Source organism: Sprattus sprattus, assembly GCF_963457725.1.
Source record: "Sprattus sprattus genome assembly, chromosome: 5".
NCBI lineage: Eukaryota > Metazoa > Chordata > Actinopteri > Clupeiformes > Clupeidae > Sprattus > Sprattus sprattus.
The window spans coordinates 22,876,575-22,948,663 of NC_137924.1; the positions used below are offsets into that span (position 1 = coordinate 22,876,575).

The 72,089-nt window shown below is 42.3% G+C and overlaps 1 protein-coding gene across 2 annotated transcripts; it reads right to left on the minus strand.

Moving 5' to 3' along the window:
- Window positions 1–24,859: 24,859 nt before the first annotated feature.
- On the minus strand, window positions 24,860–59,051 carry acvr2aa (activin A receptor type 2Aa). Of its 2 annotated transcripts, none has more exons than XM_080838960.1 (11): window positions 57,735–59,051; window positions 46,287–46,497; window positions 44,382–44,485; window positions 38,587–38,735; window positions 32,286–32,429; window positions 31,752–31,895; window positions 30,460–30,605; window positions 29,794–29,908; window positions 29,464–29,602; window positions 27,856–27,986; window positions 24,860–26,984 (listed from the first exon to the last, which is right to left on the minus strand). In XM_080838960.1, exons 1-11 carry the CDS (start codon window positions 57,787–57,789, stop codon window positions 26,790–26,792), a joined length of 1,533 nt encoding a protein of 510 aa, XP_080695086.1. In that variant the 5' UTR covers window positions 57,790–59,051; the 3' UTR covers window positions 24,860–26,789. The 2 variants fall into 2 exon arrangements, with proteins under 2 accessions (XP_080695086.1, XP_080695085.1); XM_080838959.1 differs by having other exon boundaries at window positions 44,373–44,485.
- Between the last annotated feature and the right edge of the window lie 13,038 nt (window positions 59,052–72,089).

The following is a 72,089-nucleotide window of genomic DNA, read 5'->3' on the forward strand; positions in this document are numbered from 1 at the left end:
TTCTTCTGTTGGAATTTAGTCAGATATCGGAATGAGATTCTGGAGCCAGTTGCGATCCCATATCTCCAGAATCTGGGACCTAACTCCATCCTCCAGGATGACAACGCTCGCCCCCACAGAGGCAGGATCATCACAGAGTACCTCCAGAACTTGGGAGTGGAGAGGATGGAATGGCCTGCCGTGAGTCCAGACCTCAACCCAATTGAATTGAAAAATTCTGGTTCAGGAATCGGATGCCATCCCACAGGAGGTGCCAAGCTGTTCTGGCTGCGTATGGATCTTCCACATGCTACTGAGGTCTCTGACAGTGCAAAATGAATAAAGTGTATAAATGGTCAATATGTGTTGTTTTTTCCTTAATACTGTGGGAGAATCATCCAATCCACCAAGCAACTCAAAACAAGAGTGAATACCAACAGAAGAATATTGCAGGGGGTTTTGGCCAAAATTTTTGGGCCGCTACCCACACGGTTAGCTGTGTTGCTCATTCCACGAATGCACGATCCTTACAAGTTGTACCTCGGGAAGTACAGTGCAAATGTTCAGTGGCTGGAGAAGGGTGTGTGGCAGTCAAGCCAGGGTGGAGGGGGGAAGTACAGTCTCAGGGGTAGGTGTGTGTGGGGGTGGGGGGGCTATCCCTGGGGAGCAGAGCTCAATAGGGTGACAGCCACAGGGATGAAGCTGTTCTTGAACCTGCTGGTACGGGAACGGAGGAACCTGTAGTGCCTCCCAGAAGGGAGGAGGGCAAACAGTCTGTGGCTGGGGTGTGAGCTGTCCTTGACGATGCTGCGCGCCCTCCGCAGACATCTCTTGCTCTGGACAGCCTCAATGGTTGGGAGAGTGGAACCGGAGATGCTTTGGGCAGTTTTCACCACCCTCTGCAGTCTTTTTCGGTCGGCAACAGAACAGAGCCTTCTTCAGTCTCCTCAGGAAAAAGAGATGCTGCTGGTGTGCCTTCTTGACTATGGATGAGGTACTAAGGGTCCAAGAGAGGTCCTCAGAGATGTGGTCACCCAGGAACTTGAAGCTGACAACACGCTCAACTTCCATCCCGTTGATATGGATGGGGGTGTGAGTGCCATCTTTCTTTCCGAAGTCCACAATTAGCTCTTTGGTCTTCATGGTGTTGAGAGCCAAGTTGTTGTCGGCGCACCACACTGCCAGGTGCTGGACCTCTTCTCTGTAGGCCGACTCATCGTTTTCGCTGATGAGGCCAATGACCGTTGTATCGTCTGCAAACTTGACAATGGTATTAGAGCCATGTACAGGTGTGCAGTTGTAGGTGAAGAGGGAGTAGAGGAGAGGACTTAGCACGCAGCCCTGTGGCACGCCTGTGTTCGGGATGAGGGTTGAGGAGGTGTGGTTCTCTATCCTAACAGTCTTGGGTCTGTTGGTTAGAAAGTCCAGTATCCAGTTACAGAGGGAAGTGTTGATACCCAGGTGACTGCACATTGTAGCCTACTCCTGTTTTGCACATTTGTGCTAGATTGCACAGCCCCTCCACTAATACATATATTGTAAATATATTTTAATATTTTTAACTTTTTTATATATTTTATTTGATATATTGTTTTTCTTATGTGTAGTACGTATTATGTTTATTTATTATTGTCAGTACCAATAGGCCAAAACGAATTCCTGGTAGGTGTAAACCTACTTGGCAATAAAAACAATTCTGATTCTGTTATTGGATACTTTTTGTTGGAACTGTTAAACTGCCTAGACTGAGTTTTACTGTCTGTTTTTAAAGTAGTGAATACACTTGGAAATGAAACAGGACCTCAGGCAGAGGATTGGCAATTCTTCAGTCAAAACGTCATTCATGAACCCCAGTTCCAGCTACAGGAATAGAGTCTGCAGTATGTATCCCTCTAACCCTAACATTTCTTGCTATCCAGGCAGTCTTTGTGAGACACACTGAGTTAAGTCTGTAAAATAAAACTACATAGAATACATCGAAATTCCCCTGAATTGATGGATTTGTTGTCACACCTATGCTTTTAGTTTGACATGATTATGTGAAGGACTGCAACAATTATTCACAAATGTAGATATTGCTATATGCTGAAATAAAACACCTATGCTTTTAGTTTGACATGATTTTGTGAAGGACAGCAACAATTATTCACAAATGTAGATATTGCTATATGCTGAAATAAATAAGAGAGACAGGGGTACAACAAAACAATATTGTCACACAAAATACAAGTATATAAGCAGATGGAAGGTAGACTTTTATTCTATACATTCACACCAGCACACAATGACGTAAACCCAAAGGAAAACATAGGCAGATATATCAGCAAAATAAGAACATTTCAAGGGAATAATTACAATAATTTTGGTACACCCATATTTGCTGAAATGTAAGTCATCTACAATGACAGTAACATAACAATTTGGACCACTTTTGGTAAAGCACATTTCATTGACAAGGTGTTCAATGTCACATGAAGTGTCCTTACTGAACATTCTGTAGGTTTCCGCATCACAACATGGTTAACAAAACCGATTGCATGCTGTAACCTGGTCAGCCTTATGGGCCACACAGTGTCTAGGAAAAAGCACAAAGTTATGTAGGGAAAATCAGTAGAGCTAACCATTTTCAACCCTCGAACAAAATATTTACTTTTTTCAACAGGTGCTTCACATAATGGTTACAGAAATCCAATTTAAATCAACACATCACCTGCTTTAATTCAGGTTGTATTTCGATTTTTAAAAATGATTCATGACAGTACAGTACCAGCAGGACATTAGTATAATGTGCACTTAACCAGACTGACAAATGAGTACAATTCAAACTAATGGTATGAGAACAGAATTCTAATTTCGATATGATTAAAATATCAACCCAATAAATTAACAAATATTCTGACTCACCAATTTACCCATTGGTTAGACACAACCCATGCACTGGCAGCTTGCTGCTCAAAACATCTCGCTGAAATGGTCCACCTTTGTACAACCTTTTTTCGTACCCACCTTCCCAGTTTTAGATAGTGATTAGGTTGTTATTCCCCTTCACCATGAAAAATACATAGTTACAATTTTGTTGACATAAGTCTCAGTAATACTCAATATAAATGAGATCTTCCTGAGCCACTGATTAGTAGTGACAAAATGCTATTTTAACAGGAAAACAGCATGTTTAACAGTATATAGTATGATACATTAAAACACGATGCAAATACTGTCTCTTTCCACAAATATACACCTCATAAATAAACAAAAATATATATATTCATCTGTTAACAGGTAACGTAATCATTTTCAATATATAAGCTGTCCTCTTGTTGAAGAGAAAAATATAATATTTACTCTAAGGCTTTTCAGAGTATCCAACTCCAATTAGTATTATTGCAGACTATCATATGATAAACAAACACATTAATAATACATAAAGAAAATGTAAAAACACAAGCAATAAGTGCCAATAATTACAATAAGAATAGCAATACAATAATTAAGGCCTCAAATGCAATACAACAAAATCACGTGAAATGAAGACTGCCTAAAACAATGGGTTTCATTGACCAATGGCAACTTAAATACTTGCCCGAATCCCTCACACCAATGACAAAAACTTTGGCAGCAAGAAGATTTAAGGCTTTCACACCTACACACTTTCTTGGTGAACAACAGTGGTTGTGTGAAAGTGAGAACAACATGACAGTACTTTTTGAATACCAGCATTTCATTAGTGACAGTCACTTGTCCATATGTAGGCTTTTTCAAAACCAGAAACCATCACATTCAAAGATGATGTTGAATGATGCTCTGATGGCATTTTGAATAACCTAATATAAATACATTTACAATCCAAAGTTAAAATATTCTGTGGCAAAAACATTACATTGGCTTTTAATAAATTTTCTTAACATGTGACTTAACAATTTATCAAAAATATATAGAGAAACCAAAAATATATATTTTTTTTCAACTTTGGAGTACAAAGTGTTCAATAACTTAAAGTAGGCATAGTGTTGACTCCTACAACATGGCTTTGTTTTTTCTTTTACACAGTAAACCTTTAAAGACAGGGTAAACTTCATACAGTCCTTGAAGAAAAACAAGTACTTAAGTCATTTAAGCCTAAGAACAAAATATAACATCAACTCAAAATGGAGGTTGCAGTATTAGTTCCTTCTGTAAAGCAGACCCCCATAGATCATAGCTAGCCATATGATATTATTTACATTGGACATAAAAATTGATAGCATCATTAAGTATTCAAAGTGCTACGTATTCATGCATGTTCTATGTCTGTTTCAAACAGAAACAATTCACAAAATGTTAGGACAAGATTTTCATTGCAATTCACATAGCCTGTTGATACTAAAATCATCAAATGCAAAACAGTGCCATATAACACTGCATGACAAAATCTGCAAGAAGTAGTATTCTGCAGTGTTTGACAGAAGTCAAAACATCTGTAATGTATATATTTTAAATGCACCAGAAGAAATAGATAATTGTTACATATTTTAAGTAAGCAGTCACAGATAAATGTATAGTCACATGTTGGACACAAACACGTTTTATAGGGGCTTTCAGTCATTCAGAAGGTATGGGTTTGTTTTGTTCCAGTATGTTTGATTGCAGCATCAAAACTTTGTCACCAAAAATGTCAAATGCTCTGATTCTGGACCTCTTCGTGACCATCCACAAGCTGTACTTGTCAGTCTGTCAGTGATTACCCTGGTTTCATTAAATAATGCATTTGGTAAGTAAATTATATTAATGTTTTTGTCAGTTAAACAATGCTATTTTACAAAAAAATATGTATTAGTATGTTAGCATGTGTTCATTCAAGTTCTTTCAAAAAATGATTTAAAAGAAAACATGCCAAATTCATCAGGTTACCTACTTACAACTCCTTCTTTGGCGCTGCTACAATTCCTATGGTCCTTGGGGTAGAACTCTCTGGATGTTCCACCTGCTTCTTGCAGTGACAGAGTACATATGGAAATTAATTAAAGTACCTGAAGTACAAGGACAACTGAAATACTTTAACCTTCATTACATTTACATTTAGTCATTGAGCAGATGCTTTTGTCCAAAGACGTACATTAAAAAACTGTGCCATTCAATTCTATATTCAAATCTTGACTGGAGATGTTCTTCTGTATATGTCTATCTATGCATTTACTGTATGTAAAGGTAAAGGTAAGGTATGTAGAAGGCACTTTCTCAAATCGATTTCTTGGAAGATAGCAATACTGACCACAGGACAACTAAGTACGTAAGTATTTTCTGTATGTGTGTATGCGTATATGTATGTATGTATAGTTTTTCATTATTTAACGTAATTAAACTGTACTTAGATTTAGATTAAGATGAGGATTTAATTTCTTACTTAATAATAACTTCAGTGAGGCTTTATTTTCATACTTCTACTTAATGAACCCAGTGAACAAAAAGCACTTTAGCAGCATTTAATTAAACTACATAATACATTTGTTTGAAACCTATATAGATATATATATATCTATACATATCATTCATAAAATGAGCAGGATTGCGCTGGTCGGTTAAAGAAAACAGCAAAAGTGGGTTTTGTCAATCTGTGGGAGAATATTCTAGTAGGAAGATCAGTCTTGTATGCTTTGGCTCATGCATGGATTATTAATCCCACACTTGAATTTCGATGTTTCCAGACTGTGTATTCTTACTAAGTGTTAAGTACTGAGACTATGGTGATCATAGGGTTAGATGGCTACTTAACAAGTGGCTAGAAAGGAGACCAAGCATGGAAATCCATTTAGTAATGAGCTAGGTCAATACCTTCTTTTCCAGAGTTGAGATGTCCTTCACTTCCGAACATGACAGGCAACAGAGGATATCCTTTGCTTTATCCAAGACTGTCACATTTCAGAAATAAGTTTATGTCTGACAGATAAGGTGTGCTGTATTTTACTGTGGTGTTTGAAACCTTGTTAGGAGCAAAAATGGGTTTGCAGTCCTTGCAAGCATCTGGGGCTGTATTTATGAATGATGTTGCAGTGTTTACTGTAAAGACAGAACTGTAATCATTGTTTTCCTTGGTGAGCGGGTCTGTGTGGGAGTGTGACTTCAAACTTGACCCTTTTTGACTTCAACCTCAGCTGTTCATGTTTACTGTTTAGTTTCAGAATGAAGCAGTGGCTTGTCTATGGCAGGCTTTCTCTGAATCTCATTCCATCCAGTCTGTTGGCAGGGTTGTTCTCTCCGCAACTGGCTCCATAGCGCCCTCCCCCCGCCCTCCAATCCACCAACCCCATGTGTCCGTGCAGTGCTAGATCCTGAGGGGTGCTGAGGTTCCAAAAGTCCTGGGACTTCTGGACTGTGTGTGTGTCTCTCACAGAGACAGGGGTTTCACAGAGACAGATCATCTTCAGCTGGGAAATGCCATCCTGGGGAATGCCATCCTGGGGAATGCCATCCTGAGGAATGCCATCCTGGGAAATGCCATCCTGGGGAAGGGGCTGGAGGGATCCACAAATGCCAGAGTGGACCAGACTGGAGCGGAGGACAGGTGTGTATGGGGAGGTGCTGAAGGCACACGTGGCACTGAGGGCCATGCTGAGACTGCTGTTGCTGCTCTTACTGGTGGATGTCGCATTATGAGGGGTTTATATCATTTCTGGGGTGAATCCACCACTGCCTTGTAGGTGCCACTCATCTCTTGTGCCCCAGCAAGGTCCCTGTGATCTATGAAGCTTTTGATTTGGCAAGTCTGCCTGAGTCCGCATTGACAAGGCAGAGAGTGAGACATTCTTTGCTATATTTCATCTAGAATAAAGAAAAAGGGGTTGAACTAATAAAGTCCAAATCTGCGGGGAAAAAGACATTGTTACATAACATACAATAGATGTCTACCAAAACTTATAGTCATGTTGTATGTCTAATGTCTAGTATGTCCAAATGTCTTCCTATTGAGCAAGCTCATTTTAATGTTAACCACCAAGACTGCTTTTTTTTGTATCTGAGTTGGTATGGATGGAAATATGGATACTTTGTTTAGACATTTTATATTACATCACATAGTTGTTGTCAATCATACAACCCGGTAAAATCTCACATGCATTTTTGTTTATCACAGAGTCTATTCTCACAAAAGATACAAATTGTAAAGAATTCAAGGGTTCTAAAAATATCGCTTACCACAGGTTTAGGATTTCCATTTGTTATGAAGTGTTGGGTATCTATGGCAGCAGGTTGTTTCTTTTTGTATTACTTCTACCCATTTAGTCTTTATCTCTACTAATTGGTGTGCTAACCTTGTTACTGTACTGGATGTGTCAGTAAATATACAATTTGTACAACCCCTCAAAATATTGCCCACAATATCTAAAGATGGAGCATACCTCCAGGATCCATTGTGAATCTTACAGTTCCTGCAGTTCTAGCTGTGATGTAATCAGGGGTATAGGTCTGCCCTGGACTTTGCTGTAGCCTTTGATAGACAGCAGATTTCCAAGACAGCATTTCATGGTGGAAGCATCACCTAGACAAATTCACACAAACACAGTGGATGCATTTGAGTTTGAAAGAAAAACAATCTATTTAGCTCTGAAAAAAATGTATCACATTCAAATATAATCTACAAGCTGTGTAGCACCACACTGGCGAGATGTATGGATAGATGTTGTGGAAATGGCATGTTGCTGAGTCACAAATACTCTGTCTTTGTCTCTGGGTTTCAAATGAACAAACCCAAACTCAAGTAGAAAACGGGTCTAGAAGGCCTTGTCAAAACAATTGCTCAACGAGAAACAGATTTCAGACTGGAATAAGACAAAAGATGGCCTCCTACGTCCTTACTGAGAATGACTCAATAAATGATGATGTAAGCCTAAAGATGCCTGTTTGAGAGACAAAATAAAAAATGTTTGGGTACGATATTGAGGTTAACAAACTGAAAATGACAAACCTCGGCAAAGCCACTGTGAGGCTTTTGGAGAACGTTTGGGGGAATCCACACAGCTTCCAAGAGAAGGGAATTGGATCATTTATGTGGCGCTCCTGCATTAAAAGGGAAATATGGAAGAGGGACCATACATTTCTTTCATTGGTTTCACAAATAACAAAGTACACAAACAAACAAAGTTAAAGCAAACCATACTGTCGGGATGGGATCACTCTCACACATCAAATCAGTGCTAGTTGATAAAGAGCTTTGAAAATAAACCTACTGTCAAAGGACAAAAACTTCACAACAAACCCAGTTACAAAAGGGCAGTAAAATATCTAATATAAAGAATTTTCAGTGGAAAGCTAAAACGTAGTTGCTCCAATATTAAGAGCATTTCATTACATTACACATACATGACATAAATCAAGGATAACATCAGAAGGTACAAAAGACCCTAACAGCAAGCTGTGTCATTAAAGCCACCAAACTGAGACTAAAGAGTACCATTATAATGAGCCACTGCTTCTCCATAAGTCATAACTCTTAAGCTAATCATAAAATAGGGTGTCACAAACAGCAATACCTGTAATCATTTTACCAGTTGCTTACATAACTATCCAGATTGTCTTCTATTTTCAGGGTCTGCACAGAGCGAATCAAAAAAAAAGTTCTATGGCAAAAAAAAGGGTTTGCCAGCTAGATCGAAAAGACATCTGAGCCAGACAAGGACAAAGCCTTATGCGGGAGATAGCTTACACAGCAAAGCCAATAGCTTGGTGTGTCTTTACGAGAGACGATAACTTTCATAGCCACAGGGAGCATGACACAGGCAGAGCTATGCAGTGTGATCTTTTGACAGTCTATCAGGCCTTCTGCAAAAGCAGATGAGCCAATGACATAATATGTGTGAGGGAAATAATATAATAGGCATTGCTTTTCCACTTCTACTTTTCCACTTCGACTTTTAATATCTAAATAAAAATGCTACATTTTGTGATTGCTGAATGAGTTGATTTATAGCTTATAGTTTGTTGCTGGTTCCCTTGTTGGTCTTGATTTTTATATGGTTTAAAGCAGGCCCTGGGCTCTGTAAAGCACCTTGAGACTATTTTATTTGTTTGGGCGCTATATAAATATAATATAATATAATATAATTGAAAAACGAGTCATAATGAGATAGACCCATGGGTCCTATGGGCCCTATGGTTATTTATATATTTTTAAATCATCATCTTAAAGTGAGAACAAAATTAAATTAACTTTTCCAAATAAGGTCCAATTTCTCAAGAAATCAGAATGGTAGAATAAAGCAAGATTAAATTAAAATTATACCTTTTCTTCCTGTGCGCAGTTACTTGGGCTTAAAATAGCTCCCTTTCATTTGGCTAATGCTTACATTTTCACTTAGTCTGATAGCTTTGTGATGTTATATTTTTACATTGTGTGGGTCTTAGAGAGTGAGAAGTACATCCAAGTACATCCAACTGATGAAATTGTAGGTGCTTAGCCTCTATTTTATAAATACGATTTAAAACAAACATTTCAAAGGAAGTGAGGAAAACAATTAATAGCCAACAGAAGTAATTTTAAATAAGTCTAGTTGAAGAAGGCTCTGAAATCTGATGTTTCAGTAATAATAAAAAAAATATTGTGTCTGCATTCAGTTCTTCCTGCTGGCTATAAGGTAAAATAAATAAACAAAACAATACTATGAAGTACAAGCAGATATCAAAACATTCCTGCCAATACTCATGGAAGAGCAGAAGTAACACAGAAACATAGAAACAACATCTTACCTGACATACCTGAAAGTGTCTGAGCATAGCCATTAGGGATAATGGACGAAAATGCTGGCCTGTTGTGTATGTGTGGGGTGTTCACGGGGTAGTAATGGTGGCTGAGCTGCTGTTGGTGTGGTTTATGGGGCCCCTGTGATCCCATAGCTGCCTGTCCACTCTGACCCATCCAAGAGAGCTCAGCATGGGACTGTGGCTGATAATGATTCATCATGGCAGAAGGTCGGTCTTCGTTCATTCCATGTTGTTCCATGTTCTGGTACTGTGACAAGTCCATGCAATCTGGAGAGCGCAGCACCACCTGTTGACTCTGAAATGGAGTTCCTATTGATAACATGCCATCTCTAAAGGGAGACTGGGCTGACCCCCCTACGTAGTGGCCCATCTGAGATGTTCCGTTGTGGGTACCGCTCATGTTCTGAAGAAGCTGGGCCATGGAAGTACTGCCCTTGAAACCGGGCTGCTGTGGAAGCTTTCTGACGAATTCCGAGGAACCAAGGAATCTAGAACCTGAGCCACCAAACTGGGACTCCGGCATGTTGAAAGCTGTGTTGTTACTGTTGCTAAGGTGTCTGTTCTTGTGGAATGCATCCCGCTGCTGGGCCATAAGTTTGTCACGTAATGCGGCACGGCCACTCTGGGCCTCGCTCACTGCCGGGGGATGAGAGTTGTTAGCTATTGCATTCATACTGTGGTGACCACCGTGGACACCCGCCTCCGATTCACCGCTGGCACATACATTTGTATTAACAGTCTGTGCTTTGGCTGCTGCAGACAAGAGAATACTTGCTGGGAACGTGGTTGGGTTGCGTTTGTTAAGGATGTGGTTCATTCCCATCAAGCCCTGGTTGCTTTTTTGAAGTCCACCACCTGGGCCAAATCCTGCGTACTTGGGGTCGGAATGTTTTCTTAGCGTGCTGTTCATTCCCCCGAGGAAGTGGTTGGAATGGTCCTTGTAATTCTGAAGCATTTCAGATTTTGGAGTTGGACTTGATGGCATGACAGGGTAGGGGGAACCTAAAGAGGATTGTGGGGATTGTGAAAGGCCCTTGCTTATCCCAAATGAGGCCTGTGGTCCTGTGGGTAGCACAAAATCCCCATGGTCAGAAACAGATGAATGGGTACTGTGATGTTGAGTGTCTAGCCTGACAAGAGAGGATGCTGCCATTTGCACTGGAGATGCAATTGGTGATGGTGAGATGGAAAGCGGTGCATGGTGTTGACCCCTGCTTCCGTTACTGGTAGGACCGGACCTTGCTGTTGGCAATGGAAGATTGCTTGGTAATGGGACAGTGGTAGAGTGCATATTTACATTCATCTGTGGTACCTGAGAGTGGGCACTTGTCTGAAGGCTTGATGGATTTAGCCCCAAAGAAGAATGACTGGGAATGGGGTCCAGGATGCCAAGGGGGTCCGTTTCAGGGTTCACCTGCTGCTTTGCTAAGACACAAGAAGAAAGCTGTGGATGGTGAGGATTACGGTGGAGCACTGAGTGAGGCTTATGGTGAAACACGTCCATGTTCTGAGGGAAACTGCAAGAGCGTGGCTTCATGACCGGGCTTTTGGCAGCACTGGACGGAGATGGAGGGACGGTAGTTCTGCCTGCCATGGCACAAGAGGGCTGGGAGGAAGGCAGGGAACTGAGATGCGAAGCATGTAGTGGAGACAGGGGGGTTGTGGGCGCCCTGTTAGCATGGGTCTTCCGTCCAGGACTACAGGTTTCTTGGAAGCCAGCAGACCGATCTAGACTCATTAGGGAATCACTTCTAGAGGAAGGTCCGCCATCAAGGTAAGGGTGAGAGCCAGCCGCCCTATTGGGGCTAAGCAGCGCACTGAGCCGATGCCGGTAGGGTGATTTACGGTCTACGTGTTCCCTTGAGCCTTGCTTTGTCCTGCTGTAGTTAGAGTATACATCCTGTTGAGGAGGGGAGCCCATATCATGTTGGAAGTGCCTATGGCCATGCGTTGTCAATGGTGTCCGGTACGGCCTATTGCTGTCTTCAGGCAATGATCTTGGGGAGCCATCACGCTGAGGGTGAGAGAGGGAACGTGTAAAGGACGCCAAACCTGAAACACACAAAAATACATTTTTGAAGGATTAAAATAGTAGTACAACACGTGCAAAGTCCGTATACAGAATGAAAATATGGTGAAGAATGATATCAAAAACAGCGTAGACCTTAGTAATAAAATAATAAAAAATAACAACAGGATGAAAAATGGCACCTTGAAATGCTGTGTTTCAGTTCAAAAAAAAAAACGGTATGTTCCGCTGTCTGACATTTAGCTTTTTTTCTGTCACATCTGCACAAACAATATGCTGACAAGGTAAAACACAAAGCATACCACCAGTGTACAAATCCCTGTACTCAACTTTACATGAACAAGTAACAATCTGGGGCTTGATCTCAGTCTGCCATTATTATTCAACTTTTATTTATTTAAAAAAAATATTAAACAACACATCAGAACTTGCTGAGTAGTGTCTCAACACTACAGCATGATATCAGTCAGAGGGTAGCAAACATAGATAAGATGTTCACAGAGAATCTTACATATTTGCATTGCTTGCAGATACAATCCTTCATAATTGAATTCATGATTGATTTTATGTTTAAAGAAAAAGCCAAACCATAACAACCATTATCAGTGACTGACATCATTCATAGTCATGTTTGCAATAAACATCCACAAAAGAAACCTCAAAAGGTGAGCTTACTTGTATCCCCACTTGGACTGGTGAGAACAAGCGAAGGGTTGGGTGACTTCATGCTCTTGTGAAGGGTGGCTACAGCAATGATTTTCCTCTTGTGGATGCACAGCCTGGTGATGTCCTCATCTGCTCTGGCGTCCTCAGTAGTTCTCTGCCTCACGGCAGCCCCAGGGTCAAAGTTGAACACCTACAATTTAATGGAGAAGTAAGTGCCAGTGATATCATGTATTCATCATTCTCAATTCAGTTTGGCTTTTGAGAATCAAAATCCAGTCAGCATAAGCTCAGAAGGAGTAAGGGGCTGTTTACACGACAAAGTTATGTTTTGCTTTGCGTTTTCAAAAAGTTTCGTACCTACACAACACTGTTCTGAGAACTCATCCTCATCCACAGAGACTTGCAAAAACTACTGAAAAAGCTGTTGCCTTCCAGGTCATTTTAAAATCACATTACTAACATAACCTATGCTGCAAGTTATAGCCTACAACTATACAAGATCATTATCAAAGCAATTGCACCACGAGACGAGATAAAAGCTATGAATCGTTTGTCAACATCAGCAAAACTAGGTCTGTGCGAACAGAATTTCCCCAGTGAAGTGAACTTACCCGGCTTAAGGTTGCTAGCATTTTGTTTCACTTCATATTAAACAAACCCGGAAAAGGCTTTTGCCGCTGATATTTCCAATAGATTGTGTCCCCCTTGTAGAAATAGAACAAATTGGCTGTCAATCAAAAATACATTTTCTATTCCTTGCCGCTGAGGACATGCTGAAGGCTTTAGAGTGAGGAGCTCAGACTGACTCTTCATGGAGAATGAAATGTGACTGGATAAAGTTGGGGTCGTGTCATCATCGTTTTTCAAAAGTCTCTTTATTCGCCTGTCTACACAGCGACGTAAGGGTTACATTTTCAAAAGTTTCCACTCTAGAACCCAAAAAAGGCCAAAACGCAGAAGAAAAAACTGTTTCACTGTTGTCGTGTAGACGGCCCCTAAGTCCATGACTTTAGCTTCACCAAAGACTTGACCTAAAATAGCTAGAGGTGGAGATATAATATACACACTTTTCTTTAGGAATCGGTCAAGCATAAATCAACACTGAAAACTCTTCAGTGTACAGTGAGTTTAGATCATCATATCATAGGGAGATTAACTGAGAAAGAAATATGCATACTAAGTAGATAAATACACTCATATCACAAGCAAACTTTGCAAAGCAGGGAAATATTCACCACTCAAATTTGAGCTTTACCATGCATTGGTACTGGCATTGAAAAATCAATGATAATCTCTGATGTTCTGTACCTTTGACAAAATGAGGGGACACTCCAAACCACACTTACAGGTACCATCTGTAAGCAGGTAACTCTTGACCTGCTCCAAGCAGGCAAGGACTGAACCACTGGGACTGTGAAATATAAAGGCATAAAGTCTCACTGAGATGGCATACATTCCTGTGACTTTCCTACACAAAACATTAAAAAATATTCAATTAAAAAGCCTACTGCACATCCCTTCATAAATGTAACTGAGCCTCGGGTTAAGATACAAACCCACCAACCCACCTCACACAAAGAACATCGGCAGCATTATCATCTTGGAAAGAGCTCTGGCCACAGCAACAGCAGACACATGCAATATTAAGCTTTCGTCTCAGATGCAATTCTCTGTCACGAATGGGTGGGGGAATGCGGCTGGGTTAGAAATTATGGAGCCATAAAACACAAAATCCGGCAGCGTTTTGCCGTTTGTTCAGGGAATGTGGCATCTGGAGGCCATATTATCGAAATGGGGCTGGCAGATAGGGGATGAACCTCATTCGCACCTTGGGGGGATAATATCTAACTCTGCTGCAGCCGTTCTACTTGACCCACTCCGGTATTGAAAAGCTTTGCAGCACATTTCCCCCGTCGTCACATAACCTTTTACTGAAATGCTTAGCAAAGACTTTTCTTCCTTCCAATCAAGGTAGCTGGCAGTAACTTCTTACCGAGACATATAAGGCTAATGAAGTCAGGCTTATTTCAGCAGAGAGAGAACAAAGTCAAAAGTCAAAGCAAAAAAAAATGTCAAGGAGACATTTCAGTTCAATGAACCCCCAGCGTAACATCATCCATATACACATGCGCAATACGCACAACATTCACATTAGGGACTGAGGCACCGATGGAAAACATTTCACAAAATGCCACATGATAATTGTGTGTTCCTATTTCTAATCAATAACTGAAGTATATACATTGACCATACCTTATGTAGACAACCCTGGTGTGGTCCGCCTTCCGTTGCCAACCGATGGGCACCTGCGTGGCAGAAGGCAACCCCTGGGTGTCTGGGCCCTCTATCGTCTTCATTGTGTTCATCCTCTCTGGGTCCAAAATCACACCCTCACACAAGGCCACATCAGCCTGGATAAGCTCATCCTTTGGAGTCTCTCAAAGGTAGATCAAAGAACCAGCAAAGAGACTGCATGTTGCAATCTATTTGGCAGAATGATGCTCATTGCCAGTCTTCCGCACGGTTCCCTGGCATCCAGCCTCACTGACACCTTGGCTCTCCGGCGGCCTTCATCACCATTCCACTGCCGATGTCACTGCCAAGATGAGGTCATAGTGCTGTAAAGTGGGGGGCCGAGGAGCTATGAGATCAGTTGACTCACTGTAGGCAATCAGTCAAAATGGCTGTCAGAGAGACAGGGCAAATGCAAGCTTAGTGCTCATGTTGGCTGCTTAAACGTCGAGCCACAGAGACAGTCTGGATGCTAATCATTGTCTTTGGTTCAATTCAGGGCCTGGAAGACGTGATGTGCCTGGAAAGAAAAGAAATTCCAAAAGTAAGACTGTATCAAGCAACGCCATTTTTATTATGCACCTGTCACAACAGTGCATGTCATCTCATGCCTACCACTTGATTCGGTTGTCCAGTTATAATCTTTCAGTGCTTTCTAGTTCGTAAAAGGATGTGAAACCTTTATAAAATAAAAATTGCTAAAGCTGTGGATACTGTGCAGCTTACAATGGTGTTTGTCTAATATCACAAATGTAGTAGTTCAAGAAAACTAAAATAAGTTTGGGAGTAATGTCTAAGCTATTTAGCACTAAATACATGAACCATTTGGACATTATTCTTTCAAGGAATTCACAGAGAGGGGCATATGATAAATGATGAGACAACTGGAACACTTACAGGTCAGTAAGGGCCCTTTATGCGTTTTTTTTTTATTTATTTTTTTACTTTCAGTCGAAATATGAAAGAATATGCCCTTCATAATTCTGTCATTTTGTTGACCTTCTTTTAAACATTTCTGGGCAGACTACTTGGTGCCCATCTATACAGGCCCAATGTCATTTATCTGTATCTGAAATAGATATGAGGATTTTCAAAAATCACAAGCAGTATAATATCAGTCATCATAACACAGTTCAAAAACTGTATGGATCAAGAACAAACGCCAAAATTGCAGACATTTAATTTCATTCTGTCCATGACTGTAATGTGGACAGATTAGATCAGGTTGGGTCTCTCTCTCTCTCTCTCTCTCTCTCTCTCTCTCTCTCTCCCTCCCTCCCTCTCTCTCTAACTATGAAAAGTTTGGAACATAGAGACACAAAGGTTTCAGAGTTTGGGCCAAACATAATTTCGGCGGATGAACAGACCGCCACAGATGGACAGACAGAGCAATTAGTGCAGGCTAATGAATCTCAACCACACTACAAGACATAGTCGCGGTCCAGATGGGGATGAGATTGTGAGCGGTTCTGTGCTTCCGAGAGCAAGAATCGACTTGAGTCTCATTAAAATAAACGTTAGAGGACTCAAAAAAGAAATATAAGAAAAGTGCCTTAGTCTTGCAGATCTCATCCATCCTCGCAGAAAAAGGTTGCAGCAGACATGAAAACTAATAAAAATGCACAGGGGGAAATATTACCATCTCATTGCCACTGGTGATCTCATTCTATCAGGTATTGGCTGAGGGCTTGATTAAAGTGGGGGATGGGGTAAATAAGAGAAGCCTTTTGCCATGGTGACAGAGTATGACTAAGACCCTATGGTGGCAGTTGGAGTGACATCAGTTCCAGTAACAGGATGATGTTCAGGAGCCTGAGGGGACATGAATCCCACAGGGAGACCATCTATTTGCATGTCCACGTTAAGCCCAAGACTTGCGGTTCTAGTATAATTCTGTGAACTAATAAATAAAGAAAGAATCCTCTTTGAATGAGCAGTTTTTCAAAGAGTACAACTATAAATATTTCAGGGACTATAAAAAACATGAAATTATAAAACAGGCATGCATGTAGCCTTGTGTATACTCATGTCATATGGTGAAATGAAAAAGTCGTCACCAACAAAAACTAAAATAATAACAAAGTATATTCGGCTCAGATTATATTGTAAATATAATGAGTGGTGTATCATACACAAATTGATATTTTAGCTATTACAACACAACTAACAAAACTAATGTCACCTTCTAAATTGAAGATTTACTTCGTGAAAGGTTACCACAAAGTGAAACAAGATAAGGCAGGCACATTCCATTGATTAGAAAATTAAAATTTTTAAAGTGACCCTTGCAACCAATTTCTGGGACAAGAAATCAAAATCAGCATGAGCAAAGGTGACCATCCAGAGACACTTTAGAAAAATAAGATGAATGGGCTTCTCCGAAGATGCTCCATTCTGGTTGGCGATATTAAGTTGAATTCACATGGATTCAGAGCTGTCTTCATTCCTCACTCAGAAACCTGATGAGAGAAGCCTTTATGCCTGGCCTCTTTCTAGGGACATTTAGCTGCCATCCCCTGATAATGCACCTCAAAGAGTGTCAATCACACCTTCTATGCATTTCTGGTGACAGATGACGCATCCAGGGCCAAGCCCACACATGGAAATGCTAGGAATGAGAACAGGGCACCTTTGCCCTTTGATGTGAACCTGAAATGACAGGAAGTCAGAGGCTTAATGTGCAAGCTGATGCACCCAAATCAAAATGACTCCAATGATAGCTTGATTTTTTCACCAGTATAACTGACTTGTACAAAACCTTTTCACATATTATTTTTCCAAGAATATAAAGCGATATATAATACAATAACAATGTTTTGCTTTTATTGAAAATATAATAGCTGCAATATTGTAACTAGGTACAGGGAGGAAGAACTTGGAAGAACAATATGCTGCTCCCACACAGTAAAGCAAGTAGAGTGAGGCGCAAATCTCTCATGTGTTCGACAGCTTAAAGGGAAAGAGCGAGTTGAAATATAGGACAGGCTTGAAATTAAAGGTACCCCGGCCATCCCACCGGGGTGTCTGTATGTGCAAGTGTGTGTGTGTGTCTGTATGTGCAGGTGTGTGTGTAAGGGTCGTGGCTGTACATCTGTGTGCTGTATACTGCAAGGGAACATGTCAGTATATTTTTTGTTCTTAAAGTAAAAATAATACACTAGCTGACACTAGACTAAGCAGTGATACATAGAATACAGATCACTGGTCCAGATCACTGATTATATTTTAGCATCTTAACAAAATATAGAGAGTTTCTGTGCATGATGACACTCTTTATTTATTTTTTATTTTTTTTTTCAAAGACCTCCATGTACGGTACTTGGCATGTGAGGTAAGAACACTTCCAATATGGCTAAAAATCTCAGAGCAGCGTGCATTTAGCTCTCGAACAGATGATTCTCCAGGGCCACATCAGAATGCATGGTGCAACTTCAGGTGCCCTAGATAGATGCAACGCGCTGCCTTGATGTTAGTTGACCTGCTTCACTCAAGAGAGCTCAATTAACCACTGCTGTTGATCTGAAACTAGCTCAAAATTAGTCACAAAAATAGAATAATGGAGTTTTAGAAGTCAACAGCTGTCCATGAGACCAAGGGGTACTATGTGAGCTATGGAAGTAGCGTTACTCAATTGAAGTTGGAGGGTTACTGTGATTGACTATATCAGCCTATAGTAATGTTAAGAACATTTCCAAAATTAGGCTCAATTGCAAAAATGTATCTACAAGTAAGACATATTTCTACAGAACTGAATAAATATGTGTGCATATGGTCCTTTTGACAGGATCACAGAGGAATTAAGTCTAGGTTGAACTGTATTCTTTCTGTAATGTACAAAGTTGTATCAAACATCAATGACCTATTGATGTTTGCTGAGAGAGGGACAAATACAGTCTTAAGTCTTAGTCTTAAGTCCAGGACATGGAATAGGCCTTAATCATCTTTATCTTGTGAAGTTTCTTGAAACATCAACAAGCCTTAAAACACTCAAAGCTGAAATGGAACCTAGCGATCTTTGTAAAAGTCTTTCGTTTTAAACCTTTTTATTTTTTTTATCTGTCTTTTAGCTCAGATGTTAAAGTGGCAAGTTACTGTATGTGTGCGTCATATGTATTCTGTTTATTGCTCACAGTATTGGTAGGTTTGTTGAGATGCCAGAATTCGAACAAAAATTCTATTCAAAAGCAGAGGGAAGGTTCAGCTCATTTGAGCCAATGCTAATGTGTCTTTATTACTGTAGCGGGTGAAGCTTTCACTAGGAGAGACCTTCACCAGGTACAACTTTTAATAATGCCTGACACAGACCAACAGCTCAATTTTACAGTTGTAACTGAGATACAATACTGTAGGGGCTCAGAAAAGTGAAATTAAATATCAAAAGCTGTCCCTTCTTAAGTGAAGAAAACCTAGACAGCATCATAATGAATGGTTTGTGGGACTGGTCTGGAAAATGGTGGCAAACTATTTTCAAAAAGGCCAAGTCTTTAGTTGTGATCCTCTACCAAGTACAAAAACCCCACATTACAAAAACGGCTTATTTTTTTTATTTTTTTTACAAATAAAGATGTTTTTAACACAAATATATTGGCATCTTTTATGGGTGACAGTATGTGGATGAACTCAAGAGGAAAAGCATTTTGAATATTGCTTTTTTCTGGGCAGTTACTTAAGGGTACATGATAGACTTGAAAAATCTGTGATCTTATCTTGGTTCATTACAGGCTAAACGCTAATAAGCCAATGATTGTCCACTTGTATTACAATCAGATGGCTGGAACTAGAATTACAGTAGTTTGTGGTTCAAATTTAATCTAATGAAAGTCTATTCATTTTGACAGAATGTAAGCATTAGAAAGAGGTGAGAGTGGTTCCAATGTTACCAGGATCAAGCATTACAACAACAAAAATACGTAAAAATACATGAATATATGTTTTTTTTTTTTAAATTAATGTTTTTAGAGTGACAGACTAAACACCAATGGGATATATTTTAGTATACATCATCTTTTCTCTTCTGATAATCTGCCTGTCTATTCATAGGCCTTTGTGGTATTGAATTTCCAATGGATTGATAATTCCTATAACACATGTATTATCTAAAAATGTCTGAATAGTGGCTTCTGTGCTGCAAATAGAACTGTTCAACTTGTTGATTGTATTTATGTACAATCAAACACTGTACCAAGGAGGGGTGCCAATCTATCACTTCTGATACTTGGTTTAAGAGGGGAAAGCTTACGAGAGCTGAGAGAAGATATTTAGTTTATCTTGTCGCTAATGGCATTTCCCCAATAATATTTATGTCTGAACTATAAGGATTAAAGTCATTGTTAGTTTGGAGGTCTGGTGGTATCTCTACTAAAGTAACATTACCGAGCTTTTGCCATCACAAACAAGATGGAACACAAGGTACGTTCAGAATCTGAGAATGTAGTTTGCCTGCTAAGCTTCTTGGTAGCCCAAGAGTTCTGGTATAATCACACTAAAAATTGGTTGGCAATATTTTCAGATGAAATCGTCGGAAGCAAACGCATTGTGACAGTTGACATGTAAAAATAAAAAACTTAAATGGTTGACAGTAAGCTAGCTGAAGGTTAACGATAGCACATCATATTTAATGTACAACCGCTTCATATTCATAATGGTCATATAATACAACTTTAAAATATACATATACAACATCGTTTTCTCTAAAATCATCCATAACAACATAAGGATCGTATTTGACCCTACATAAAACTGAACAGCAGGATAAGACAGCAAGGAAGCTAACATTACTGTATAACACTGTCTCCACTCACTCAGCTGGCAAACACTCAAAGCTACGTTCAGGATTTTCTCCAAGCAAATATATGGCTATAGCTAACAGTTACCTACCTTTGAAGTCCTACGCTGTGAGGAATGACATGGCATGGGTTGCTGGGTTTCATTTAATTCTGGTTAGGCATCCATGTATTTGCCATAAAGAAGGATTCTTGCTCATAGATGTATCAAAACCATGGACAGATAATATAGAGAGACAGGAGAGGGTTGTGCAGGGGGTAGGTCTGTACAGGAGCTGAGACAGGCATATGTCTTCATTCGTCTTTTTAAATTCAGTATTCTTAAAGATATGCTCTCTACTTTATACATCTTCATCGCATTCCTTGAATATAACCGGGCATGAAATAGAGCTTAGCTGCATGACAAAAACTGGTTAAATTCCCTTCTAAAATAAAAATGAAAAGGCTTCCGATTTCAAGTGCAGCTGCTGTATCTCTTCAGGCTTGTTGGGATAGAAGGATGGAGCTTCTCATTGCGCGTGCGCCACAGCTGGAGTCAAGAGGAGAAGAAATGTCCCGTCATGCACCTCAACAGAAAGGGAAAAATTATAGACATACATGTCTATGAGGACAATTATCTGGTAGGGGTCGAAACAATTACTTTAATTTAAAAAAAAGTTTACAATAATAACCTTAGTGAGGATACGCATTATTATTATTATTATTGGTGTTGGTAATAGAAGAAAGACTAGGCTACTTATAGAAGCTGCACATTTTAAAATGTTTAGAATGTTCATTTAAAGCAAGTGGTGATCACAAAAATAGGCTACATCTAACTGTAATGAAATTAAGGCTACCTGCCTTCAAACATGTGTTGTTAACACACACACGTCACACACACACACACACACACACACACACACACACACACACACGACGAGATCTCTCAGCCAATTAAAGCAGCAGTAAGGAGTTTTGGTCTACAGAGCTTACTACATAACATACATATAAAAACCTTGCAAACTCCAACAACAGCCTGCACTGATAAAGCTAGAATGCTAAACTGGTGTCTTTAGGCGATGTAATAGTGTCAGATCATTTAGCAAGACCCCAGTTTAGCATAATAGCCAAAACACTTTACTACTCCTGTAGGTCCGTTTTGCGGGTCCGAACTCGAGTGCCATTACTCCCCTTGTCTCCACTGGTCTCCATTCACATTATTAATTTTATGTAGGTCTACTGTTGCTAGGCAGCCAAGCAAAGTAAAGAAGGAAGCCCAGTGCCTAAACGACCTCCTTCACTGACACTGCAAATGTGGTGAATAAGTGATAGCGCATGGTTATTGAGTGTTTGTACAAGAAAAATATCCAAGAAAATGATTGTGAAATAAATACACGGTGGTGATTTTTTCTGAGCTATTTTGCGTTCCCTAGTAATAATGTTGCATTCCTTCGCAATACTATAACTTTAGCAATGTACTTCAACTTCTTACTAATTGCGAGGAAACACAAATCTGTAAAGGAACCGGAAAATATTTAGGTGGCTCCGTAGTTTTGCTTCTATTACCGCAGTGAATACAGTGCAAAACAGAGAGTGCTCCGCAGCGGCTGTTCCACACGGAGGCCTGGGGTGGCCGGTGCCCCCGTAGACATGTCCCTGGCCACCCCTGCGGCCACCCCATGCTGACCAAATAAAAAAAAAATGGAATTTATTATGATTTTACACCCGAGCGCCAAAAGCGGTACTAATGCGACGCAACGTTCTACACGGGTAAATTAAAGTGACGCACCCAATCACTGTAGTTTGCCATGTGTGGTGCTTGTTGGAGAGAAGAGCTACGATTGGAATGTTTGGCTCGCTCTCTTTCATTAATGGAACGCTGGTATTCTGCCTGTGCCACTGATCTCAAAAATAAACTACTTAATGGAGTTTTGGTAAACGGTTGTCGTGAATATGTGACTCTCCTGCTGTCAAATCAGGACCAATCAGAGAAGAGTTCCCGCTCACAGTGTCAAAAGTTGAATTGACGCTCTGTATTTGCACCCTGTACTGTATTTTAATTTCCATTTTTTTATGGCCCTACCTCTCTTGCCCCTGCACTCATTGTTATAATGTTAGGTTACACATGTTTATATATTGTTTATAATCTTTAAATATCATTAGTTGCGTTTTTTTTATGTGCCCCCCTGGTTAACCCCTGGCCCCTCCTTGGCCCCCCTAGTAAAAATAGTCTAGAACCGCCACTGGTGCTTAGTACAAGACTGAAGGTATACATTTCTGAATTTGTGATTCGAAGAATAGGATTTGTGCACCTGCAATGAAGAATTTGAGTCTGCAACTCCTAAAGCGTTTTTGTCTGCGATTTAAAATGTATACTGTTTTCTACAACAAGCCAACAAATTCCACTGTCACAAGTACTCAGTGCTTTTGCCCCAATAATACCTTCATAGTAAACTTACTGGTTTTAGATCGGATATTTTTTACACGAAATACGAATCGCAAGAGGTGAACCCTCCCCCAGACCTCCGTTTTCAGGACTCGGGTACAGTCACTTGGTGACAGATTTAGGGGGAAAAAAGTCTTCACGTCACCGAAACTAAACGAACCGAGTCAAAACAGTAACAGCAGTCCAAAAGTTGTAGTGTGAAAGCACCTGCCAATGCAATTCCTGAGCTGATTTTCAAGGGTCTCATATAATCAGTGAGACTTTACTGCCTCCCTCAGGTGCATTAGAAAACGACCCATGATGTTTCACCTTTGCTATAAACTAGAACCTATACTGTATTTTGAAACATGTGTCTGCACATACTAATTTCTAAATGCAACAAGTCAATATATCTTAATATGTCTTGTATGTATTGTAGCAGAGAATTCACATACTAAATGTTTCTTATATCAAAAACACACAGAGAGAACACATTTCAGAGCAGTCACTATACTTTACTTGAGGGGAGAAGCATACAATTTCATTTGTACAATATTTCACAATCACTTCTGACCAGGCCCTGAATTTGTTAAATATCAGTTAACCAAAAAAAAAGAGGAGAAACACGGCAGGTCGGCTTTGAGAGCAGCGCAGTTGGCTTCGCACTCATGATGGCTAATTTTGAATGATGGTGAGTTGCTTCACAGGGTATGTGAGGTAAATGTGTCACTGTGCATCTGCTGTTGTGGGAGTAGAACAAGAAAAAAATCTGCTGGTCAAAACCCAGTTGTTGTTGTTGTTGTTCTTCTTCTTCTTCTCTAAGCATTGCACTGCAAGACGCTCCCTACACCATTTGTTAGACGTTGTGATGGCACCGACTGCCTACTGGGAGATTGAGGTAAAGGATATACTGATCCAGGGGGTTTCTGACGCATTGGCCAGAAACCGCTCTTCTGGTTAGAAAGATAACTTTGGGCCATGACATAAATTAATAAAAACAAATTTCAAACGCCAATATACAAAATAAACACAGATAAAATCTTTTTTTTCTTTAATAATATTATAAAGGATTTTTTTCTTTGCTTTTTTGTCGCCTTGAGACCATAAAAAAAACCTCATGCTAGATTCACAATCTAAAACAACATTCATATATACATAAGTGTGCATTTGCAATCCAGTCATCTGATAATCATGTTGGGGAGGTTTGGCTTTCTTTGACAGAAAATGATAGGGCTCATGCTCCTGTTTGACTGACTTAAATAAAACTCTTGTTCGTCACGTGAAAAAAAGAAAGACATTTCACAGACGGAGATGCATGTATGTGGCAGCGAAGCACCTGGACACCACAACCAACCACCGAACAGCCATCAGTCCCGTCATGCGAAGCCCACAAATAAAAACTTTAGTGTTTTATAAACAGGAGGGGAAAGGGAATAAAATCAACATTCAAAAATAATACTGGAAACCCTCTCAGCCAAAAAAGCTTTGAGAACATGGCTACATAGATGCATACTGACAAATCTGAGAGATTGCATATACGCCTCCCCTGTCCCACCCTGCTTGCATGACTCGCTGTCTCTTCCTCCCCCACACACATACAACCCACTTCTACAATCACCTCACTGAGGTCCTGAGAGTACGTCCAAGCCATCGGTCATCACCACAGCTCCCCTCCCCCACCCCCCCAATGCATCACATTAAACACAGGCAACAGGGCTGACACCTGTTCAGACCAATACCAAAGCACTACCCCAATCTCAAGAAGCCACTAGTCTGGTCCCAGCCTGGCGTTGGCACAGCGTCTTGTTAGATCTTCCTTTTCGCCTAACGTTCCCACATTCTGCAGAGCATCTGCGTGACTTAAGAAGCAGCTAGCGTAGAGCTGATCAAAGTCCAGATGCTACATTTACCAGTCTAGGCTTTGGTGGTGGTCGGCCAGCACATGCCCCCTCCCCCCCCCCCCCCTTCTCCAGTGAAGCTCAACTGCATAAAAGTAGGCAGACCAGAATCTGTCAGAGTGTCCCTGAATAGTTCTTTACGTGGTAAAACAAACGTACACTGAGATTATCAGGGAGATACGGAAGGGGGTCTTAGAGCAATACAACAGACTAGTTGGAGAGCAGCAACAGAAGCATGGGAGAGAATCCGCCACATTGCCCACAGCGCAGAACCTGTAGTTGCACCAGTGCCTCCAGACGGCAGTTGGGGTGCAATGGGATACGAGTCAGCATGGCGTGGCATACAAACATCCCTTCCTCCATACTCTAAGGGGGGAGGTCTGAGCAAGTAACCATCAAACTGTCCCTAAGCATTAGCCTGAAAGTCCTGCGAGTGTGCATGACTGTGTATATGTACGCCCCTCTGACAAAATAAAATAAAATATAAACCCAAAAGGTGAGTATATCTGTGGCACCAGAATGAGAGCAGCTGAAGGAGGGAGGGAGGGAGGAGGGAGAGAGGAGAGGGCCAGAGAGCTTCCTGAGACGTACTGAAGTACAGTGATCACAGCAGACACAAGGGAAAGGAGAACGTCTCCACCAATGCAGACAAGGTACAAAAACTCGAGCAACGCCCGGACAGCAGATAACGGGAGATAAAATCGGCTTTAGAAAATGAAAAACAAACAACATAAAACATTAAAATGTTTCCATAACATATACCAGTGTCATACTTTCCCTACCCATCAGCCCCACATATAAAGAGACAAAAAAAAGAAACAAAACAAACACAAAAGGCATGCACATACGTCAATCATTTTGTGGACACTGCAATTCTACAAACGGGTTAAGTGCTTTCATGTCATTTTCACTAAATTCATATTTTCAGGGATCTTTTTTTTCTTCTCAATCTCTCTAAAAATCAATCAAACATAAAATAACAATCACCACAATGATTAAAAAAGGAGAGGGATGGTCACATTATCAACAGCAGGGGGGAAGAAAAAAAAGCAGAAACAAAAAGATCTTAAAAAGGCAGAAATACTGGTTTATGAATGGCCTTTTCATCTTGGCATACTCAGATTTGTTGGAAAAAAAGAACTCTTACACCCCTGCAAGTGTTTAAAAGTCTTCACTGCCTAACATAGGTCATCTAAATGCTCCATAGTGTTTTGCTGTTTTAGTGCTGAGAATAAAAGTTTTATCGATCTGATGAGAGACTGAGGTATACCTTGTAGAAAGAGGTTGGTAATTATTTTCTGTTAAGAAATGCTTCAGAAAAAAAAAGCAAATCTTAAAAAAACTTTTGATTTCTGTGACATCTCACTCTCTCTGATATAGTTTATGTACAGCAGCAATACACTAGACATTCAGAAGCTGTTTCTTATTGGCATTGCAATAGTCATTCGTGAGAACACAAGATCAACTGATGCATTTAAAAACCAACATTACCCTTTTTTTATTATTCATACTGAAATGAAATGAACAGTGAGCTGATGCTCGTTGTCCTCTTCTCTTACTCTGTAAAGGACGTCATTGTTCCTTTCCACAAGGGACATCCGCGGAAGTTTGACTTTTTAAATACAGCCGTCCAGTCGTCAAGTAGTGAACAAGAGTGTCCATGCAGTGAGGGCTCCCCTTAAAGAGTTCGGCTCCGTGGACTTCCCCCAACTGTGTCCAAAGGACCCTAAAAAGAGTCGTTAGGCACACATGTAGCTATGCGGTAAGACCTGGAGTAGGCCTATGTCCTTTCAGTGAATAAACCACGTGACTGTCCTCCTGCCTGTATGTACAATCCAGGGTTGGGAGTGGGGTGGGTGGGGTTGGGGGACGCCACCAGTGCGTTCCTGGGTTCATTGGGTTTATCTGTGTCGTCTCTCTGTTTATTTATCACATCTTCTTTTCTCTTATAATTTCATTTTTTTTGCGTCCGTGTTTGTTTTTGTTTCTCAGGCAGCGCCTCCGGCTAGTCAGAGGCTAGATTCCTTTGGCGGGTAGTCCACGTTGGTGACCATGGTGACCACGGTGACAATCTCCTCGGGCGCGGTGACGTTGTTCAGCCGTTGCATCTGAACCACGCGCTCCTCCACGCAGCCTGCCGACAGCCGCGCTTCTGCCTCGTGGTCCCAGCACTCCTCGATGGTCTCGCACAGCATGACCAGACCCTGGAGGGGCAGAGAAAGAGAGAGTGAGGAGAGAAGCAACAGATGATCAAAAGGAGAGATTGAGAGTGGAGGGAGGAAGAGACAGATGCACAGCCAGACAGATGGATGAGAAAGAGTAGAGAAATGTAAACTGACAGAGTGAAAATAAAAAGGGAGTAAAGAGCCCAAGAGAGAGAGAGACAGAATAATGCAGGCGTGTCACCTGACAACTTACTCTTGACAGTCCCAAAAACTCAAGAAAAACACTGGAATACAGAATAATTGCTCGCTGAACACCATCTCCCGTTTCTCCCAGAGTTGTGTAGACTAAATGATACGACTGTGCCACATAAATCCACACTGACACCTCCTCTATGTCCCAGCATGGTCCGTATAATTAGAAGTGTGAATGAAATGAGCCCGTCGGGCCCAGAGCTGAAACACCTGGCTGCCACCGCTGGAGCCCACTGAAGCAGCTGGAACGACCTTCAATGGTCTAATTAACGACGCTTTCCTCCAGTCACTTCTCGTACTATTTTAGGTCGCAAACTTAAATAAAAAAGTTTATAAAAAAGTTTAAATGCTATACCTATGCTGTATATGCTTGACACCGATTTTGAAGTGCCTGGACAAAAGGCCTTGTTTGTGGAAAGGCTGAGTAACAGCAGGAGGTGGCAGGGACAATACTGGAGGAGTTATGATTAATGATTAATCACTCTATAAAAAGCAAGTTGTGCAAACCCCACTCCTTTATTCCATCTTAATATATGAACCCTAATCTTGGGCGAGCTGTGTGTGTCTGAAGGCCTGCTGGCTCTGTCGCGTCCAGTTCCAGTGTGTGAGTGTGAGTGTGTGAGTGTGTGTGTGTGTGTGTTCAGGGGCTGGGGCTCACCGGGTGTTTCTGCCAGCACTCCCTGAGGGTGGGCCTTAGCTTCTTGTGCACCACCACCTCCTGCATGTCCTCCAGCGAGGGGTGCTGGCCCACCTCCTCCTCGAAGGGCAGCATGTACTCGTCTACTGGGCCTGAGGAGTGAACACAGAACACACAAGAGACTTTAGACGGCTAGGAGACAAATACAGATTAAGACAGTCAGCATTAAGCAATCTTTTTATCCAAATTTGTTGTATAAAATGTATAAATGTATAAAACCATCATTCATGAATCTGCACCCTGTGCTCCAGTGTTCTTGCTGATGATAAACCAATAAAAAAAACAACGAACCACTTATAATTGGTTTATGAATAGGCCGTTACAAAACACTGTCAGACTCAGCACACACACATATACACACACACACACACACAACTGTATTGTTTACTTAATTTGACACAACCAAGGTCGAGACTAGTCACCCAGATGATTTGCTTATACAATGTAATTTTGTCTGAAATCTTTTCATTGAGAACATTTTGCTTTTGCTTTTTAAAAATAGTTGATATTTACTGTTTATTAAGTGGATTTTGGAGTAAATCCATATCACATTCGGAGGGCAGCATGAGCGCTAGGGGGCGCCAAATTCATGTTTTCTGCGCTGCTTGAACCACACAGAATTCGAAATCATTACTGCCATCACCAAACAAACACTAAGGGTTGAGTTGTGAGACATAGACCCTCTGTGCTCAGAACAACACATTCTTTGAATTGGATGGTTGCATCTTTATACAACACATTCACTTGCCAAGTTTTGTGTGGGTAAAAACTCTTGTGGAAGCAGCCCTTTGTGCATATAACCTTAGTGTGGACAAAAACAAATAACCCATCAGTGGGGATCAGAGAAGGTCGTCACACATGACGACCCTCACCACAACATCCCCTCTCCCCATATGGCATGGAGTGGCTCCATCAATGCCAGACAGTAATAATCAATGGCAGAGACCCTGGGCAAAGTCACAGGCAGTGAGCGGGCTGAAAAGGCTGGCCCTGTAGCAGGTCGGAGGCCAGTTCAGGGTATTTTACCCCCAGGACACGAAACATGTATGACCTCACATCAGTGGGGGGAAAAAAAGACCTAAAGCCCTAAATGGCCTAATCTGATGGACGCAACTTCCCGGCATTGGATTGTTGTTCTCTCATAACAAAGCTGTATTACGACAGCCGGGGTCAAACTGCATGGAATTATTACAGACTGGAATTTAAATTATAAACCAGTGAATGCCAGTGTCAAGACTCTTTGAGAGAAGTAACTCCCCATACAAACATCTATCTGTTCACATGATTTCAACCTTCCTCTGCGACCTACATGAAGAAACCCAACCTCATCCTGTACTGTAAACAAATAATTTCCCTTTCAAAAACACCACATCCGATCCAAGATTACTAACTACTGCAATGACACAGAAATCAGCGTGATCAGCTTTTTAAGGGTCTCCAACTGGAAATTTTGTTTCTAGAACCATCACTTCTCATCACTTTATTTCTAGAACCTCTCATCACCTACACATGCTTTAGTTAGCAGGCCTGGACCTTGCTTTAGGGTGTCCATGTCACAGGATGTCTTACCGTCAGCAGCCGTGCAGCGTGCAGCGAGCTCCCACAGCACCAGGCCTACGGCGTACATGTCTATCCTCAGGAAAGAGTCCCGCTGGAAGTTTATGGCGCCCTCCAGTGCCTCTGGTGCCATGTACCGCCGCGTCCCCACCTTTAGACCAGAAAGGTCAGAAGTCAGATTTAGGGTTAGAGGCTCAAGGGTTTACAATACATCCATTGCCACACAAGCCAGGAGTGCCACTTCAGACAATGAGCCAAGCCTCAGTGTTCCTTTCACGCCTTCCAAGCGTTAGTAAGTATCTGGACTGGTTCACTGCTCCTAAGAGCTCTGTGAGTACCCACCTGCCCGTGTGTGTCTCCAGCTGACTTGCCAGTATCGAACTTCAGGGCCAGGCCAAAGTCTGCAATGCAGGCGCTCAGGTTGGACTTGATCAGCACGTTCTTGCTCTTGATGTCTCTGTGTGTGTTTGTGTGGGGGGGGGGGACAGAGGGATATGAAAGGGATACAGAGGCATGTTAAAGACAATTAGGCTTAGAGATTTGAGCCATGTGAGCCTTTTAAGGCAAAGGCATTAAAGTGCAGCTACTGATGAGAGAAACAGCAGAAACAGCCTGAGCGCTACTTAAGTGCAAGGTCTTGGCTATGAAAACAATGTCAGGAAATGTCTTAGTTCCACCAATGTGCATTACTTTAGCACTCCATCTATAAGTGTTCTGTAAATAGAATGTTCTTTTAATATTCTTCATTTTACTAAAAATAAATCTAATTCTAATTTCAAGCGTCTCTAACCAAAGCTCTGTAATACTATCAACATTCTACACTGTTGTGTCCAAACACCCCTGTATGCAATATTGGTATAACTTGTACTTTGTAAGTTAACAATGCTTTATATCTTTAACCTCCTGTCAATCATAAATGTTGAAAAAATATTCTCTTAAATCTAAAAGGTAAAGTGATGCAGCAGCAGCCGCCTGATTGTGACTAGGGACAAGTGATGTGGGACTGACCGGTGGGCGATGGCGGGCTTGTGGCCATCTCTCAGGCCAGGAATGTCAGCATGCAAGTAGGCCAGCCCACGAGCCATGGTCTGGGCAATATGGCACAACTCGCTCCAGGACACCACGTTGGCCTTCAGGAAGTCAGTCAGAGAACCCTGTGCAACAAGAAGGTGCATGCAGATTAATACAAATCACAATGTCACAGGATAACACTAAACCAAAAAATTAAATACTAACAAAGTTTTCTTGTGTAAAGGCATATTATCATTCCTCAGCTGATCACTCTCACAGTAAAGCTAGGAGGAATGTATATTAATGATGGTTGGAGTGTTATTTTTTTCACCACTAGGGGGCAGAAACTTGCACTGTGGCACAGGTTGTGTGAGGCCCTCCTGTGGGGAACGAGCTTGCACAAGGTAAAAGGTCATTGTTCTCACTGCCAGCCGTACAACTGACTTGAAATACAGCGCCCCAACTTAAAAGGCCCTTGCAGTAGCAGTAGAGCCTGGTTAGGCAAGGTATGTTGCTAAATCCCAGTTAGGGCAACTTAACCATAAGTATATCCCATAGGTTTGTACAACTAAAGTGGCCACTGAACTAACAATATATTGGATTTTTGTTGGGTCCGGTCTTCTGTAAATATTTTCCAGTACTTCCACTGGCAAATTACATATTAAAGCACTCCTAAAGCCATAAATGTCTACAGTGGCAGGAGGGGTCAAAGTTCAGCGGGAAGTGAAACTGGGAGGGACAGTCATAATCCACTGGCAGACACATTTTCCATTAGACTCCCCCATGGGCCCAAAACTCGTTAAAGCCACAGGATAAATATACGGCAGGATGGCTCTTCCTTGCTTTAACCTACACTTAAACTGCTTTGGTTACTTTCACGTAAGTTACTTAGGTTTGTGTATTATGCCCTGTCTCACTTGATAATGGCCCTAATTGCATTCTCCACAGGCCTTATGACTTCCATCGGTCAGGTGATACGAGTTGGGATGGGGGCAGAACGACCAGCGAGGCTCCCACTGTAGCCTTGTGAAACGGCGGCCAAATTCAATTACACTGAAATGAGCCTCACTCAAAGTAATTGAATGAGTAAAACCAACAGGGTAAGATGGGAGCCGAGCCACAGGGAAGGTCAAAAGGCTTCGCTTCTCACCCGTCCACAGCTGTCTCAGACGTGGAAAGGGACAGGGAGAAGTCAGGAAACTGTAGGGGGGGGGGGGGGGGACCTCCGATGCTTGTAGGAGTGAGAGAGAGAGATAGAGCGAGAGAGAGAGAGAGAGAGAGAGACGCACCTTATCGTGGTACGCGGTGATCAGCCACAGTTCAATGTCCAGGTTGTTGCCTCTCTTCTCGGCTCCTATGAAGTGCAGGAGGTTCTCGTGCCTCATGCCAGGCAGGGTAAAGACCTCAAACTCGTTCTGCCACGACTGCTTGTCCTAGTGAAAGAAAGTGCACGCAACCGGGACATTTAACGCGTCATGCAAAATAAAGACAATGTAGACACAAAATCGATTATAATTATTGGTTTGATAAAATTCATATTAAATGGAGAGTCATAATGATTAAATCTACACAACAAACACTCAAATGTTGTCAACAAAACAGGGAGAGACAGGTTAACATTCACCAAGATATAAAAATATTACAGTAGATTACGGCCAAGGTGCATGACAACACAAATGTAAGCTCATTTAGAATTTGTGCCAATTCATATGGAGGCTGTGAAGAGGCTGAGTAATTAGCCCAGTAATTGTGCTAGTGGATTAGCCTGGCAGGCTTAGCGCTGCAGCTTTGGAGCCCGTGACCTGTGAGGACGGCCTCCCTACCTGAATGGGAAAGATCTTTACGGCTACGTAATCGCTGAGCAACTGAGCCTTCCACACACAGCCGAAGCGCCCCCTGGCTTTGATTTCAATCAACTGCAGCGGCTTCTGCCCCAGGATGGGGGAAGGGGGCATGGGTCCGGGGTCCTAGATGAGCGTTAGAGAAAGAGAGAGAGAGAGAGGGAGGGAGAAAAATAGAGAAATTAAGGGGTGGTTCTCAGTGACGTAGGTCTGTGGCCATCTTGGTACACAATCTGCAGAGAGAGAGCTATGGCTAAAGCTGCCATCACTGGCGCAGTGTGGTGAGGGCCTTCCTTTAAGCCAAGAGAGAAGGGGAGCGATGTGGAGCTGGGGGGCGGGGTATTTTCACTGGTGCTGAGCTTCATAAAGCTCTGACAGAAGGGGCTTATGGGAGTTGAAGTCCTGAGCTTGTTAAATATAATCCATAACTACTGCCTGTGGACTACAGGGTGGATAGAGGCTGACCTAGTTTGGAGGCAAGAGCTGGCTGGCTGAAAGAGGGAGGCGGGGGGGGGGGTGGGGTATGGCGAGGGGGCTTTTACAGCACTGGGATCATTGGGGGAGAGTGCAACACTAGCACACTGCTGACCACTGTACATAGCGCTGGCACGGAGCACAACGACGACCTTTCCCGAGCGTCCGCCTCGTTAGGCAGCCATTGTGTCTTTGACCCCGCGCTCGTTGGCCACAGCGTACGAATACGACCCTGAACACACACCTACTCTGACCTTTTCCTATCAATTCCTTTTTTTTCCATCAGCAAAATAACAATGGGAGGGCTTCCTAATCCCGCTGGGGCAGTTTCACTCCCTTTTCAAACCAAGCAAAATCCCTGCTTTAGAGCTCTGCTTCAGGCAGGACCTGGAGTGCTGGCAGACTTCAGATACCACTCTATGCACCCTTTGCAGAGATTTCTAAAAAGGATGGTTCGCTATACATCACAGACTCTGTTAGGCATGTAGGGCTTCCAGAAGAAGCTGCTGTAACGGGGGCTGTTTGTGCATCAATTAGGCGAACGAGCTGCCACGGTTTCAATGCCAAACAGTGGAGGTGGTCGTTAATGGCTACCACCCAAGACCAAGCTCTGCTGGTGTGTGTGTGTGTGTCTGTGCATGTTTGAGTGACTGCTCCAAAGGAATGAGCAATGAAATACAGAGAAAAAAGGAGTAAATGAACAACAGTGAGTGAACAGAGGGAAAGTGAGAGAAACAGACAAAAAAGAGAGAAAAACAGAAGAGAGAGAGAGAGAGAGAGAGAGAGAGAGAGAGAGAGAGAGAGAGAGAGAGAGAGAGAGAGAGAGAGAGGGGGAGAGAGAAAAGAGAGGTACAGAAGTACATGTGAGGGCAAAACATCCATCATGCTATGTTGGAACGCCCACCTAGGAGAGCGCAATGAGGGAATATTTGTGAAATTGCACTGTGCAGTTGAACAGCAGCTACCCTCAGGACAGCATCATGGGAGGAGAGTGAGTGAGATAGAGTGAGTGAGAGTGAGAGAGCGAGGTTGGTTGCAGAGCCTGAGGGAGAAGCACAGAAATACCAACCTACACCCACCATCCATCGTTCCCACTATCCCCCCCCCCCCCACACACACACACACACACACACACACACACACACACACACTCACTCAATCACTTACACACACGCTCGCTCACTCACTCAATCACACACACACTCTTTTTCTGTGACACACACATCAATACACACACATTCTCTCCCTCACCATCACTATTCTAGGTCATGTTTACTTTTCCATTTACCTGAGTGGTCGTCATTAGGCAGTTGTAAAATTTGGCAACAATAGGTTTTTATTGGGGAGCTGTCCCTATGGGCTATTGACGTATGGAGTCAGGTTTATGAGGTATTCTGCTTTTTGTGGAAATGGGGAACCTACTAACAGGTAATTTAATAGGACTAGGTTTCTGCTTTAGGCCCAGCATATAGTCAGCACAGCAACACTATGCTCTGAAAAAATGGTGTTCACAGACTCTTGGGGGGGTGTGTGTGTGTGTGTGTGTGTGTGTGTGAGAGAGAGAGATTGTGTGTGTGTCTAGGTGTGAAGTAGAGAGGAAGAAAGACAGAGGGGGTCCATTCTATTCCTGATGTGTGCTTTACCAGTAGCAGTGGTGCTCCAGTTAACACTGTGCCAGTGCCGCAGAGACACAAATCTGTGTCCTCATACTGGCGCCTACTGCTGTTGCCAGTGCATTCAAACATGCTCTCTCCGTGTCCTCATACTGACCCCAGTGCATTCAAACATGCTCTCGCAGTGTCCTCATACTGCTGCCAGTGCATTCAAACATGCTCCCTCAGTCGCCCCTGACAGTGCGCATCTCCATTTGCCCCCCTCACTCTGACACTTTGAACTCTGCCCACTAAACACTCCATGAGAAATGTGAATTAAACCAGTCCATCAAGTTAAGCAGACTTACAATTCTCACTCCATCACACACACACACACGCACACGCACACACGCACACACGATCAGTTGACTGTGGAATGTGGTCGTAAATGACATTTGTTATCACTCAGTAGGCGAAATGTTGCCTAACAGCAGGCCTCATACATCTTACACTGCGGCACCCCTGCATTCATTCCACCCATAATATACTTCACATTTAGTGAGGGTGAGGAAGCCATCTTTGCATTGCATTCACCACATGCTCCGGGACGTGCACTGAATCCTTCCCTCACGAGAGCATGCACTTCAATCCTGGCCCCTGGGCCTAAACATCCCAATAAGAACAAAGGATTTTACACTTATCCGTGCAAAGAAAAAAAAAAGAAAAAAACAACATCCTCTGTATCCAAACCATCACAAAAGTGAGAAATCAATGTGTGGGGTGGTGGCTTTTTTTTTGCCTCTAGCTTAGAGGCTTGTTTTGTGAAAAAAAAAAGGGTGACGAAAGAAAATGAAAGACTTACCAAAGGATAAAAAATAGAGAATAAATAACTGATGGGTACAAGCAGAGTCTTACCTCTATCATGATATGAAAGGCGTGCTAATCCAGGAAAGAAAGGCAGAAACAAAGACATTACTGGTTTTCATTCGAGGTGCTTAATCAGAAGATGTTAGCCTAAATGGGACACCAGGTGTGTGTGTGTGTGTGTGTGTGTGTGTGTGTGTGAGCATGTATTTTTTTTCCCCAGTGTTCATCTGTCAAGGCTGTTGGATCAACTCTGCCTCGCACGTTCCCACTACTCCACCATGTCTGCCCCTTGTGGGTTCAGCGAGTGAGGTAACCAGAGCCCTCGGCGATGGCCTTGACAACATCAAGAATTTGCTCTCTACCCGTGACGCTTTAGCAGAGGATGTCATTCACTCCTAATGCTTCTACCCAGTTGAAGCATCCTGTACCGGAGATAGGTTTGTCCTCTACGAGACTATAGTCTACATGACAACAGTCATGGACAACAGTTGGATCTCAAATTTTACATGACATGTTCATGATCATAACATCCCTTTGAGAACATGACTAGTCCTTTCCTCCCAAGTCGATTACACTGTGCTACAGTCACTGCAGAGATACGGCTCCCGACTGTAACATACCTCGACCATGAAATGAAGAGCCGAGGGAAGAGGCGGACTGCAGGGGGACGTTTACAAGACCTGCAGGATTTCACACGTAAAGAAACAGCAACTATCCAGAATGCAATGAAAGTAAGCAATGAAACTCTGAGACCTATCGCAATACTGACCTTGGCACCTTCAAGAGCCTGAGTTACATTAGGCACACTCAGTGGTTTATGTAGCTCCGAGTGGCTGCCCGACTGAGCTTTTCACCTAGGCGGTTTTCAAAAGGCAAAGAGTCGAAAACAACTGGCCCAAGTCCTCACTGTGGAGTGAACCATTTAATGCGGTTAAAAGGCCAGACTAGGCACTAGATTTCCCTCCATCTATTTTTTCTGTCTTTACCGTCTTACTCCCACTCTCTGATTGTCCTAGTCATCAACACTAAGAGGGTATTTATGATTCTACAGCAGTAAGTTCTTGTTGACTGTTTTTGTTGATTTGATTGGACGAGACATTTCATGGGTGCTGGAATACTAAATGAATGCACTGGGGCATTTTAATAACTAACTGCATTGCTCCACTTTGCATGTTTTATTATAGGTTAGATTACAGTATTGACTTTGAGACAAGCAACACATCGAGTTTGAATATCTGATGATATTATTTGTTCTGAACTTTAAAAACTGCCTAGAACATGTTTGTGTTGCTATGCAACACATTAGATTTTTCCTTTTCATGTTTGTTTGGACAAATTAATGACAACAAAACTCTGAGAAGCAACAATGCTGTTGCTTACAGTTCTGTTGTACCAAAGCAGAGATGTTCTGCCATCGTACTGTACAAATCTGTGATTTTCTTCTGTGGCCATGCCTACTTCACAGCGCAAGCAGATCGCGGGGCCCCATCATGGCCTCGTGTAAATGCCTTTAACAAGCGCGGTGACTCATCCATCAACAGAAACAAAGTGTGAAACGTGAGAAGTTCAAACACCGCTGAAGTTCTCCCAGGTCCTGTGGCAACACAACGCCATGACCCCGATGCACCCAGTCGAAATTCAAAAGAAGAATGACAGACACTTTACATGAGCGATGAGATAATACTGAAGCTATTTTTGCTTCATACAAAAAGAGAGGGGAAAAAACTGTTCTTTTTGGCAACAGTGACACAGCAAGTCAAAGGATCCTGCCAGACAGCTGACCGTCATTTCAAAACGGGGTGTTAAACAAGCCACAATTCACTTTGTGATTTAAGGTTTTATTATCTACGCACTTATTTTGATTAAGAGGCAAGCACTCACTGAGCAAATAGGCAAGGTGTTTGAATGGAGTCTTTCCTCATTTTACTACTACCGTGGCCTCTCGCACACGCTGATTCAAATAGACAGCTGGGAAGCCGAAAAAAAAACTATGCCACATAGCGACCATGTTGGTTTTACTGGCCCAGTCCAGTCATTTCACATCACCACTTGAAGAGGAAAAAACGTAGAAGCCATGGGGCACAAGGACGCAAAGGGGCCAGCGTGAGGTCACTTGCTTCCTGCCAAACCCATTGAAGAAGGCTTTGCTGTGATGGAACCGTTTGGGGAGTAGTGGAGAGGTGGAGGAGCTAAGCTTCGAGAGCCTCTTTGGAAACCGGCTCACTGCGGGGTCGCCCTAACCTCCAACCTCCGGTGGGTGGTGAGGTGGGGGGATAAATCTGTAGCAACTTGAGACGCTTGCGCTGCCATGACAAATCCCTCGGAAAACAGGGCATGTGCAGAATCCCACTCATAATCACTCTGGCAAAAAATAGCAAAGGAGAGAGGCCAGGATACAGAGGAAGAAGGGCAGGGCACTCTGCACCGCTCCCGTGTCCTCTGCACTCACAGATGGAGAGGTTACAAAAGGTCGATGCTAAGAAAGAGCTAATAATTGTCGAGAGAAAAGAATTTCAGAAAGACAATACAGCAGAAATAAGAAAAAAAAACGCCTAACTAAAAACAGACTCAGTCATCTTATTTGGGAAGGAGTGCAAAACTTTCAGCAATAAAGGCAACATGGATAGCAAGGAGAGAGGATAGAAACCGAGGGGTATTAGCTTTCGTTTATTCACCAGTCTATCCATCCACTGTGCAGAAACTATGAGAGTTATACTGCTACTACAGGTATTAGCAGGAGGAGAAACTTCATAAAGAGCACTCTGAATGGTCTGTTCCGTGTGGGCTCAGTGGTTATGTGACTGATGGACGTGTGTGCTAGAGCGGGAGGGGGTGTGTGACACTGGGGCACATTAGATCAACAAATTACTGTCGTTCGTGTCAATAGGAGCTGCCACTCAAGGGGGGGAGCAAATCTCCCAAAATGACAGGCGATTCTGAGACATGCAACGGCAGGATGGAGAGGCTACGCTCAGGGCACACGCATAAAAAGGAATGCACACATTCTCCCTCTCTCTCTCTCTTTTGTCACACACCCACACACAGGCACACAAACACGTTTACCAGTGGTTTGACACCCAGAGCTGCATGTTAGTGGAGAGCATTACATGGACAGCCAAGGTGCATTTTTTCAGTATCTAAATGTGAGTCACTGACAGGGACAATAATCACAGTGCAATTTAGCCATCCAAGGAACAGAACTCACTTCTAATCAATCATTCTGCAAAAAGGACAGTACGTGAAATTCAATAGAAATAAGAAAAGCAGTGACGTTATCTAAGAGATTCACTGTCCATTGGAAAATAGCAATTGAGCACCAGAAATCCCATGGAGCTGTCCGGTTTTCTTACCTGCGTGGGCACCAGGGCTGGTGGGTAGGCCAGCTTGTGATGCCGGTACATCCAGAAGGAGAAGAGGACGATGGCAGCGATGCCCATTATGGGCACCAGGGAGTAGAGCAGTGTGCTGAACAGCGGGGGCTTCGGCGGGATGGGGTCAGCTGTCGGATGCAAGGAGAGAGAAACACAGAGGGCAGAAAAGAGAGGGAGGGAGGTAAAGAAGAGAGAGATGGAAAGGAATGTCAAAACAGGCAATTTCAGGCCAGATCTTGATAAACGTTGGGAGAAGTGCACAGTGCAAACACAAGAGACTGATACCAGACACTGATTGTTATCACTGACACCACTGCAGATGAGCAGGGGAGCTACCTCTCGGCGTAAGACCTCAGAGACAGATGTGGCCAGTGGTAGTGTGGGTGTTAGACTCAATTTAACCCCTTGAAGTCGGTAGCATCATTGCAGAAGCAGAGAAAAAATTGTTCCAATTTTGCATTGAATCTCAAATACAATATTTGCACCACATTGTCACACCAATGCGATAAAGGTCTTGCTGTAAACCTTAAAAGTATTTTCCTTCCAATTAATACACTAATAAATAAAATGACTTTATGTACCACATAAAATAAGCAAAATGTTCAAGTATGTACATCTCTCAGTCACAATAACAGAAGGAGAGCGTTATCCCAAACCTTCCTTAGCTGTTCTATTCACATGCTAAGACTTTGTAGGAGGGAGGCGATAGACCATGCAGGGAAAAGTCCATTGTAAACAAAACTCAAGCAAGGTCCAAGTATATTTCCTTTATCTTGGGGCAAGCTCTCCCATTTATATGATATGGAGAGAACTTTTTCTTATGAAGCTTTAAAATTCCAAGCAAACTGAGACAATATGGAGCTAAACTACTACTAGGCCTACTACTACTACTACTACTACTACTACTACTATTTGAGGAGGAACTGGATGATAGAAGTTTAAATATCTTTCTAACTATCCCACAAGGAGATTTGGGTGTTGTATAGGCTAACAGCAATGTCTTTAGCGTAACATACTTGCTAGTGGTGTTATGACAAGTAGTACTACACCACACTGAACAAACCTTGTGTTTTCATGTGCAATAGGTAGTGTTACATGGCCAGTCATGAGTCATTTTTCTGAGTAGTTTGTTGTGTGTGCTTAAGGCTATTTATTGTATGCCTACACATGCCGTGTCATGCATATGGACGATTATAGAGTGTAATTTCTGTCCAAATGTACGTTTGCATGTGTAGGTTTATAGTGAAAGAGTTTTTTTTTCTTCTCCAAAAGACATTCCCTTGTGAATGGGCTTTGTGTTAGGATGGGGAGGGGTGTTCACAAACGTTGTGTCTGCATAAGGCCTTTAGTATCCAAAGGTATCAGTGTTGGGGCTAATCATGACAGGGTTTTAAATGTTTGATGGCCATTTATTTGTTTATGTGAATGGAGTGATTCAGAGTGTTTATGCTTAAAGCACACCAAAGACATTTGAGAATCACCTCAAGTGACCAACAGTTTGTCACTGTGGTTCAGTTTATGTTTGCACATATTCCAGTTTAAAAAAACTCCTTTGAGTACAGTATGATTATTTGAAAAGGATTTTTAGAGAGATATACAAATGTCTTCTTACATGTTATAACAAGAAAAAAATTAGTTTGAAACCATTGTTTAAAGTTGCTTAAATTTTCACAAATATCACAGTATGCCAAAACCACAAATGCCTGTATCAAGTGCCGAATCTAGCCCCAAACTCCTGGGGATTAAAAACTGGGAGTAAACATGGAGTAATTTGATTTTGAAAGTTATTTTTTTTAATGTTGAAAGCAAAGTCACATCATGCAGCCATGTTAATACCCTTGAAGGGAAAAAAAGAGAGAGAGAGAGAGAGAGAGAGAGGGAGCACATATTTTTTTTAAACAAAATCCACTGTTTGCTTGAGCCATCTTAAATTTGAGAGAGCTTGTTATTTTGATTACATGGGGGGAAATATTCCAGACCCAGCATAAGAGGCTGTCAGAGGAGTGGAGGGAGCCCTGCACGCACACACACACAATCCAGCACTGTTCCCCTGCCCTGGCAAATCCATTCAGCTAAAGCTGTTTGCGGGAGGAGACAGTGTCCTGTTCAATGAGCGTGAGGGGCCCATCTCTCTCTTTCTCTCACCCTCTTCCTTCTTCATCTTCCCCCCCCTCTTCGCTCATTCTTGCCCTCCATCTTGTTCTCCCTCTCCCATCTCTTTCATTTCCCCCCTCTTCTGCCCCCCCCACCCAAACACACACACACACACACACACACACACACACACACACACACACCTCACCCTCCATGTTTACAGCAACATGTTTATCCTCATTTCATTCTATGTTTCTCTCTCGGTCGCTTCATCTCTACCCCCTCCCCCATCTTCCAAACCTTCAAAGTCTACCCCCCCCCCCCCCTCCTCTTCTGCCTCTATCGTTCTCATTTTCTCTCTCTCTCCCTCTCCCTCTCTCCCCCCTCACTGCATGCCAGTCGTAAGCGGGCACTCCGTGCCAGAGATAAGATTTGACTGTTCCCACGTGGCCTCGCCACTCTAATCTCGCAGGCGCTTGTGCCACCACAGCGTACTTCCTCATCCCTCACTCATCTCTCCTCTCTTCTTCCGTTATTCCTCCCTCTCTCTTTCTCTCTCTCCCTATGCCAGGGTGTGCGCTGCTTGCCTCATCTGACCCTGGGTTCTGAGGTGCATAGCATAGCATGGTTAATGTTGATTTGTTTCTTTTCCATCTCTAAAGTCCTGTTCATGATGCAACTGCAACCTCTCCCTTTCCCTCTCTCTCTCCCTCCCTCTCTCTCTTCCCCCCTCTCTTGTGCCTCTCTTTGCCAGCGGTCCATTTAAGCTGGATGTGGGTTAAGGACCCCGGATTAGCCCATGTGATCTGAAAAATACAACCATCCACCCCTCTCCTCCCCCTCCTACTCCATCCACCCCTCTCCCTCTCCCCTTCCACTCAACCAAACCTCTCTGCCCCTCCCCCACATTCTCTCCAGGGCATTAGGATTGCCACACTGTACACAGGCACACACGCATACACACACACTGCTGTACACACACACACACACCGCACTCAAGCATGAAACTTCCGCGGTCACAAGGTCATGCAGGCTCCTCCTCCTCCTCTCTCTCTCTCTCACACACACACACACACACACACACACACACACACACACACACACACACACACACACACACACACACACACACACACACACACACACACACACACACACACACACACACACACACACACACACACACACACACACACACACACACACACACACACACACACACACACACGTATGTGCGCACGCTTTTGAACACACGGTTGCTAGGGTAAAAAAGAAAGAGGACTGTGTGCCTCACAGCTCTTTGGGGGGTGGGGGTGATGCATTTACATCCAGGGCATTCCGAATGCAGTGACTCAACGCTGGAAATAGGTCTTCCATTGCATAAGTCAGAGACCCCCCACCACTGACGACAAAATCCTCAACCCCTGCCTCTTAGGCGTGCACAGATGAACACATTTACCCGTGGTTGGCACTTTCAATGATGACAGAATTGGTGTGTGTATGTGTGGTGCATTCAGCCCTCATATTCCCTTTTTTTTGGGGAGGTTGGACATACAAGGGAAATCTAAAAATAACCGAAAACTACGCATAACAAAGCAGGGAGGGGGAATCTACGCCGGAGAAAAAAAATAATAATAATAAAATCCATCCCCCATCCTCTAAAGAGGACACGCATATTACTGTGTGTGGCCAGCTGACCAATGTCACAGCGAGTCAAAACTCACGAACACCTCCTCCACCCCTCATTTCACTAAGAGGATGTTTAACAGTGTGGCTGGTTAGCTCAGCAGAGATAAAGCTGGCAGATCCGCTCTGGTAATCTGAAAGACACGGCAATCTCTGCTGCTCTGGGCACAAGGCGTGCCATGGAGGCACGCGAGCCTAGCGTGGCAAGAAGCGTGGCAGCCACCTCTGGCCCCAATCGCTATCGCTCACCAACTATCTGTGCAGTCAGCTACATGCTACTAAATTCCTAACAAAATGTTTATGACTATGGGGAAAATGGCATAGTCTTTAAACTGCATATGACCGGTGCGGCATGCATAAAAATTAAAATTCTCTGAGCATAATAAATGTGTCCTCTGGTGCTTTTAGATAGAGGAGCTTCAGGGTGTGCGTGTGTGTAGGGGGTGGGGGGGGGGGGGGGGGGAGGGTGAGTGATCCCAGTAGGATGCTTCCATGCCCACAATTTGGTTGTGCAACGTTACACAACAACCAAGAGGGAAAGGGAAACGACACGGGGTGATGCCGCCACCACCTCCATAACCACAGACCCACAGCCCTCCAAAGCCATGCTATGACAGCTACGCTCTTCCTGGTGAAACCTGTTTTTCCCTCCTCTAACCACAGCAGCGGCTGCTGCTGCTGTTTTTGTTGTGTTGGGCTCCTAAAGTGGATTTGTGCGCAGCAGAGATATCTTCCCCTGAGGGAAAGCTCAAAAGAAAAGGCTTGCGTAGCGCTGGGGCGCGCTGAAGCGCAACAGCATCGGCATGCACAGAGGGGAGCGGCACACGCTCGCCAAAGAGAGCGCTGAGTGACAGCGGTCGGCTTTTCATCCATCATCCCCACTTAAAAGGGTGCTTACCGTCAGCCCGGAGAAGAGTGAAGTGACACTGTATAGTGTGTAGAAAGCATTCCAATCCGGCTGACATCATTATTCTTCGGGTTTAACGCAAAACAACAGAATGGCTTTCATTCCGCTTTACGTCCTACATATTGTGTCCACGCACATGAACTATTTCATGGAATGGAAAGACTTCAAAATGCTGCATCCCTCAGGGGCCACTGAGAATACCTTTTATCTGTAGTTCCCTACAACTGTATTGTTAAGCCCTCAAATATACCTATTACTATACCGTATTATGCAATGAAATCCTACGGCTAGAAAGAGAGTGTCCTGGTAGAAATGGCAAAAAAGATTCTCTTTGAAAGTGAGAAATAGGCTTATACAAGGACAGAACTGAATGATGCCGAAAAATCCGTCAACGATGCCGAAAAAATCTGTCAAAAAAGAATACAAAAAGCACAAAATGTCTACCAGAAGCAAAGTCCTCCTGCTGTGGGATGTCTCCTAATGTCACAGTCTTTACAAAAGGGACTTGTTATTTGATTCAGCATCTGGTCTATTCGTGTCCTTACATTGATAGCTTACCCTTACCCTGTTCGTAAAGCCTAAACCTGACCTTAAGCCTAACCCTGACCTCAAAGCTGGTTCGAGTGATGTTAGCATTTATGGCTAACATCTTCTGGGCTTAACCACCTAGGAGCCGACCTGTTCTAATCAATGCGCATTTTGCCCATCTCTATGCCCTGAATGATTTATACAGTCAAAGTGTTGAACTATTTGTAGCTTATTATAGAGCCCAGAACAATCCCATGGACATTCCTTTCAGCCATCAGAACAGTAATGGGTGAAATGCTGTATGTGTTACATGTAGTCAACCCACTTTCAATCATTTCATACTGTACAACCAACAACTGCCAAAACTCCTAAGAAAATGAAATTGAATGACGGTTTGAATGTACAAAACTGACAGGAAAGTACACTGAAGTGCCAAAATAGCGTTTGCATTTGTGTGTGCACTGTGCATGAGACTATGAAAATGTACGTAAGCATAGGACCATGCAACATTGAGGACACAAGGGGGGGAAAAAATAGAAAAAAACGTCACATTTCTTACGCGGAACCGTATCGGGGTTGTAGTAGAACTTCTCGTTGCACATGTTCCCCTCACAGCAGCAGAAGAAGACGTCCTTCACTTCTTTCCTCTCAACACACTCAGCACTGGAAAAAAACCAATACAAAACATTAGGAAGGGTCTATATAGACACACAAACACACACACACACACACACACACACACACACACACACACACACACACACAAACACAAACACAAACACAACACATAAACCATACACACTCTCTGCAATGCACATCACTTTGGATAAAAGCATCTGCTGAACAAGGTGAGGCCGCAATCCCAGTTCATCTACACAGCCTGCTACACCTACACAACTGCTCCCTGCAGGGCTTTTATTGTGGCGGCTTGGTCTCCTTGTCAGAACATGATGCCTGCATTCAAGCTGCCATCTTACAGTTTTGGAAGCTGTGTACAAGACCTTGGCATTTTCATAAAAAGAAGGGGGGGGGGGGGGGGGGGGGGGGGGCACTCAGCTGTTTTGTCAAATGTGATGACAAATAGCACTCACTCAAATGCCCACACACACACAGGCAAACATTTGAGCGTGTGTGTGTGTGTGTGTTCGGACAAAGTGAGAGGAAAAGTGCCACGTGCTGCTTGCCGAGCTACCTGGAGCCAAGACATGGCAATGCGTCGGCCATGTTCCCAAAAAAAAAATAAAAAAATCGATCCGGTTACAACAGGCGGCAGGTAAACAGGTTCAACGGCATGCTGGAACAAGTGCTCTGAGCTACAGCGAGTTGTTGCTCTTTGAGCTATGGGCACCTTGCACGCCATGTGTACTCGGAGAGAAGAGAGCACTTGTCCCTGTGAGCAGGAACTGCCTCTCTGACAAACTGACGGGTGGCTGCGATGTGTTGATGAAGGGAGATGGATCACCCGCCTTTAGCAGGGGTCAACGCAAAGGGCAACACACTCACATATTTTGTTGACAAAACTGATGACAAAAAAAACGGTGTCAGTGGTATTTTTGTGAAACTGGAATGTGTACCGTGAGTGTAACACTGACAGATTCATAACTTAAGATAGTAAGGTCAGAAGACCATATATGTTTGTGTAATGCAACATTCTTTTAACATGTTTTAGAACACGCTTCAGGGTTCTCCAAAACTAAAAGGTTACAGTAGGAGCACTGTGCTGTGCTCACTCTGGGTTCGTTCAGTTCAAAGGCTGTTGTGGACTTAAAGCTATTTAAAGTTACATAAAAAAAAACACACAAACCACCCTTTGTAAATGTATACCAAACATGTTGCGCTCCAGTGAACAAGTTCACCCACATACTTTCTCAAATCAAACAGGCAACGTGATTCAGCAGAATTGCAAAGGAAGGTGATGGTTCGTACACAAGCACAGATCTCAGAAGATAACAACCTTTTTTAACCTCAAAAGGTTAACCGGGGATTAGTTTGAGTGTGGAAAAGCATCGTGGGGAATACATATACACAAAAGTGATGACACAAAGTAAGGAAACCTCATCACGTGGTTTATTGTACAAACACTTATCTGACTATTGCCTCTATGGTTCACATCAGAGAGTGGGCAAGGTGATGCATTTGTGTGCAGAGCAAAACACTGATGAAAATATACCTCCTCTGATTTTCACCATGGCAATCTGATCACACAGTGCAGTGAGCCACGTTGCAGCCTATGGCTTAATCATTAAATGTAACACAACACCAGGTCTTTTGATTGCCTGGGGCCTCCTCCTGTGTTAATTATAGATCATCATACACTCATGCCATAGCTTTGCAGAACATGCAATGCCTTTTCTGTGTTTTATTTAGTTCTGCCAAAGGAGGAACCCACGCCCAATTAAAGATTCAATAAATCAGTGAAAAAGAGACCGTGCTCAAGCAATCGTTTTCAGAGACTGCAATTTACCTGTCGTAGCAGCTGATATCGTCAAGCCAGCAGCCTTGTTTGTAGAGCTCCACCGTGCCAGAGTTGTTCTTCCAGGTGGCGTAGCAGTGCACCCGCTTGTCCTTCTCGCCCACACACTGCTTCACCGACGTCCTGTTGCTGCGGCTCTCGGGGTTGGGGTGGTAGCTGTACTGCACACATTCCTGCGTCTCCGAGCGCCCAAGGATGGCACCTACAGAGTGGGGTACAGGGGGAGAGAGAGTCTATGAGTCATCTTCCTTTTAGAGAAGGATATAAGATAACCTGGGTAAGTGCAGCACGGCCTTCACAGACCTGGCCAGGTGAGGGCATAAGATGACACGGACGGCGGTGGATATAACGATCGTATTTTACAAGTAAATGAGTCACACCACAGACCCCTGACTCTAATATCACACACGACACCTGCCAGCGTGTTTTCAGTAATCTGCAACCGGTCTCACATATCTGGCCCCCGATATTAGATTCAGTCACGCTACAGAGCTCCGTGTCAAACCCTCTGCCAGCTGGTGATGTGACCACTGGCTAACGGCTCAAGTTTCTTCATATAGCTTAAAAACCAAATAGTGTTTGTGAAGAGTGAAGGCTCCCGATGGACAAAGAATGGACCTTCTTCTGATTGAGATTTAATCTCTTGATTAGCCAAATCAAATCTGTTGGCATCAGAATGCTGTTCGTCAGGTGAGCGTAGCAGGCATTATGGCTTGAGCTGTATGCTGGGACATCCTGTTAAATGGAAACATCAAAGAGGTTAAGGAAGCCATTTCAGAGATAAGTGATCTCATGAACATTACTTCGTCATTACCATTACCAAAAGTACAGATGCAGATAGGAACACAGATACACACGGCTTCGTCTTTGTGCAAGTCATGAATATGGGCATTCCCCCTGTGCCTCTGGCCTGCAAGTCTGAATATGCTCCCTGCACACAATCATTTCACTGCACACGACCATTTCACTGCACACCACAGCAATAGCAACCTTCTGAACATGCACCCTGCACACGATCATTTCACCCCACACCACAGCAACCTCATGTTCAGGTTAACCAGGAGCAACAGGCTCCAGAACCATCTCTGTCTAGTGAATGTAAAAATCCATGGAGTTCCCACTGGTCAGGCCTGTACTACAGTAACTGTTTTGTGGTTACATAAAACCCAAACGACCTGTGTACAAGGTGCCACTGTGGCTGCTGGTGAAGCGAAACAATGTCAAATATTCTCCTACCAGCGGCACTTCCGCCTTTTGTAAAGGATAACTTCTGAGGTTAGGTGAGATTTTCAACACAAAGAAAAATGTATGTTGCATTCACTAGGGACTGCGGTTAGCCTCCAAACATGTAAGAGGAGCCAATGACAAAGAAAAGTGTTTTTTCATGGGTTGACGATAGTTTAGCCACGTACAGCACAAACCACAAGTAAATGAACAAGGTGGAAAGAATGTTTAGTAGTTACAGGGTGCATAGAAACATCTCATTGTTAGTCCTGTCTAATCCCCTGTTTTACTTTAATGTGCTCATTGAAAGATAAGGCATCATTTATATTAATGACCAAGAGAGTGTTTTCAAAAAGCAAGATAACAAACCAAGCAATATTCCAGATAAAACCAATCAATCACATCATCTATTCCTGCTAATCTGAATATAAATAAATAACCACTCGAAATACGAATAATAATGTGAAAAATGTGGTCCTTCAAAGTGGCCATAGACAGCAACCTGTGATCTTGAAACTGGTCACACAGGTTGAGTGAGGAGGACGAGGACGCCGAGGCGCCAGCGGACCCAGAGATGGGAGGAGGGGGCAGCAACTTAACCTGAGAGACCTGCATAGGATAAGCTGTTCGTGTGGAATTAATCTAGAGGCCATGTTATTTGCAATCACATGACCTCTACCACAAATACAAGTAAGGATGTTACTAGGAACTAAATAGATTTCAGATAAAACCCTTGTAATTGCTTTCTAACTGATGTACTTAGCCTGGTAAGAAAAATACCACTGTATTTAAATCTGTGATGTATTCAATTAAGTGTTACATTTCATATATCATATTGGAAATGATTGCCTGCATAGGATTGATGGTCATGACTAAGAGCATTTCCCCCTTATCAAACTACAAATGTGCGGTACAGGAGGCAGTACATAATTCAGGTGCATGCTATTGACACAAGCGCACAAAAAATCTTTGTTTTTATTTTCCGTGTTTTGTTAACCTTTTGCGAAAGCTATCTAATCTCTCCCTAATGAGAACTACTGCCAAGCGGTTCAAATTGTGCCCACTTCATTCAGACACATTTTCATTGAACAGCACACTCATAAAAACTATGATAAAATGGCTCATTAAAAACCAAATGGTGCAATCAAGTCAATGGGAGTGTGTACTATGTCAATTATTTTAGGAAGAATTAATTTGCTAATTACCCCTTGGTAGGAATAAATCCTGGGGGATTAGCTGTGAAGACACAAGTCGCCATTATTAGGATTACAGGGAATCTGCTGGAATTACTGTCACACCCGCACCAAGGAGTGGAATGGCTGCCGAAGATGCGCATCGACCCCTCAACGCTCCCTCGCTACAGTACGCCTCCGAATCTGGGCCAACAGCTGAGATCAAACAAACAGCCCCCCGCCCGCCTCCGTGCTTCACACGAAATAACCGAGTCTCTCCTTCGGAGATGTCACTCATGTGCGCCTCGGGGTCGAACCCTGAACCCAGAGAGACCTTCAGCCTGCAGCTCTGAAGGCGATCTATTGGGACTGGCACTAAGGGCTGCCATGCTGGCAAGGGCAGGGCTAAGTGAGTCTTAACCCAAGGTCTGAGCAAGGAGAGTCGCTCTTTTGAGCGCAGGGTTGCTGAAGGAGCAACTATGCCTGGTGGAGGTGGCAGGGTCACATGAGGTACCAGAGGCCAAGATCAGGCTTCTGATAAACATGCGGTTGAATTCAACTGCTACAGCCATTAAACTTAGAGCCATGTCCTTGATGTTCCCATCTGCAGACATGCAACACTGTTTATTAGCAGATTTATTGAAAATGAAATCATGTCTTCATTTATTCACCAAATGATATTTATTATTAATGATGTGATTAGTTTAAAATGGACTATTGAAGCCCTTCATGTAGCCTATTCCAAGGAGAAAAGAAGAGTAGAACCAGCCAAAGGGATCCCTACATATTAAGGTACATGTCTCACATACAGTGGCACTACATCACTTATTAGGCAGTCACATAGGACTTAAGGTTTAGGTACTTGAAGAAATGAGAAAGGTGAGAATCTTTTTTTTTTCAGCCACACAGAAATTGTGGTAATCAAGTCTGCTGTAACCATGCATGGCCGGCGGCATCATACTGTAAGCCGTTAAGATTAATTAACTACGAGATATGGACAAACGCACACAAAAGCATCTGAAGAGCTTCACTGCAATCCCAATTTGAGAGGCACTGTTCTTGTTCCATTTTCGTGGCCACCACTTATCATTTGACCGAGAGATCTTTGTGTGAATGCTGAAGCTCGTATAAATAAGGCATGGCCTTTCAAAAGGATAACTTGTGAAGCTGTCATAACACACTCTGCAACAGAGCATCTCCACTTGTGCCACTTAGTCATAGTCAAGGGGGTGTCTGTTTGGCTTGTATGCTTCGACACAGAACTACTGATTGTTTGGAGACGCAGTGAAATGCACACAAAGCTTCATGATTCTGAATTTATAAACACCCAGCAAGAATGACGTCTCCAACAGAACAACAACAAAAAAAAAGACAGGATCGCTGAAATAGGCTAGATTTAGTTTGAGCACATTTACAAGCGCCTTCCTTTAGATAACCTCTAGTGACCACTAGCAGGAAAGAAATTCATTTTCCTCTTCCCTGAAATTTCGGGGTATGCCTGCAACCGAAAAACAGCCCTGAGGGTGGAAGTGCTGGACAAAAGGTAATGCAAACCCGGATCTGTCACTAATAACCCAAAAGACCACATGTCATCTCCTTATCTTAAGGGGAGGAAGCCCCTGAGGCATGGAGCAGAGGTTTAAAGCCCTGAAGTGGTGATGCGAGTCTGTGGCATTCCTCACTAAGACGAGCCTTTGGGCGAGGACTTAAAGCCTAATGGCAGCAAACATCAGCCATGTTGCCAAAAGTCTGATGATAAAACTGCTGAAATGGACAGCTGTCCGTCGTATTCTCCTTGCTGATAAGCCAAATCATATCCGAGCTGTTGGGCAATCAATGCACGTACACAGGCATGGATTTGTGATACAGGGATCAGGCTACAACCATTCTAAAGCATCCACTGAAAGTAATTTTTTTTTAGGTACACAGAAGTATAATGTGGTTACATCTGCAAGAAGGCCTCTATTAGGCCCGGTTCATTGAGCAGCAGCCGGAGCGGCGATACGGAGGTATTTCCTTCTGAGGTTTCTCAGTGAGTCTCCGACTTTAACCAATAAGAAATTCTGAGGAGCGCAAACATAGAGATTGGGTTACAAAGATGTCACTCAAACACAAGAACACAGGTGATGGATTAGGTAGAGCAGGGAGAAGGGAGTAAAGGCGGAGCAAAGAGGTCCTGAAAAAAAAAAAACCGCTGGGCAAGACTTGGCTAGCTTGATTAGCATGTCTTGTCTATCAAGGTCCAGAAAGTCAAAGGTTGCTTTAAAAGAGAGATATATTTCAGCGTGTTCACCTCAGAGCTCCTTTTCCCCCTGAAACAACTACTGATGAAAGAATGTTGTGCATCAGACGGTCTTCTTTTTAAATTGCAAAATCCATTTCAAATGTCTATGATATTTTCAGCAGAGCATTTTCTGGTCTTGTAGCTTGTTTGAAAAGCATGATGAAATGATGAATGAGTTCAAACATTGTTAACCTCTTGACTTTCCATCTCCTCAAGAGCTGAGAGATGTCCTTAGCAGTACATTATCAATTTTTAATTTCCAAGGGAATATGGCCAATTAGCCCACGATAATGTGAAACATTAAGGCCTGCTGGATTAAATAAGACAGGCAAGTAGCCACAGTGGTAGGGAATTTCTCAGTATCCTCTTTAATCATCAAAACAAATGCATACAGAAACGAGAAAAACACTATTGTTGGACTCATGCCTGGCCAGGGGATTCAAAGAGGGTGGTGTTCTTCGCTAGCTTAGTTATGAACATCACTTCTCTAGAATACAATTTAATTTATGGGATTTGTGTGTTTCTATTTATGGGACACTCCTTACAAAAATCAAGAGCAATGACCATGTTAAATTACTTCAAAAGGTGATATTTAAGACTAGACTATTCTTAGCAATGACAAAAAATGTATTTAAAAAAAAAATGTTCATTACAGCCTACCTATTTGGCTTGTAAAAATTATTCTCAACCCTCTATGCTGTTTCAGGAAAGATGCGGTCACAAAATTAACAATTATTTATGCTCAGTGTCACCCTGACGACAAGAACGACTGGACAGGCAGATCCCAATTTGATTCCAGATTAAAACGTCACATCCAGCTGTAACCATCCTCTTAATATATTAACTTAACATTGCTCTGACACGATCACTTTGGCAAACAACCTTACAAAGTCTGTTGATTTGGAACAATAATACACTTACACTATTCACTAAAGCATTGTTTTGGGCTAGGAGAATCCATCTCAGCGTGCAAGACGATGCTGAAAGCAAACATGAATTGGGTTTGGCGCGTGAGATGGAGTGTTGAATAGTCAATCACTTTTAACACACCACGTTCCAAATCCCTTTAAAGCTGATTTTAACCCTTCCACTCCACCTCCCTAACCCCCTTCTTGAGCTCTGCACTGACTAGTTCACTTCTGGACAGCAATTTGCCATAAACAAGCTCATAGCTTCTCATCCGACTGCGTTCTGGACTGAGAGAGTGAGGGGTCAGGACACAAGCTCTGGCCACTATTTTTCTGGGGATCATACTCGCGTTATTTCCCCCTCATTGCCAAACAGACGGGGATGAAATCCCTGTCTGGACTTAAAGGGTCAGATTTTGCTACTGCGTCTGCTTGTTCAAAAGCCTACAAAATGAGACTGTGGTCTTTGTGTCTGAAATAGTAGAAGTGATCCTACCACCGTCTGTAAAAGACTTGCAGATTCTAGAGAGGGAACAGACATAGTATGCGGGGTGAACTAGTTCAGGCGCAATAGGTTACACAGATACACAAATTGGTGACGATCAGTAGCAGGTTAAGAGGAAAAATCTTTTGTCATGCAATCATTCCCTGCTGTAGATAACTTAAGAAACTGTCAACAACACATAAAGTAACTGGCCAACTGAGGGTCAGTGTGACATCTGATACCACAGTGGAGAAACATCAGTCAGAATGCCATTAAAGAATCATGTCCCTAGTCATGCTGATTCCATCTGGGTAAAGGAACGCCACAGAAGAGGTAAGACGTTAAGAGAAAAAGTACAACAAGGTCATACTGGCTGTTTGCTTGGTAGAACAGCATCAAACTCCTTCTCTGAGGGCAGGTTATTGGCTAATGTTCCAAACAATTCAAAAGCATTCATCAGGGTGCAAGAGGGCACAGTAGGGCTAAAGGATATTTTGTACTTGCACATACAGCACTTTGTTTAATGATGATCACTGTGTTTGAGTTTGGGGCATTGTAAAACCAATGGTTGCCAAACCCATGATGTTCATATATTTGTCTACTTTAACTTCAAAATAGGCCTTTTATTTAATACTAGGAAGGGCACATATTTATTTCTGACTTACAGCGAGAAACCGATGGAAGTAGTTTCCGCAGAGAAATATGCATTTGAAATGTGTGTTGATTCTGTGCTGTACAGAAGACCCTGCAAGTAATATATGCACTTAACAGTGACTTCACAACAAGTCAGTATATGTCACCACAGTTTCTAAAAGTAGACTAACTGGATTACTTCTGCAAAAACCATCATCCAAAGCTGAGGTTTCTTCATCAATAAGCCTTTGCATCGCATCATGCCAAAGGGATCTGAGTGTTTAGGTGGTCAGTTTCACATGTTTCAAGTTACACCATAACAAGCAACTTCATTGAGTATTTTTGACAGTCTTCAACGCAGACCCCAGGATGTGAGAATCTCCATAATCCTTCAACAGTGAAAGGGTATACAAATGCATAAGGCTTACCAAATTGCCCATCAGAATGTGTGCAGTGCGATTGTGTAAGAGGGGATTTGGGGGGTAAATGTGTATTATCCCCTACATAAAAATCTTTGTTTTGGGGATTTGCCGCAGAAGTGGTGTCGCTCTCTAATGGTCCCCTGCTAATCTGTCTGGATTTGTGTTTTCTGTGGGACAATGTTCTACTCCCCCACAAGCATCACTTGAACCATGGGCCAGCCACTGGCAGAGAAACTAGATACTAGGTTGGCATATTTCTGGGGTGATGTCTTGTTTGAATCGCTTCAACAATACGTTGTTCTCAAGAATGGGTAGTCCTGGGAGGCTTTAACTTCTATTGTACAAACAGCGTAATAGAAGCAGGTATCTGGTGAGAAACTTTGATATGGTATCTCCGTTGAGGTTAAAATACACGAGCAACCGGTTGTTTAGTGATAACCTACAGGTTTTATAGACTTTTATTAAAATCAGCTCTCCACATACCATACAGCTACCAGCTGATACAATAGCTTTGTGTCAAAGACTATGGACTTGCATCATTAATGAACTTGTGCAGCGCTCAAATGACCAATTAGAAGTCAGGTGAAACTGACTGCACTTCTCACAACAAGTCAATGGGGAAACTCCATCCTATGTTTTACTCTCAGTGTGTTCATCTGACAGTTACGTGTACATGACCTCAAATGCCCCTTTGATAACTTGCCACTCTTTCTCATCACATAACCAGTGTGTGTGTGTGTGTGTGTGTGTGTGTGTAGAACTGAACAATGAAAAATACCTCAGCAGTCAGCCTGTCACACCTATCTAAAATGATAAATACAGCCGCGGAAAAAATTAAGAGACCACTTCAAAATTATCAGTTTCTTTGGTTTTACTATTTATTGGTATGTGTTAAAGTAAAATGTACATTTTAGTTTTATTCTATAACCTACTGGCAACATTCCTACCAAATTTCAAATAAAAATATTGTCATTTAGATCATTTATTTGCAGAAAAATGACAATTGGTCAAAATAGCAAAAAAGATGCAGTGTCTTCAGATCTCGAATAATGCAAAGAAAACAAGCTCATATTCATTTTTAAACTACACAATACTAATGCTTACACTTAGGAAGAGTTCAGAAATCAATATTTGGTGGAATAACCTTGATTTAAAATCACAACTTTCATGTGTCTTGGCATGCTCTCCACCAGTCTTTCACATTGCCGTTGGGTGACTTTATGCTACTCCTGGCGCAAGAATTCAAGCAGCTCGGCTTCTTTTCATGGCTTGTGACCATCCATCTTCCTCTTGATCACATTTCAGAGGTTTTTTATGGGATTCAGGTCTCGAAATTGGGCTGGCCATGACAGGGTCCTGATCTGGTGGTACTCCATCCACACCTTTACTGGCCTGGCTGTGTGGCATGGAGCATTGCCCTGCTGGAAAAAACATTTCTCAGAGTTGGGGAACATTGTCAGAGCTAAAGGAAGCAAGTTTTTCTTCTGGGACAACGTTGTACTTTGCCTGGCTGAGGTTTGTAAAAGACCATAAGGATTGAAAAAAGCGGACTGGAGGGTCTTCTAGTTCGTCTTCTCTGATGAGTCCAATTTTCAGCTTTGCCCAACACATGGTCGTCTGATGGTTAGACGGAGACCTGGAGAGGCCTACAAGCCAGAGAGTCTTGCACCTACTGTGAAATCGGACTCATCAGAGAAGACAAACTTAGAAGACCCTCCAGTCCGCTTTTTCAATCCTTATGGTCTTTTACAAACCTCAGCCAGGCAAAGTACAACGTTGTCCCGGAAGAAAAACTTGCTTCCTTTTGCTCTGACAATGTTCCCCAACTCTGAGAAGTGTTTTTTCCAGCAGGGCAATGCTCCATGCCACACAGCCAGGCCAGTAAAGGTGTGGATGGAGTACCACCAGATCAGGACCCTGTCATGGCCAGCCCAATTTCGAGACCTGAATCCCATAAAAAACCTATGAAATGTGATCAAGAGGAAGATGGATGGTCACAAGCCATGAAAAGAAGCCGAGCTGCTTGAATTCTTGCGCCAGGAGTAGCATAAAGTCACCCAACGGCAATGTGAAAGACTGGTGGAGAGCATGCCAAGACACATGAAAGTTGTGATTTTAAATCAAGGTTATTCCACCAAATATTGATTTCTGAACTCTTCCTAAGTGTAAGCATTAGTATTGTGTAGTTTAAAAATGAATATGAGCTTGTTTTCTTTGCATTATTCGAGATCTGAAGACACTGCATCATTTTTGCTATTTTGACCAATTGTCATTTTTCTGCAGATAAATGATCTAAATGACAATATTTTTATTTGAAATTTGGTAGGAATGTTGCCAGTAGGTTATAGAATAAAACTAAAATGTACATTTTACTTTAACACATACCAATAAATAGTAAAACCAAAGAAACTGATAATTTTGAAGTGGTCTCTTAATTTTTTCCGCGGCTGTATATATGATGTATGAGCACGCAGGTATAAGAGCGAGGTGCAAATCAGGAGACTTCCTTGACACTGTCCTCAAAACACACACTTCTGTTTGGTTCAAGAGTATGGAACATTGAATTTAAAAAGATTTTTTTTTTTACACAAACTACCCTGCATTATTCTTTGGTTAGTTATGGTCTCCAAGGACAAATAGACAAGATTTCTTAGGATTATGTATAGGCATGTGGATGGAGGTATAAGTGTGAATAACAGTGGTGTGGCCTGACCTTTGAAAACACAGGGTTTTTTTCAGCACTGGCTTCACAACAATCTGATGAGATTTATTCACTCTCAAAGGGATTAGGCATACTCTGAAATGCTGCATCCAAACAACAGTGCTTCATTCTAAACCAGGCAAAACAACAATCCATTGAACCATTTCAACATTGACAGGCCCAAGCACAGCTTCAGGGCATATGTGGGTTATTAATGACCAGCTATCTTGTGTCTGTGTCCTGTTTGTCGTGTGCACTGTTATTTCACACTATAGGCTAGCAAGAAATGGCGTATTAGCAGTCTTGTCAAAATAAAAGCATAGCGGCTTATGCCTCACAAGCCTAAACCAAATCAAAGTTGAGGGCAAAGAGGCAATAAATATGTGTTTTAGCAGTGTTAGAACTGAACAAGCAAACACTCTTGAATCGTAAAGAATCATTTGTACTAGGTCACCTCAATCCCTTAAGTGAAGCATTATGTTTGATGTACACAGTACATAGTTACATTGCAGAGTAATGTAGCATTGTATAGGTACGTTTTAAAAACTGATTACAGGGTGACACTTTAAGCACACTTTAAGCACACTTTTGACACGACTATACTCTTGTGACTGCTGAGGTTGTCTACCAATATTTAGGTAATGCTGATGATATCAAATAGCCATGTGTAAAATAATGCACCTTTTTCATGTAGTGTGCTGCATCAACTGTTTAATGCAATTAAATTCAGACTCTGGGTTTAACAAGAGTTTAACGAAGCAAGAGTAAGACTCTGTAGCTAAAAATAGGTAACGCAGAACGTCAGTAGTATTCCACTACACTGCGTGCCACTACAGGATACTTCATTTAAGGGTTTTGCATGGACACACTTTTGGTCAGGATAAAATGGAACGATCATAATACTGTTGATAACAATAATACACTCTGTTGGGAAAAGGCAGGACAGGTCTGGATGCAGATATGATTACTTTATCTAGCTTCTGTTATGCAAATCCCGCGGCTTTGTAGTTCCAGTTTTATCTGAGAAGGAGGCTCTTCTGTTGAAAGCCGACATCTGATGGTATCAGACTGACCAAGCGGACAATACGCTACTGTACAGCAATGGTGTGGTTAATGAGGATATAGTCCGGTTGCCGAGTGTTTTAGAGAAACAATAAACCCAAGATGATTTTAATTTGCGCTGTTCTGTGTAGTTTACTCTGACAGATACGCCACGCAGGAATGATTAACAGATATTACCAACCAGAAGCATTACAGATGTCACACGTTAAATTGTACCACTGGCACAGATTAGCTACAGGATGGCCTGGAAGCAATACTTTTAAACAACACCACTATCTTTCAACAGTGGAAGATGTTCAGATGTTAATGGAAGGTACAACCAGGGTTCCAGATTTTTTTAAGAAACCAATATATTCGATCGCGTTCCCGCCTAGCACGAGTAACAACCCCCTGGTGATGACTATACAATAGATTATGTCACGCAACACCCTGCATGAAAGATGTATGCTTGCGAGACATTATGGCAGGAAACACTGGGAAGATTTGATACATTTCGTCATGCATTCATAACAAAAACACATATTTAAAACACAATTCCAAAATACCAACCTGAGGAGCAAGAGATGAGAAACACACCAAACGCCAGTTTTGTTGCGGGTCCCATTTTCGAACTGGGAAGCTGCAATTCCTTTCTTTCTTCAGGTTAGTTCCAGGTTACAACGACGACTTCCGAAATTCTAACCCAGTGAGTGTCTTTTGTCGCCCCTTTTATAATTTAGCAGTTCGAGATATAATCACACACTGACTGACAGTGAAAAAGCACACATTCCAACGAGGCTTCAGTAATGTCCAAAGCAACCTTGATTGTCCAGTTCCTACTTACTCGTAAATGACAATAACTCCCATGAGACATATCTGCACATGGTAGCTACTTGTGGCTTGAAGCATACTGGATTTTCGGATGTTGGTGTATCTTGAGGGTTACACTCCACTATCGTTGGATAGAGGGAAAACCCTCAACCGCAAAAAGTATTGCTTAGGGCAAAGTCCACCGACAAACATGCTACCCCAAATGATCAGAATTGTTGGACTGACGCGAGGTTTGCTCCATTATGAAATTCCTTTGGCAAGATACTGACGATTATTTCAGACCACGCCAAATTGTAAAGTTACCGTTTACGTAATGTAATTACCAAGTCAGCAGTCTTGCTACTTGTCCATCAAGCCAACTTGTTATGGAAGTACACTAAAGATACAATTATTTTTGAATATCAGCTACCTAGTCAGCTATCTAACAGCTATTGCATATGTTGTTTGCAAACAACAGTTAAGAAAACTGTCACTAGGAACCAAAAAGAAGAAATGTCAAATAAGTGGTACTAATCAAATGAGAAAGATGTAATGTCATCAATAATCCACCTTTACCGAATCACGCGCGGTCAATCCAGTGGAAAGTTGATAGTGAAAACACAAACCCTGCTTAACCAACTGCAACTAGGTAGCTGCCCCACGGACAAAATTCTCATCGATTACAGTCTGCCATTAAAACATACATGTTTCCAAAGAAGCATGCACACTAGCGTATTCTTGAATGATCCAAGTGCACTTAGTCTTGTATCTTAGAAATATAGTCCACGTGAACTTGAAGACAGCAAAAGCTCGAAAAATCGTCGACTTGGCTCTGATCCGGGGAGTTAGCCGAGCACGAGCTAGCTACAGACAGCAAGCTAAAGCTAATAATATTCAGAAATAACTTCACCACCAACGAAGATGGAAATGTGGTAGAGCGCAGGGATTCAAAAACACTGTGTTCCTGCGTTAAAGCTTTCCACGTATTTCGCCGGAGTGTGCTGGCCTGCCGTCGTTGGTCTCACGGAGCACCGAAAATATTCCCGTTGCCTACCGGGCAGTCCGACTCCCACTATCCGTGAGTACAGTATTCAAGATGGCAGCTGGTAGGAATGTTTTTGTTTTTTTTCCTGCCCTCTATTTTAGCCCTCCCACTTTACGCGACTCTGCAGCGCATGTGGTTGATTGGCATGAAGTGTACACGTATCAGAATAGAGAAAATGTAGACATACGCCTATAAGCTTTGCATCTATGACTGTGTATGGCTACAACAGAAATCTTTATGGAAAGACCCTCCCCCAAGATGGAGGGAGGTAAAAATTAGTGTACAAAAAATGAGGACGCCCATCACGCCTACTGTTAAATATTAACATTTGCATACGCAGGTATTTAATAGAGTCCATGGACAGCGAGAGGTTAGGGAACCACACTCTCAAGATCCTAAACTAATATAATATAGGCCTACATGTCTGTACGAGTATATATGTAATATCATGATCTCACAGAAATAATAAAGTCTTTCAAAGTTGAAGCTCTAATCTATGATTTTCATCGCAGAAATATGAACTAGCCTGCACTGGAAGACTGTTTATGATATGATAATTGACTGAGTTTTTTAATGTTATAAAGATTATAAAACTCAAATACACACACACACACACACACACACACACACACACTCTCTGTCACACACACACTCACACACACACACACACACACACACACACACACACACACACACACACACACACACACTTGGGTGGCACGCAAAACAATCAACACATAACATATTTGCCTACCTCCTCCTAATATTCCAGCAGAATATTCCAATAATGCAGATCTTAATCTTAACCCTATATTTACACTTGAGTATCTCAATACAACTCTCAACAACCACAAAAGGTATGCCCTTACAGGTTTTGTTTCATGCATTAATATAATCTTAATAGAACATTAACATGAATTGATTCTTCAGCATGTGTAAAGTATCAGATTTTCACTGTTGCATAGGCTATCTGCACAGCTGCTGTTGTGCTGCAGGGTTTGTGTATCGGTCATATAAGAGAGAAACAGCAGCTGTTGGAGTGGGGGAAGAACGATCAAAGGAGAAATGGCTCAAAATGGTTGACAAAGCCACAATGCTATCAAGAGAAATGGATGAGGTATTAATAACACTGACTGCCAAGTACTTCATTGCGCACAAATATGAAAGCCTCCTATTCAGACATCTTCTTGGTTTTTTTGCTGTTTAAAACATGGGGGAGGCTGACATTACTGAGGCATTTTGGAATGCTTTGATATACCATGTGACATATTAATATATGTTCGAGTTGTAATGATTGTGCTAATTTTTATTTCAAGAGTATTTCACCACCTTTTCTCTTCCACCTTCTTCATATAATTTGTTACGCTGAATGTACACACTAAATGCAGAACAATGACAGTCAGAAAGGACCAAACAGATCACGTAAACCTAAACCATAAATGTGTTCCCTTGTGTTTTAAAAAAGACCTTTCACTGGTATGTTCATTAGCTGTAATAGACTTTTACAAAGTCTGAACAGGTTGTGGCACATCTTCCTTTCAAGTTCAGATCTGAGACACAATCTTCAGACCTGAAAGGCAACTTTAGGCAATGATCCCAAACCAAAGGAGAGACTAAGACTTTCTTAGCCCACAAAATGGTGACCTATTGTCAGATGTAACTGTTTTTCACAATCTTCTGAAACTGCTGGCATTTTTAATAGGCGGCAAAAATAATGAGTGGGTGAATGGCTAAACCTTGGTGGTCATGTCGTCTTTTGTCAAGGAGAAACCAGTAGCCCCCTCACCAGGCCTCGCACCTACTGTTCCCTACCGAACGATGCGGAACATTTTGTTGCTGGGTCGGTCGTCAGAATTCCACGGATGCCTGACATTCTGCTTCCTGTGAGCTCATTAACTTTTAATCAAAGTTCTAAAAGTGGCAGAGATTATCCCGATGGATTTCAAAGTGAGCGTGTGAGATGTCAGGCAGATGTCAGTACAAGGGCTGCTGCATCTGTTGAGGCGTGTCATCCTTGACAGGCTATCGTCCTTGAGCGGATGAATATGTAGCTCTTCTGCGTGGCAAATAAGCATTTCCTGTGATCCTCACTCATTTAACCCATCTGAGCTCCCTCAAGGTGAACCCTCTGTCTTTCTGCAGTATACCTGGGGAAAAAAGCCCTAAACATAAAGGTAGCATAAAGGTTCAATATTTAGATAATTCAGCCCAAACTCCCTCACAGTCTCGTCTTTCAGATGAGTGCCAAGTTCAGGTCAATGCAAACACGACGACCCCTGCGATGGCCATGTAGCCTGGAAGTGCTAATCCACATTCCTGCTCCTTGCGTTGCTCCTTCCTGTTTAGAGTTCGTCAGATAGCAGCGAAGGGGCCTGGGATCAGGGCCGAGCCTGCGCCAGACTCAGCTGCTCTCGGGGCGAGCACTGAGCTTAAGCTCTAGTAAATCACATTACATCCTGTTCCCTTAAATCACATTAATGTTGAGCCTTGGCACGCGGCAGGCATACCCTTTTCATTCACCGTAAGCCAAGAAAGGAATTGTCTTTGGAGGTTTTTTCCCCTCCTTCTACTCTATCCATACAGCTAATCCACAGCATACAGTTTCTCTTTTCTTTTCATACCGAGAGCCAGTTTTTTATTTTGTATTGTGCTTACGGTAACCAGAATAAGGTTGTCTAAAGGGCGGGGGAAGTACAATTTGTTAAAAATGCACAATCTAAGGTTGGCAGATGTATATGATCCCCCATGAGGTTACCATGGTAAAGTGAATTTATCCATGCATATAATACAACCGTGACTGTTCCGTGCCTTGCAGAAAAGCTATTTAATTTTGAATTATTGTCAGGGGACAAGCCAGTGAAGGCATATATGCTCTCCCTACCTCGTTAATATACAATTGGCATTTAAAAATGCATGATCTTGTGAAGGGGTTTCTTTTTGTACAGGGCTATACATTTTGAACAGTGGGGGATATAAAGCAGCCATTTCCATGCACATGAGTCAAGAGGAGGTGTGAAACCAGTGTATCTCCAAATGAGTCTGAGCATGTCTTAGGCATACCCTGATGGAAGGTCTGTATGAATCTCAAGTGTTTTTGGTGTATTCCACCTGTCACGAGGACACTCTGAATAAGATCCCACTCTTTCAAGGTTCATTTAACATACAATGCTAGCATAAAAAAAATAAGAGAACTGAATCACGATAAATGCTAGACTTACAGTATCTGCACATGGAAACAAGCATTAGATGGGAAATAATTTGGTTTCAATGATTTTGTCCGACTAGCCAGAGGGCAACGCATTTCTATTTGCTGCAGTATGCATAAACAATTTGTGAAAGTTGACTTGTGTAACTAAGAAAACTAAAACGTGATCAGTGTCCATTAGTTAATAGGACTCTGGAGCAGAGGCTTTTAGAGCGTGATTGTCACTGCGCCAGGAGGTGACTGCAGATTACAGGAGTGACCTAGAGAGAAGTGACGCTCACTTGCTCCTGTGTAATCTCCCAAACACTAGAGTATATCCCCTCCTGACATCTGCCCTGTGTGTGTGTGTGTGTGTGTGTGTGTGTGTGTGTGTGTGTGTGTGTGTGTGTGTGTGTGTGTGTGTGTGTGTGTGTGTGTGTGTGTGTGTGTGTGTGTGTGTGTGTGTGTGTGTGTGTGTGTGTGTGTGTGTGTGTGTGGGTGTGTGTGACAGAGAGGCTGCATGTATCCATGCCTGTGTGCCTAGGTCCTTCTCTATGTGTGCTATGAGGATAACACCCCCAGATCTGATGACTGTCTAAACCCTAAAAGAAATTCTACAGAGGGACCACTGAGTCTAACAATGAGGGTTGAGAATACAGCTCACAGGATAATAGCACTGAAAAATCAGACTTTGCTTACAAACCATCTTTTTTTGCTAGTTGTTTTAACAAATCTTTCACCATACATTTCTTATTTGATCTTTCTGTCTAAAACCATTTTATCAAAGCGGAAGTGAAACAAATAGAAGGCTTTTTACCCATTTGTGGAGTAAAGGAGGACATTTTGGACAAGATGGCGCAGGACTATAGAAATATAAAACAATCTTTTTGTGTTAATATTCCTATCTAAATTACATTCTGAATGGGAAATAAGTTTGACATTCAGAAACCATGGCTGGGATTACAGTTACCAGCCAGCATTCATAAATAGCCATGCCTTCACATCTGGTATTACTATGCTTGCATTTTACGGCCTGATTTCATATATGTTGCATCATGGGAATTTGTTTAAACTTAATGCATAAATTATATCAAGGAGAGAGAATATGGTTTCAAAAGAAACTGTGAACATGTACGTTCACGCAGAACACAGTCTCTGAATAAATAATCTCAACATAAATGTCAGTAACAATCTTTTCACACAATCCCAACAGCTCTCCTGGATGTATTAATTACATCGCTTGAGTTAAGCAATTTGCTTATTTTTCTGCTTTATTGTCAGTCGATTGCCCTGTTCCTTCTATAACAACTCTGAAAAAAGACACTGCTTGTAACATTGCAGTTTTAAGCCCAAATGTATCATACTTCTAGCTCACTCCATCATATTGAGCCAAGGCCTGGTAATGTCGCACATTAACGCATTTCTGTGCATTTCATCTCAAATGATCTGCAGATTTTTTTGCAATTTAAGTTCATCTGGTCCAGTTGAGTCCATCATATAGATCCCTTTAGACATAAAAGAATGATGGTAATGGAAGGTTCTACAAAGCGCTGTTGATTTAGCCCCTTGTCCGTGGCTGAAACCAAGAGCCAGGGGCCTATGCCAACTGGGGCAGCAGCCAAGGCCAGGCAGCTTGGCAGAGAGAAGGCCTACTAGTGCCATAGCGATAAATTCTTCACACCATGGACCTTTCCTGTGCCAGACACAATGTTCCAACGGACGTTTCTGTTTTTATTATTATGAAGAGTTCCAACAACACACACATTGCTGTTTCATAAAAAAGGTAGGCTATAGGATGTTTTTCTCACCTTTTACAAAGGGTTGGAGAAACAATTGTGGTATTACATAATTTATATATATATAATACACCACAACATTCAAATCAATGCTCAAGACAAATACTGATCGTACATAGAGTAAGCTTGAAGTAAACCTGGAATTTAATATAACATTGGCGAATAGAAGGTGTCTTTGCCTTGCCTTCTTTAAAATAAGTTCTCTTCAAGTTGCCAGCCCAAATCAACAGGTCGTCAAGTCAGAAAGTTCACCGTGAACTCCCTGCTATTTTGGCTTGAGCTTTGTCTTCAAACTTCACCTTGGCGCCCCACGGCGCGCACAGGGAGCAGCGCCGATGTGGTGAGTGGCTTTGACAGCCAGACTCCATTGGAAGGCCTGTGCGATGTACTTTGCCCTTAAAGGTAACCCGTTCCCCCCCACGGTGGTGTCACTCCACACCACTCCATGCTGTCTGGGTCTTCCTCCAGGACCATGTTATCCTTCGCCTGCTGGCTCTTTGGGTCTGGTGGGGGCTGCTGTGGGTGCACGCTGCGCTGCTGTTCGAACTGAGACCCTCCTGACCCCCGCTAGACCCAACAGCATTAAACTCCTCAGACGTGTCGGTTTGTCAGATACCCGTTGTCTTGTCCAGATGTTTATCAAGTGAAATATCAAAAGGAAACTTCCAGAAAATGGGCACTTGTCATTTGTTAATTATTGAATTTCAGTAGCAAGAATCAATTTTATGCTACTGAAATACGTAGCAAAGGGTGGTGGAATTGTTATGCGAACATTGGACATTCATACAACTTTAAAATGTCGATGTATTGTGAGTTTTGTGTTATGCATATTTTTATTTTGTGTATATCAATAATGTGAATTTTGTTTGATGTTGGTTAGTTTTCAGCTATGATCAAGTGCTTTCCTATATATGCCAAAGACTAAAGATTGTGCTTTTTGTCATGTGTCTCATTTTTTCTTTGACAAGTGACCAAGTTGACAAGTGAGGGATGTGTCTTACAGGGAAGTTGTGCATTCGGAGAGTCTCCTTCTCGAATCGTCACTTCAGATGGACTTGGATCTCACTTTCCCTGCTTTGACAGAATCTAGTGGCTGGTCAAAGTAAGCTGTTGGGCCACCAATTTCATCTCTGGACAAAAGACAAGGGACTGGAGGAGGATTGTGCAAGGAAATAAGCTTTGTGAGGCTTTGTAGAAAATAGGTTTTCAGGGCATTAAAACGTTTCTGTGAAGTACTGCACAAAAATAAAAGAGAGAGAGATGGAGGGAGTGAGTAAAAATATTTTAAGCAAAAAAAAAAAAAAATGTATCGTTCAAGTTCATCTTTGCCCTCTTTGTGTCACCTCACACATTCCTGTGTCCTCTTCTTCATCAGCTCCCTTCTGCGTCCCTTCCTTAGTTTCACCTGTTCTCCATAGGTCTTAAAAACTACAAAAGTCAAAGTGTTGAAGTCTGTATTTCCTTTGTTGGACTGCTTTTTTATAGGTCTATTTATTTACATATTCTCCAGTGAGGTGGCCGTCTCTTGGCAAAAGAAAGGAGATGTATGTGGATATACATCACAAATTAAAAAGACAAACGTTTTCATGAACAGTGGACTGTATCCATCGAACTGGGGAGAAACGGTGCACACAGAGACATTCTATGGATGAAAATCAGGCTTCAGAAAAGGGAGACAGAATTCAATTGGGCGATAAGAGCTTCCATTCACAAGAGTGATCATCTTAGAAGGCAGCATTACCTTGTCATTGCCGGTATTCATTTACATTCTAGTTATGTAGTAGCATGTCTGAATGGACTTCTCTTCCTCTCCCATAGATTGTGAACCTGAGTTTGTCCTTATATGTTCAACACATATAGTCAAACTGTGCTCTCAGGGTCAGATGTGTGTAGGTACCAGTTAACAGCAACTTGGCCTGTTTGCAGAGAGCCCACGCTGTGCCTTCTTGTTTTACACGGAATGTAATGAACCTGTGGCTGATTGCATAATCAACACATGTCACCACCCTTTGCTACGCCCACAACTGAACAGTATCATTCAATCAAGGGCACAATTGAATGGAATCGTGGAACAACCGTCAACATTAGGAGGAATCAAATGTTTAGCGATCAGAAAATTGATATTTGTGTATTATATTTGCTAATATCGTGTAATCAAACAGAGAGATTTTACAGGGCAGTTATTCTATACCACTCAAAGTAATACAATTATGGCGTGGCATAAAAAGACAAACAAAAGAAAAGGTTGCTTTGGAGCAAATTAGCAAAACTGATTGCATTGTCACCTGATTTGCAATCTGGATTACAACTGCTTTTAAAAGGCGAACAAACATGCACAGTGCCAAGTTTTCATACATACTGCTACGTATATGAAGCCACTCCTTGCACTTACCTGAGGTTTAAGCCATAGGCAAACATTGCAACAAAACATCAGACATGTATTGAGGTATGTACATTTGATATCAGATATACTCAAAATATTCTACCCTGGGAGAGCATTATTTTGTGAGGAACATTGGTGCCTGAAGTCAAAGAAAAAGGGAAACATGAAGCTTGGACTGTCACACCATATTGCAAATATTTGCATTCATAAATGCATACAGTACATCCCATAAAGGTGCCAGAATGAAGACACATACTTGTGGAATCAGGCAGCGTAAATGGGGATTACGAGAACAACAGGATTGGTATTTTGGGGTCTATGGTCTATTTGTTTTTGTCTATCAACTTTGTTGTTTATGTCACAATACATACCACTGACCAGTGTAATTTCTTGCTGGACCTGCATGACGAGCAGCTCAATATTCAGTAACACTACATATTATACTGTTAGCAGGACTACAATAGCATACAATCACATAATCCCACACAGACAGACAGTAATGGACAGAGTACTGCAGCATTTACTGGGACTCCTTCCATGGGCATCTCCCTCCCTTTAATCTCATTATGCTCTATCAGACAGAAAATCTCTTCTGTAAAAACAAGGCACCCAATATGATTAAAGCCCAAGAGCCACTACAGAGGAATGCAGGGGGTAACGGCAAAATACGTCCCACTAGGCCATGATAATGATAACGATGACGATGATGATGATGATGATGATGATGAGGGTGATGATGATAGCATTCAATTTAAGGAATAGGAATTAGGTTGATTTCAAATGACTTCAGTACAATCCTGGTCTGTGCTCAAAATCAGTGCTGTATGCAGGAAATGTGATGTGAAAAAGCAAAAGGCACAAAAAAAGCAAATTATTTATCATGCAATAATAATGACACGGAGAGAGGCCCATTCTCACACTGTAAGAAAGACTGAACTTTTGGTCTTTGGCTGTGTGGCATTGCTAAAGGCTTAAAAAACTGCGCATAGCTGAGGGTGTGTTTGCATTTCCACTCAAATGCATATCAATACTCCCCTCGCAGTCAAAACACAGAACAAGGGCGCTTGAATCCAGGGGGTTTGTGGTTGCCAGGCATCGGCCCGGTTTTAGTCCAGCGTCAGATATCGGGTAGAATTTGGCCTTACAGGAAGCTGCCCGCAGTGCTGGCACAGGGGGCTATTCCTGCTTCCCATTCTGAAATACCCCAGGACACACAAGAGATTAATGAAGATTTAAACCAGGCTTTGGGAGGGAAAGGTCTTCAATGAAATCTGTATGACAGCTTGCTTCAGGATTGCTTTAGACTTTAGAGCACTTGGAATCTGCTGGTATTTTATAGTCTGTCTGAAATGGTGTTCATGGCTCCACAAAGATGCAGAAAGTACTTGCAATGACGCACTCACCTTTAGATACATGCAGATTTGAAGTGTTGAGAAATACATTGAGAAATGTGCACACTTCAGTTTCATATCTGTTTTTACCAGCGTTATATATCCACTGACGTCACTTGCAGCATCAACTGTCATTCAAAATGCTGACGAGTCTACCATTTGGAAATGTCTCTGAATTGGTGGATAGTATTGAAAAATTAGACATAAAAATTGGAAAAAACTTTAATGATTTATTAATTAGTTATTGATAAAAACTGTCAAATTTTAAGTATGGGTGTTTATGGCAAGCTGACAGTTATCTATGAGTGACATTCCCATTCCCACAATGCAAGCTATTGGATACTGTTTGGATTCTGGTGGTCATAGTTGCTTTCTTTCTTCAATGGTTTGCCAAGAGCCTTTCATTTTTGCTGTCACTGTATTGGAAATGAGAGGAAGGTCTTACTTGCTAGATTAGTTTGATGATGTTTCTTTGATTTCCTTGCAATACTTCACACTTTGACCCTGCAACTGAGGCAGAGCTTTTCCTTTGACAATACCCAATTTATATTTGGAGTAAACTCAACAGACAGAGTACAGAACACAATTATGTGTAACACAAATGGGATTTGGGACTCGTCCTAGTGGTACAACCATGTTGTGGATTAAACATGCCCTATTTAAGTTTGACAGAGCACATCTATCAGCATTCAGGGTCTTGCGTGACACAGTAAATCTCTATGCTCAAATATTTTGGCTCACAAAGAAAGGCTCAGCAGGAAGGAAAAAATAGAGACACCTGACACCAGCTGTGGAAGAAATAAACATGAAACAAATCACACAAACTGACACTGAAATATTAGGGGGGGGGGGGTCTTCTCCATGGAAAAGATCACCCCCAAGCACAACTAATGAAATCAGTGAAATTGCTGCTCTTCTCTTGGGCATAGCAGCAAAATTCCCTTCCCCCAATCCTCTCTGGGCTTGTGTCCTCGTTTGAACCCCCGATACCAAATCTGCCAGTAAAAATTCACGCATACAGGCACACACACACACACACACACACACACACACATGCTGGAAACCCATTCTAAGCCCACTCTCGTGATGTCTCTCTCAACAATAGCTGGCATCTTAGTCTCTTTGATCTTGGACCATTGATAAACAACCTCTTCAGTGTTGATCAAGGTATCATTTTTCAAGTTATCTCTCTCTTTCTCTCTCTCTCGCTCTCATTTTTTCTCTTGTTCTGTTTTTGTACAACACTATCCACAGCCTCCCTAAAGCTTTTCCAGGCCTATTGGATTCCAGCTGTTTTGGCAGCTATGACAGCAAACCTGATTAGATCGAAATCACATGCCACATATCAAAAAGCTTTCTGTGAAAACAAGTGCCAGTGAGGACTGGCTTTGAAAGCAGTCCAAAGACCCTCTAAAGTCATAGCGTATTGTGGATCATTGACTGTGACAAACCTCCTTGAAGGTATATAAAAAGCTGCCTTTTATGTTAAAATCCTCATGGCATTGGCAATTTTATTAAAAAGGAAGACCTCACTCAGCAAATTAATGCTCAGGATCATGCATCAGTTTATCCAATTCTGGCCTACCACATATTATTTGAAACCATGAAATTGTCAAACCAGCAGTCTTTTTTGGCCAGTTATTGATTCCACTTGGAATGATCAGTACAATTTGAATTATTAAATAATTATTCATTATGACAATTTGGGGGGTTCCTGCCATACTCGTTTCTTTACTTAGAGCACTCCTGGTCAGATTTGATCGTGAACAGGAAGCTGGAAGTTTTTTGCCAGCAAGCTTGCCAAAGATTTGCTTTTTGGTATTCTGGCACTGCAAGATATTATTTTAAAAAGAGACTCCTGGATAGACCTACAGTGCAGCCACTCAGGAGGAATTTAGAGCAGCAGACACTATCCAAGGTGCAGGACTTTACCTCATGGCACAGAGCTAATGAGGACACCAGTATTTATTAATGCTTATTTCATTATTTAACAAAAACAGACAGTTAATTACACCTAATGAGTATTGAAAAGGTTTTGGGCTGTTTTGTTCGATAGATAACTCTGCTTTTGGGCATAATGATTATCCTGAAAAACCTGCCTGAATTAAGGGGACTATTCTCTACCGTCAAACTGTGAACACAATAGATTTTCTTTCTGCTCCTTTTAGTCCTCCATGTATGGTGTGCCCATGTACAACTGCCACAAAGGCAAGAATTGTGACAGCATGAGTGGCATCTTCATCAGTAGCCCAGGCTAGCCAGACATCATAGTAACAGCACATATCAGGGCCTAAAATGAAGTCCTCAAAGTCCCCGCCAGTTGGTCTGCAGAGGTGGGCTGGGGCATGGAGGGAGGGGGGGCAGCGAACGACATGGTGGACTGCACACTGACAGCTATTCATGTCCCGAGTAAACACCCACGCCACCATGATGCCTGTCAGTTTTACGAGAGCCCCTATTGAGTTTCGTCTTGCAGCACGATCAAGTGGGCCTGTTTGGGAGCCGGGTGGCGTCTGCAAATTTGTTACCGATTAGATCACGATAAAAAAAAATGCAAATGTACACGTGAAACTCAAGGCTGGATCCGGGGTTTCTGACAGCCCAAGGCCCAGAGTTGACGTAAGCAGTGTCTCCTGAACTACCTATGACTATGAGGCTTTTTTATAGCAAAAGCAAGCGTGTGTTAAGATTACACCTGATAAATATTTCAAGTGTGTACGCTTCCCCGGAGAAGACATGAAGTTGTTCAAAAATAGTCATTTTTGCCCATCAGAGAGGAACGAAGAATTCATTTTGTCACTTCAAGTCAATGTTTTAGAGTTCATATTTCACCTTTTGCCAAAACCTGTTTTGTATTGCAGGCGGATTTTCTTAATTTTTATACAGAAGGTTAATGCATAGGCAAGTAAGAAGAAAATGAGCGTGATTTTCCATAGCTCTGATTTGTCATACTCTTCACTCTTGTCTTATCCCTTATGACAGCATTTCACTAGTACTGTACTGTATTCTTCAACTGCCCATTAAATCCCTCTTTGAATATTCAAAAACATTCAGATTCTATAGTCCGCCTGCTATTCAAACATGTTGCCTTTGGAAACAGAGGGGATTCTACAGCTGCCCTGGTGCTTTGAGGCCGTGGGCCAGGGCCCCATTGATGGACAGGATGCTTTGTCCTGTATCCCTGGGAACCTCTTTCAGTCCGCTGGGCCAAAGGCCTCTCTCTTACACTAAGCCAAGGCCCTGCCACGGCCCCAGTCTGTTTTAGTGGCCACTAATAATAAGCGTGTGAGACGGCCACTCTTAGCCCGGGCTTTTGGCTTTATACACACCCTGGCACCTCTCGCTGCGCTTTTGTTTCAAAGCGTTGCCTCTTTGAGGGAAGCACACAGAGTTAACACTATTACTGGGATTAGAAATGGGAAGCGTTGCCTGCCTGAAGTGAAGTGGCGGGAATAAGTATGGTTTGTGCCGGTTTTACCCAGGAATGATGGTTAGCATTTGTATGTTGTTAGCTTTTAGCACCTGGTAGAAACCAGCCAACTGCTGCCATCTGCCTTTAAACAAGTTGTCTGTTAATCAATGCCTGAGGACAAAGGTAAATTATCACAAGATTAAGCATGACTCACCTGCCCACAGAAGTGCAGTTAGACATCTAAATAGCGGTATGAAATCTGTGTGTAGCTGTCTGCTGAAGTGAGACATCTAATCGGTATGCACACTAAAATACTTTATCTGTCAGTCAGGTAGGCTTGACATGTATTTCCATTTACTCCCTTCATGTGCAATATAGCCCACTTTAGTTGCCTGCTCATATCTCAGATCACACCGCTTCAAGCATTGTGCCTTGCTGAGAAACAGAAAGAAGACATCTGCTTTTCATGTGAACGTTGTGAATTGTGTGAATTTTGATGTTTCAGCAGTCTCATGATATTAGGTGTTCAACTGCCTTCATTAATAAAGCAACTCTGATATAGTTAACTGCCTGAATGCTTCTGTCAGGCAACAGTAGACTAATTGAGTATACTTTACAGTATACATCTTGAATACTAGTATACTAATCGAGTATAGTATATACAGTATACCACTTTAATACTAGTATACTAACTGACATTGTTCAAACAGAAACACAGTACACAAACAAATATACTGAGGGCATAGAGATATTGTCAACATTATCTTATCTTATATTGTATATACAGCTTGCTTAAGTATTAAAATGAAAATGCTCTGAATGGACACATTTAAACATTTGTGTTGTGTTGTGTTGTATATTTTGTGTAAGTACATTGAGAGCCACTTAACCCAGAGTCAAATTC

Excerpts from the sequence above, each read along its gene's own strand:
- acvr2aa (XM_080838959.1), bottom strand. The coding sequence starts at position 57,789 with ATGGGACCCGCAACAAAACTGGCGTTTGGTGTGTTTCTCATCTCTTGC. Across the intron at positions 38,736-44,372 it reads TACGGTTCCGCGTAAGAAAT|CTGACCCCATCCCGCCGAAG; the intron begins GTGACGTTTTTT and ends TGCATCCGACAG. Across the intron at positions 31,896-32,285 it reads TAAAGATCTTTCCCATTCAG|GACAAGCAGTCGTGGCAGAA; the intron begins GTAGGGAGGCCG and ends TTCTTTCACTAG.